Below are 72,089 nucleotides of genomic sequence, written 5' to 3' on the forward strand. Positions count from 1 at the left end.
CATTGTGCGATGATCAGGATGAAGTGTCTTGGCAATCAAGAAGTATGTAGCTGATTCACAGTACACACGTGTGCGTGCTGATAAGGGCAAATTGAGGACTCTTTCCTACAGGCAATTACGTCAGGTTAAAACAGCAGCGGCAAAAAAGCCTTGTCATAGCAGCAGACAAGTTTTTGAAGCTGCTGGTGCCTCCAACGTCCCCCGAACAACAAGATGCAGGGTCCTTCAGAGGTTTGCAGCTGTGCATACGCCATCCTGTCGACCTCCTCTATCCACTTCACACAAGCAGAAACGGCTCCAGTGGGCCAAACATTACATGAAGACTGATTTCAAAACTGTTTTGTTCACGGATGAGTGCCGTGCAGCGCTCGATAGTCCAGATGGATGGAGTGGAGGATGGCTGGTTGATGGACACCCCAAGCAAACACGGCTACAGCGCCAACAAGGAGGAGGTGGAGTAATGTTTTGGGCTGGAATCATGGGGAGAGAGATTGTCGGCCCCTTTAGGATCCCTGAAGGCGCTAAAGATGAACTCCATAATGTATGTGGATTTTCTCAAACAGCACTTCCTGCCATGGTTCAAGAAGAAGAACCGTGTATTTCACAGCAAGATCATTTTTTTGCATGATAATGCACCATCTCATGCTGCACATAAAACATCTGCATCTCTGGCTGATATGGGCATAAAAGGGGACAAACTTATGGTGTGACCTCCATGCTCCCCTGACCTCTACCCCATTCAGAACCTCTGGAGCATCATCAAAAGGAGTGTCTATGATGGCGGGAGGCAGTTCACATCTAAGCAACAGCTCTGGGAGGGTATTCTGTCCTCATGCAAAACAATTGAAGCAGAAACCATCCAAAACCTGACAAATTCAGTGGACGAGAGAGTTCAGAAGCTTCCTTTCGAACAAGGGGTCCTATGTGAAAATGTAACATCACCTAGAATAAAGTTTTGAGTTGAAAACTGTTTGATTTCAGTTTCTAATAACCTGCTAATACATATAATTTCAAAAATGACCATTTTTTTGGTCTTTATTAAAATGAAAAGGTTGATCGAAAAGTTTGGGGGATCTAAGAGTGTGGCAACCCAGTAGTCATGATTACTTCAAATTCTGACAATATGAGGGTCATGTTGCAGATAGTGCAGCAAGAAGGCACTTATGTGTCTTGCGCATCTCGGAGCCCCAAAATTATTTTCCGGGCTAGATGCAGCTAAAAATTATTATTAATTTTAAATCTGGTGGAGCTTAGTATAGATGGCCTAATAGGATCAGTGCTGCACACTGCTACAAAGCCCAAATTATTTTCCAGTCAAGATACAGATAAACATGATTAGTAATTTTAAATCTGGTGGAGCTTATTATAGATGGCCTAATAGAATCAGTGCTGCACACTGCTACAAAGCCCAAATTATTTTCCAGCCAAGATACAGATAAACATGATTAGTAATTTGAAAGCTTAAAACGGTTGGTAGGGTGATTTTAACCAATCATCAAGCTTTTACTCTCCCCAGGATGACACAGGGGTAGAAAAGTCGTTTCGGATCCATGATTTGTTCATCTTTATGAACGTGAGTCTGTCTACATTATCAGTGGAGAGCCGCGTGCGCTTATCTGTCAGCACACCACCAGCAGCGCTGAACACACGTTCAGACAGAACGCTGGCTGCGGGGCATGACAAGATCTCCAAGGCGTAAGTGGCTAGCTCCGGCCATTTATCCAGATTGGAAGCCCAAAAAGAGCAAGGGTCCAGTGACACAGTCATGGCTTCAATGTTTACTTGGAGATACTCCTGTACCATCGTCTCTAGGCGTTGACTATGTGTCAGACTTCTTGTCTCCTGTGGCCTTGCAAAGGATGGGCTAAAAAAGTGGTGAAATGATTCCGCAAAATTGATGTTACCAGCAGATACTGTGGTTCTGTTACGGTTTGAGTGCTGAACACTTGACGGTCCCACGGTTGACAAGTTGGAACTGTGAGATTCACTACGTGCACCACTGGTGTTTTGTGGAAAAGCACATGTAAGATTCTGCAACAGTCTCTGCTGATACTCCTGCATGCGTGCATCCCTTTCTATGGCAGGAATAATTTCGGCAAATTTACTTTTGTACCGGGGATCTAACAGTGTGGCAACCCAGTAGTCAGGATTATTTCTAATTCTCACAATTCGAGGGTCATGTTGCAGGTAGTGCAGCAAGAAGGCACTCATGTGTGTTGTGCATCCAGCAGCACCAAGTCCCTGTTGTGTTGGTGGCGAGGTAACAATCATGCTTCCTTCCTCTGTCCTCTCCCCCCAACCTCGCACAACAGAAATGTGATCAAGGTCTCCCTCATCTGATGAGTCTTCCATCAGTTCGTCCTCCACTTATTCCTGGGCTCCTGCACCTTCCTCACTAGTTTGGCTGCTACCATGCGCCCTGGTAAAACCATCTCCCCCACCCTCACATGCCTGCCGCCTTGGTGCTGCCGACCGTCTGGACCTTGCAGATGTTAGCCCTTCCGCATACAACTCCTCCTCCTCTACTTCCTCCACCTCCTCTTGTGCCACCACCTGACTCCGAATTCTGTTTAACATGTGCTCCAGCATGTATATCACCGGAATAGTCATGCTGATAATGGCATCGTCAGCACTAAACATCTTCGTCGCCATTTCAAAACTGTGCAGAAGGGTGCATAGGTCCCTGATCTGAGACCACTCCTCCAGCGTGATTTGCCCCACCTCTGGATCTCGTGGGCCCAGGCTATACGTCAGAACGTATTGCACCAGGGCTTGTCGGTGCTGCCACAGTCGCTGCAACATGTGCAGAGTTGAATTCCACTGGGTAGGCACATCGCATTTTAGCCGGTGAAGTGGCAGGCCCAACGACTTCTGTAGAGATGTAAGTCGCTGAGCTGCGGGATGCGAACGGCGGAAGTGAGCACACAGCGACCGTGCCCTCTGCAGAAGGCCATCTAGTCTGGGATAGTGGGCTAAAAATTGCTGGACAACCAGGTTCATCACGTGAGCCATACAAGGCACGCGTGTGACATTGCCCCGGCGAAGGGCCACACCCAGGTTTGCAGCATTGTCGCACACGGCCTTCCCTGGTTTCAGGTCCAGTGGAGACAACCATTCATGAAATTGGTTCTCCAGAGCTGACCACAACTCCTCAGCTGTGTGACTCACATTTCCCAGACATTTCAAAGTAAAAACCGCCTGATGACGTTGAGCCCTACTGCCAGCATAGTAAGGAGGTGTGCAGGATTCCTTCTGCGCAGTTAGAAAGCTTGTGGCATGACCAGACAGGCTTTGGGTGCAGGTGGAAGACCGAGAGGAGGTTGAGGAGGCAGAAGCAGTGGAGGAACTTTGACATAAAGAGGATTGACGCACAACTCGTGGGGACGGCAAGACTTGGACAGCAGCCCCTTGTCCTGCTGTCACCATAGTTACACAGTGCCCAGTCAGCGACATGTAACGCCCCTGTCCATGCCTACTCGTCCAAGTGTCTGTGGTGAAATGCACCCTGTCACACACAGAGTTTCTCAAAGAAGCGGTGATGTTGTGTGCGACATGCTGGTGGAGCGCAGGCACACCTTTCTTTGAGAAGTAGTGCCGACTGGGCATCTGGTACTGGGGCACTGCGACGGACATAAGGTCTCGAAAATCCTCTGTGTCCACCAGGCGGAAAGGCAGCATTTCTGTAGCCAAGAGCTTGCAGATGGTGAAATTCAACCTCTTAGCTTTCTCATGGCTAGGAGGAAATGGTCTTTTACTTGTCCACATCTGAGGGACCGAGGGCTGGCTATTGTGCTTAGACGGGGTTGATAAGGGTGTCCCCGGCAAACTGCCGGTCTGTGAGGAAGATGCAGGCGGACATGTTAGGTTGCCTTGATCCAAAGGTGGTGCTATCGATGTCGGACAGCGCTCAACACCAGCTGGTGTTACCACCTCCAAAGAAAATGATGACCTGCCAATCACGCTGGCTGTTGCGGGTAAAGAGGTGGCAGGTCTGCGCCCCAAAACAGGTGTGACTGCTGTCCCCCCAGTCACAGAAGATGAAGAGGCTGCGGATGCACAAGATATGGCAGACGGTGGTTGGCCCGGCCGGCTAGGCCGCATTGTATCACACTGAGCTTCCCACTGCAACTTATGCTTCATGTCCATGTGCCGGTTCATGCATGAAGTACTCAAACTATGTATTTTTTGGCCTCTACTTAGCTTTTGCTGACAAATGTTACAGATAACACGAGTTGGGTCATCTTTATCGATCTGAAAAAATGCCCAGGCTATGCAAGGCTTAGCACCCATGCGACCTGAAGAGCCACCACGACTTGTGGTGAGAGGCAGAGTTGTGTTTGAGGATGCAGTTGTTGACATGCTTCCAGTACTACGTCTCTGTCCAGGAAGGCGCAACCTGACCTCGTCGTCACTAGCATCTTCCTCCACCTCCTCTGCTGACCTCATCTCTTGGCTGACTGTGGGTTGACAGTAAGTGGGATCTCCAACCTCATCATCATCACCCTGTGCGTTATCACACCCGTCGTCCTCAGAGCCAACCTGTTCCTGCCCTGACAAAAAACTAAAGTTGTCGCTCCAATCAGGTATTTGAGTCTCATCATCGTCTTCCTCATTGTCTCCACCAACAGGAGTTACAGTTTGGGAATGAGGGTCTACATTATGGTCAGAACCTTCTGCGTCTGGTCCTGGATCCGACTCATAAAGATTCTGGGCATCAGTGCAGATCATTTCCTCGTCTGGATTCACAGAAGCGCTGGAGTCGACCTCTGATTCCCAGGCTATAGTATGAGTAAACAGCTCTGCAGACTCAACCATCTGTTCTACCTCATACTCAGACGGGCAGCTGGAGATTTGGGAGCTGTGAGGAAGCAAGTGCGATTGGGGTGACACCTTTGAGGACTGGAGTATTTGTGATGTTGAAGTTGATGTGGAGGAGAGCCCACTTAAAGGAGCACTTGATATCCGTTGAAGCACCTGCTGTTTTTGTGCCTCATCTTGAATTTGTAGCGATTGGCGTGGCCGTAAGAAAGGGATCTTATCACATTGTCCGCTAAAAGAAGTAGACATTTTAGTTTGGCTGGAAGATGGTCTTTCTTCTGCAGATGTTACTGTTGCTTTAACACCTACCCCACGGACACAACCTTTTTTCCCCTTCCCAACACGCCTATTCCCCTTTCCACCAGCAGCAGGCCTTTTTCCACTCATTTTGGTGGTTAACTAATTCACAACTCTGGAGTTGTTTGCACAAAAAAACAATGGATGGGAACCGAGCAGAGCTGAGTGGCCAAACTGTGGTATTAGGCCAAAACTATTGGCTGGGTTAGATGCAGAAAAAAATTATATTCAATTTGCAACCTGATGGAGGTCAGTATAGATGGACTAATAGAACAAGTCCCACACACAGCTAGAAGCCCAAATATTTTTTCAGAGGTAGATGCAGAAAAAATTGTATTCAGTTTGCAACCTGATGGAGGTCAGTATAGATGGACTAATAGAACAAGTCCTACACACAGCTAGAAGCCCAAATATTTTTTCAGAGGTAGATGCAGAAAGAAAATATATTCAGTTTGCAACCTGATGGAGGTCAGTATAGATGGACTAATAGAGAAAGTCCCACACACTGCTAGAAGGCCAAATATTTTTTCAGAGGTAGATGCAGATAAAAATTATTTTTAATTTGCAGCCTGATGGAGGTCAGTATAGATGGACTAATAGAGAAAGTCCCACACACTGCTAGAAGGCCAAATATTTTTTCAGAGCTAGATGCAGACAAAAAATTATTTTTAATTTGCAACCTGATGGAGGTCAGTATAGATGGACTAATAGAGAAAGTCCCACACACTGCTAGAAGGCCAAATATTTTTTCAGAGCTAGATGCAGAAAAAAATTATATTCAGTTTGCAACCTGATGGAGGTCAGTATAGATGGACTAATAGAACAAGTACCACACACACAGCTAGAAGGCCAAATATTTTTTCAGAGGTAGATGCAGATAAAAAATATTTTTAATTTGCAGCCTGATGGAGGTCAGTATAGATGGACTAATAGAGAAAGTCCCACACACTGCTAGAAGGCCAAATATTTTTTCAGAGCTAGATGCAGACAAAAAATTATTTTGAATTTGCAGCGTGATGGAGGTCAGTATAGATGGACTAATAGAGAAAGTCCCACACACTGCTAGAAGGCCAAATATTTTTTCAGAGCTAGATGCAGAAAAAAATTATATTCAGTTTGCAACCTGATGGAGGTCAGTATAGATGGACTAATAGAACAAGTCCCACACACAGCTAGAAGCCCAAATATTTTTTCAGAGGTAGATTCAGAAAAATATTATATTCAGTTTGCAACCTGATGGAGGTCTGTATAGATGGATTAATAGAACAAGTCCCACACACAGCTAGAAGCCCAATATTTTTTCAGAGGTAGATGCAGAAAAAAAATATATTCAGTTCGCAACCTGATGGAGGTCAGTATAGATGGACTAATAGAGAAAGTCCCACACACTGCTAGAAGGCCAAATATTTTTTCAGAGCTAGATGCAGACAAAAAATTTTTTTTAATTTGCAACCTGATGGAGGTCAGTATAGATGGACTAATAGAGAAAGTCCCACACACTGCTAGAGGGCCAAATATTTTTTCAGAGCTAGATGCAGATATAAATTATTTTTAATTTGCAACCTGATGGAGGTCAGTATAGATGGACTAATAGAGAAAGTCCCACACACTGCTAGAAGGCCAAATATTTTTTCAGAGCTAGATGCAGAAAAAAATTATATTCAGTTTGCAACCTGATGGAGGTCAGTATAGATGGACTAATAGAACAAGTCCCACACACAGCTAGAGGGCCAAATATTTTTTCAGAGGTAGATGCAGATAAAAATTATTTTTAATTTGCAGCCTGATGGAGGTCAGTATAGATGGACTAATAGAGAAAGTCCCACACACTGCTAGAAGGCCAAATATTTTTTCAGAGCTAGATGCAGACAAAAAATTATTTTGAATTTGCAACCTGATGGAGGTCAGTATAGATGGACTAATAGAGAAAGTCACACACACTGCTAGAAGGCCAAATATTTTTTCAGAGCTAGATGCAGACAAAAAATTATTTTTAATTTGCAACCTGATGGAGGTCAGTATAGATGGACTAATAGAGAAAGTCCCACACACTGCTAGAAGGCCAAATATTTTTTCAGAGCTAGATGCAGATAAAAATTATTTTTAATTTGCAACCTGATGGAGGTCAGTATAGATGGACTAATAGAGAAAGTCCCACACACTGCTAGAAGGCCAAATATTTTTTCAGAGCTAGATGTAGAAAAAAATTATATTCAGTTTGCAACCTGATGGAGGTCAGTATAGATGGACTAATAGAACAAGTCCCACACACAGCTAGAAGCCCAAATATTTTTTCAGAGGTAGATGCAGATAAAAATTATTTTTAATTTGCAACCTGATGGAGGTCAGTATAGATGGACTAATAGAGAAAGTCCCACACACTGCTAGAAGGCCAAATATTTTTTCAGAGCTAGATGCAGACAAAAAATTATTTTGAATTTGCAGCGTGATGGAGGTCAGTATAGATGGACTAATAGAACAAGTCCCACACACTGCTAGAAGGCCAAATATTTTTTCAGAGCTAGATGCAGAAAAAAATTATATTCAGTTTGCAACCTGATGGAGGTCAGTATAGATGGACTAATAGAACAAGTCCCACACACTGCTAGAAGCCCAAATATTTTTTCAGAGCTAGATGCAGAAAAAAATTATATTCAATTTGCAACCTGATGGAGGTCAGTATAGATGGACTAATAGAATGATGCTATGCCCAAAAGATTTTACTTCACTAGGTGCAGTAAAAAAATTGGTATTCTATACACAGGTGGTATATCTTGCAACACAGATAGGCTACTCCACTGACTAACACACTCTGCAATAGGCCAAAAAGGATTAGCTTTGCTAGATTCAGCCAAATGCTGTGAAAAAAACTTGCATAGCACTGGCACAGACCTGCCTGGCAAAAACTGATAGGAACTGATGTAACCTAGTCCTGAAAAGGACTGCAATTACAATTAGTCTTTACTCCCACAATCTATCTATTTAAGAGCACAGACCTGCCTGCTAAAAGTCGTAGGAAATGCTGTAACCTAGTCCTTAAAAGGACTGCAATCACAACTATTCCCTACTCCCAAGCTATCTGTAGATTTGTGCGAAAATTGGCTTGAAATTAACAAGGTATAGCGCACACAGCAACAGCGGTGCCGTCTAACACGCAGCTGCAGCAGTGAGAAAATGGTGGCGACGGGGAAAATGGCTTGGTCTTATAGGGCAAGGACATGTGACATACACTGCCAATGACACATGCCCTTGCTTGTGTGAAAAAAAGCACTTCGCTCCGTGTGTGCGCTGCTGATAGGCTGACAGATTGCACCTCCCCACTGTAAATGCGGGAAAGAGAAAAAAAAATGGAGATCTTCATTATTCCTGCAGAGATCCATCCCCTGCCCCTCCCCCCACCCCGCTGTACACTCAAACTGCGTATTAACATTAATTTTCATCATTACTGAGAAAAAATCCAGTTATGATTTTGGTGCACGAACAGTTATCGAACATAACCTCGAACAGCCGAATTTTTCTCAAATCGTTCGTGTTCGCCGAACGGCTCGAACACCGCCCAAAACAGCTCGAATTTGAGATTGGTGAACAGTTCGAGTCGAACAACGCTCATCTCTAGTGCTAGCCACGATGCTGAGGGGTCTAACGCTGCTGCTAACGCTTTATCACAATTCAATTGGCAGATTTTCACAGAGCTCCTCCCCAACGCCCACCCATCGGGCAACAGTTGCCCAGCCTCCCTATGGTATCTAGTAGCGAATAGTTGATGCCATTAATCAGAGCGTCAGTTGCCCCGTCGATGTGGCAAGCATACGGTAAGGCATGGGAAGAGTGGACACGACTAGTAGCAGGCAGACCGGTTGACCAATGTGGACAAGCCAGATTACAAGTCACCATAGAATTTCTCTGTAGCATCGGCGTCCCTGCCTCCTGCTAGGCAGGGACGCTGTTCCCCTCACCTCTCCGCTCTGTGCCCGGAGTCTTCCTCCCGCTCTGCTGGCAGCGCGCGCTGCTTCCCGGCCACGGTGCTTAGGGCGCGCGCGCGCTCCCCCTCTCTTAAAGGGGCCGCGCGCGCCGTCCTAAGGAGTCCCCGGCCAATGGCCGGAGGACTTCACCAGATATAAGGCACCTCCTCCAAAATGGAGGTGCCCGAGCAATGTTGTTGCAAAGCCTTCACTCTGCTTCAGCCCTCAGGTCCCGTTTCCAGTTACCTGCCAGTCACCTGCCAGATTCCTGCCTGTTACCTGCCAGTCACCTGCCAGATTCCTGCCTGTTACCTGCCAGTCACCTGCCAGATTCCTGCTTGATACCTGCCAGATATCCGTTTACCTGCTTGCAAGCCTGCGGTCCGACGGTCTGCCTTCCGACACCTGTCAGTCTGTCTATGGACCAGCCTGCCCGCTCACCTGGGAGCGCTCGTCTGCTACCTGCCTGCTAGCTTACCTGGAGGCTCCGCCGTCACTTGCCGTGACCACCTGCCTGTCCAGAGACTCTTGTCTGCTCACCTGGGAGCGCTCATCTGCTACCTGCCTGCTAGCCTACCTGGAGGCTCCGCCGTCACTTGCCGTGACCACCTGCCTGTCCAGAGACTCTCGCCTGCTCACCTAGGAGCGTTCACCTGCTACCTGCCTGCTAGCCTACCTGGAGGCTCTGCCGTCACTAGCCGTGACCACCTGCCTGTCCAGAGACTGTCCCTGTCACTTGCCGTGGGTTCCCGTCCTTCTACCCAGAGACTGTCCCTGTCACTTGTCGTGACTACCTGCCCTTCTACCCAGAGACTGTCCCTGTCACTTGCCGTGACTACCTGCCCTTCTACCCAGAGACTGTCCCTGTCACTTGCCGTGATTACCTGCCCGTCTTCCCTGGGAGCCACCCGCTTCCTTACAAGGACCGCCCCCTTGTATAATTGCTCAGAGGTTCCGCCTCCCGGACCCGTTACAGTTTGCTCGGGCCATGGAATCCGGTGGCACCCAAGCTCCCTTGCTCTCGGACCTATGTCATGAACTGTCCCGTCAGAGGTCCCAACAGGAGTCCATCCTGAGTCACCTGCGGAGTGTCAACTCTCGTCTGGACACTCTGTCTGCTCCACCTGCAACCACCGCTAGTGTCATGACTCGCAACCCGGCAGCGCCGCTGCCCACCAATACCATGGTATCCTGTCCCGGACCCCGGTTTTCTGCACCTCCTCGTTTCGGAGGTGACTCCGCACAAGCTCGGGGCTTCATAAACCAGTGCACACTGCACTTTGAACTCTTGTCCCACCAGTTTATCTCCGACCGGTCCAAAGTAGCCTTTATCATGTCCCACCTCACGGGGGAGGCTCTGTCTTGGCTAAATCCTCTGTGGGAGAGAAGAGATCCCCTGGTGTCCGACCTGCCAGCCTTTCTCACGGCTTTCCGGAAAGTCTTCGACGATCCCGGACGGAAGACCTCATCCGCATCGTCTCTGCTACGCCTCCGTCAAGGAGATCTCACCGTGGGCCAATATGCCATACGGTTCCGTACCCTTGCTTCGGAGCTGGCCTGGGATAACGACGCTCTGGTGTCTGTCTTCTGGGAGGGTCTGTCCGGCCGTATTAAAGATGAACTCGCCGGTCGGGACATTCCTACCACTCTCGACGACTTAATAACACTTGGCACCCGGATTGACATCCGATTCCAGGAGCGCGCCAAAGAGGTCACCAGTGAGAGGAGGTTTCCACGTCTAGCCCCCACCTTCCAGAAACCCGCCACTCCCTCCGTTACTCCCCAGGCACACTCACCTGAGCCTATGCAGGTCGACCAGACCAAGATGGTCAAAACCCGTCAAGACTTACGCCGTGCCGAGGGGAGCTGCTTCTACTGTGGCAGTAAGGAGCACCGGATCCGTTCCTGCCCAGAGAGGTCGGGAAACGCCTGTGTCTAGGATCGCTCAGAGAGGTCGCCCTAGACAAAAGTAAACCCTCTCCATCTCTGATGCTGTCAGTCTCTATCACCTGCGTAGAGAACCGCTATTTCGAACTGGCTCAACTTGACTCAGGAGCTGCTGGAAATCTCATTTCTCAGTCTCTGGTAGAGAAATACCGCATTCCCACCAAACCTCTGGCCGTACCTTTATCTGTCGCCGCCGTGGATGGGGGCCTCTTACCACATCCCATCCAACTCATCACCGAATCCATAACTCTGCAGGTGGGAATGCTGCATTCTGAGAGCATCTCCTTTCATGTTCTGCCTGGACTCTCTCACGCACTCTTGTTAGGTCTACCTTGGCTCCAGAAACATGCACCTGTGCTTGACTGGCAGACCGGAGAAGTCCTTCGCTGGGGACAGGACTGCCATAGGACTTGTCTAGTTCCCGTTCATCCTGCTCGTCCTTCTCCTACCCCAGTCAGTCTACCCGGTCTACCGGTTCCTTATTGATCTTATGCGGATGTCTTCAATAAAAAAGAAGCAGAGACATTACCCCCTCAAAGACCATACGATTGTCCAATCGACCTGATACCCGGCTCTACTCCTCCCCGTGGGCGTATCTACCCTTTGTCCGCAGCGGAGACCCGGTCCATGTCAGAATATATTGAGGAGAATCTGGCCCGGGGATTTATCCGGAAATCTACCTCCCCGGTGGGAGCAGGCTTCTTCTTCGTCAAAAAGAAGGACGGCTCACTCTGTCCATGTATAGATTATAGAGGCCTTAACCAGATTACAGTGAAGAATAAATACCCCCTCCCGCTCATTCCTGAATTATTTGACCGCCTGAGGGGGGCTAGAATCTTCACCAAACTGGATCTCCGTGGGGCGTATAACCTGGTCCGTATCCGTCAGGGGGATGAGTGGAAGACGGCATTCAACACCCGGGACGGCCACTATGAGTACCTTGTAATGCCCTTCGGTCTCTGTAACGCTCCTGCCGTCTTTCAAGAGTTGGTCAATGACATCTTCCGTGACCTTCTCTACTCCTGCGTGGTGGTGTACCTGGACGACATCTTGGTCTTCTCTCCGGACCTTCCTACTCACCGGAGGGATGTTCGTCAGGTCCTGCTTAGGCTCAGGCAGAACCACCTCTACGCTAAATATGAGAAGTGCATCTTTGAGCAGACGTCTCTTCCATTTCTGGGCTACATAATCTCTCAGACCGGCCTACAAATGGATCCTGAGAAACTGTCTGCCATCCAGAAGTGGCCCCGACCAGAGGGATTGAAGGCTATTCAGCGATTCCTGAACTTCGCCAACTATTACCGCCTCTTCATACCGCACTTCTCTTCCCGGACTGCCCCTATCTCTGCGCTCACCCGTAAGGGTACTAATCCCAGAAGATGGCCGCCCGAAGCTGAGGAGGCCTTTCTTTCCTTAAAACAGGCCTTCTCCTCCGCCCCGGTGCTGCATCGTCCGGACGGCAACAAACAATTCTTCCTAGAAGTTGACGCTTCCTCCTCCGGAGTCGGGGCAGTACTTACCCAAAAGTCATCTTCCGGAAGAATGGTAACCTGCGTTTTTTTCTCCAAACTCTTCTCCTCTTCTGAGCGGAACTATTCTATTGGAGACCGTGAATTGTTAGCCATTAAGCTGGCACTGGAGGAGTGGCGCTACCTGCTCGAGGGGGCTCTTCACCCGGTAATAATTTACACGGACCACAAGAACTTGGCTTACCTTTAGAGCGCCCAGAGACTTAACCCGCGCCAAGCCCGGTGGTCCTTGTTTTTTGCCCGCTTTGATTTTGTTCTTCATTTTCGCCCGGCAGACAAAAACATCAAAGCTGACGCCTTGTCCCGATCCTTTCTGGTGTCTGATCTAGAGGAGGAACCTAAGCACATCATTGATCCCGCCAGAGTAATGCAAGTGGCTCCCGTGAATCTAAATCGTCTCCCTCCCGGTAAGACGTTTGTAACTGTACCTGATCGGAAGAAGGTCCTACACTGGGGTCATTCGTCTAAGCTAGCTGGCCACGCCGGTCAGAAAAAGACTCTCCAGCTCATTACCCGGCATTACTGGTGGCCTACCCTGCACAAGGATGTAATAGACTTTGTTTCTGCCTGTGTGTCCTGCGCCCGCAACAAAGTTCCGAGACACCTGCCAGCCGGTCGCCTTCTTCCTCTTCCAGTACCTGCTGCCCCGTGGCAGCATATTGCTATGGACTTTATAACGGATCTTCCAGTCTCTGCCAGTTGTACGGTCATTTGGGTGGTCGCTGATTGCTTCTCCAAGATGGCGCACTTCATTCCCCTGCCGGGTCTCCCGTCTGCACCCGAACTGGCTAAAGACTTTATCCGCCACATCTTCCGTCTCCATGGCCTGCCCCTCCACATCGTGTCAGATCGTGGGGTTCAGTTCACCTCACGCTTCTGGAGAGCCACATGTAAGTTGCTTGACGTCACTCTGGACTTCTCCTCCGCTTACCATCCAAAGTCCAATGGTCAAGTGGAGCGGATCAATCAGAACCTGACCAGTTACCTCCGGCACTTCGTTAATGCCCACCATTCGGACTGGGTGGATCTCCTACCATGGGCCGAGTTCTCTTACAATAATCACGAGAGCGAATCTTCCTCCAAATCCCCGTTTTTTGTAGTCTTCGGTCAGCATCCTCGGATCCCATTTCCCGTCTCCACCTCGGTGGACAATCCGGCTGCGGAATCTCTCGTTCGCGAATTCTCCTCCATTTGGGAGAGTACCCGATCCGCACTCCTTCAGTCATCCGAACGGATGAAAAAACACGCTGACAAGAAACGCCTGGATCCTCCACAATTCCGTCCTGGAGATAAAGTCTGGCTCTCGTCCAAATATGTCCGGCTAAAGATTCCCTCCTACAAGTTAGGGCCTCGGTTCATCGGCCCACTGGAAGTTATCAAACAGATCAACCCGGTGGCCTATAAATTAAAACTCCCGGCCAACTTACGGATCCCTAACTCCTTCCATGTATCTCTCCTCTAACCCGTGGTACTTAACTCTTTTTCCAAGTCTACAGGTACGCCTCCTGCTCCGGTTTCCGCTGAGAACGAGTTTGAGGTAGAGAACATTCTGGCCACCAAAAGGGTAAGAGGAAAAACCTTTTTTCTGGTAGATTGGAAGGGGTTTGGTCCTGAGGAGAGAACGTGGGAGCCCCGGGAGAACATCCATGCCCCTCTCATCCTTGATAAATTTCTCTCTGACCTAAAAAAGGGGGGGCCTAAAGGGGGGGGTACTGTAGCGTCGGTGTCCCTGCCTCCTGCTAGGCAGGGACGCTGTTCCCCTCACCTCTCCGCTCTGTGCCCGGCGTCTTCCTCCCGCTCTGCTGGCAGCGCGCGCTGCTTCCCGGCCACGGTGCTTAGGGCGCGCGCGTGCGCGCTCCCCCTCTCTTAAAGGGGCCGCGCGCGCCATCCTAAGGAGTCCCCGGCCAATGGCCGGAGGACTTCACCATATATAAGGCACCTCCTCCAAAATGGAGGTGCCCGAGCAATGTTGTTGCAAAGCCTTCACTCTGCTTCAGCCCTCAGGTCCCGTTTCCAGTTACCTGCCAGTCACCTGCCATATTCCTGCCTGTTACCTGCCAGTCACCTGCCAGATTCCTGCCTGTTACCTGCCAGTCACCTGCCAGATTCCTGCTTGATACCTGCCAGATATCCGTTTACCTGCTTGCAAGCCTGCGGTCCGACGGTCTGCCTTCCGACACCTGTCAGTCTGTCTATGGACCAGCCTGCCCGCTCACCTGGGAGCGCTCGTCTGCTACCTGTCTGCTAGCTTACCGTCACTTGCCGTGACCACCTGCCTGTCCAGAGACTCTTGTCTGCTCACCTGGGAGCGCTCATCTGCTACCTGCCTGCTAGCCTACCTGGAGGCTCCGCCGTCACTTGCCGTGACCACCTGCCTGTCCAGAGACTCTCGCCTGCTCACCTAGGAGCGCTCACCTGCTACCTGCCTGCTAGCCTACCTGGAGGCTCTGCCGTCACTAGCCGTGACCACCTGCCTGTCCAGGGACTGTCCCTGTCACTTGCCATGAGTACCCGTCCTTCTACCCAGAGACTGTCCCTGTCACTTGCCGTGACTACCTGCCCTTCTACCCAGAGACTGTCCCTGTCACTTGCCGTGATTACCTGCCCGTCTTCCCTGGGAGCCACCCGCTTCCTTACAAGGACCGCCCCCTTGTATAGTTGCTCAGAGGTTCCGCCTCCCGGACCCGTTACATTCTCCACCAGCTAATGATGAGGGGCATATCAGGGACGTCAGCTCAGCGGTGGCTGACCGGAGTAGCATTTCACTTCAAACTACTGAATTGGGGAGATGTGACAAAGAGATTCATCATCAGACAATCCATAAAAGGGTGGAAAAGGGGTCAGCCAAGTCAGGAGTGTAGACGTCCCGTCCCGTGTCACTAAAACTGATTTCTCACATCATATCCCTAACACCATTAACATGACACTGACAATTCGAAGCAACACTACTGTCTACTGCATTTGCGATCGCCTTCTTCGGGGCGCTATGCATAAGCGAATTAGTCCCTCAATCCAAAATTACCACCAGTGGAGGCTTATTTATTACACCAGGACGTAGTCAAAGCCAATAATGCAATACGTCTACGCATACGCAAATCGAAAACGATTCCAGCGGGCAGGGGCACTTGGGTACTTCTGCAACCCACAAACAGTACGCTGAGTCGGGTAACAATTGTTAGGAGGGCGCCTGCAGACAACTTAAATTTAATGGAACGCAACCGACCCCTTAACATCCTCCTCTACTTGGGGCAAAATTTTAAAAGGACCAGTAGAGCGGGGGGCAAAGTTAGCAGATTCCCTGCATACTTTATTTTTGCGAGCCGTGAGCCACACTCTGTCGCCCGGATAGAACACGGGAGCGGTCTGACAAGAAGTGTCAACCGACTCACTATCTGTGGAGTCCGCTACTGATAACGGGTGGCAAAGTCCAGCCGGACTTTGACAGAAAGATCTATCTCTCGCACAGATGGCACACGCTAGAATATGTTCCTTATTGTCCTGGCGCCACTGGGGCCACCAATACGACCGTTGAAGGAACTTAGTGGTACGTTTGACCCCAAAATGACCTCTGAACTTAGGGGCATGAGCCCAGGAGAGCACCTCCTTTTGTAGATTAGGAGGAACGAACATTCTCCCAGGGGGAAGAGTAAGACTGGGCTCGTCATCGTCCCAAGCCATATTCATGGACTGGGACAAAAGGTCTATCCAGGGATTCTTTTCGACATAAACTGACGAGACCTGAGTCTCGGGGACAGACAAAGAATCTGTGCCAGAGGTCAAATTAGTAGAAGGCTCAGAGGCTACCCTCCGAGAGACTGGTACCATACATTGGGACACACAATTCTTTCCCCAGGAAGAAATCCTTCCCGTACTCCAATCAATGTGTGGAGCACGAGTACGTAGCCATGGAAGACCCAATAGCACCTCATCTAATCCCCCAGGGATAATAAGGAAGGAGATAACCTCCCGGTGACCCTGAGGGAAGGACATGGTGAGGGGAACTGACTGATGAGTAATCTGTGTGTCCAGCCGAGAACCGTTGACCACCCTGATGTTCATGGGCTTTGGCAGTGACTCCATAGGGATGGCATGCTTCTGGGCAAATGTGAGTGACAAAAAATTGTCGTCGGCACCAGAATCCACCCCGGCCTTGGCAGCAACTGTGGCTGTGCCGAAGGACAATGTCACCTTACATAATAATTTAGGGGAAAGCGCCCCAGAATCTAACGCACCTACTCCAACAGTGGTTAAACCCACTCGTTTTCCCGACTGCTTGGAACTCTTATTAATGGGGCACTCCAAGAGATGTACAGGTCGGGGACGAGAGGGGCTAGAGACAGTCCGGGATATATCCATAGCCTCAGGCACCGGGTCGGGAGCCGCGGGTTTGGAAATGGATCCTGAAAACGATGGTGCCAACCGATACTGAGGTCCGGGGACCTCCAGCTCTAACTTATGTTCTGCATGACGCAAATCTATTCGGTTAGCTAGAGAGATTAACTCCTCCAGGGAGGTTGGAATCTCCCTGGTAGATAGAGCATTTTTGACATGCCCAGCCAGCCCCCTCCAAAACACAGGAATAAGCGACCGCTCAGACCAATTCAGTTCAGCCGCTAAGGTTCTGAACTGGATGGCATAGTGACTGGCGGTGGCCGAACTCTGGATCAACGCAAGCAGTTTAAGGGCCGTATCATGCGTGACCTGAGGCCCCAGGAAAACACTCTTTAGGGTTTTAAGGAAAAAAACCCGCATTAGTTACTACCGGGTCATTCCGCTCCCACAGTGGAGTAGCCCACTCCAGAGCCCTGTGGGAGAGTAATGAGATGACATAACCCACTTTGGCTCTTTCGGAGGGGAACCGTGCCTCCATCATCTCCAAGTGAATGGAGCATAAATTAATAAAACCCCTGCAGGCTTTACTGTCCCCAGAATTTTTTTCCGGGAGAGTAAAACGGGGTAATGAAGCACTTGCAGTGGTCGCAGCATTCACCGCAGCCGAGTTAATCATATTGGCTGCTAGAGAAGCCGCCTGGGTAGCTAATGCAGTAATATCAGCGACAGGGGCAGCTTGCTCCAGAGACTTAAGTCTGGCCTCAAGTCGCTGTATATAGCACTGCAGTTGCTGATTGTCGGCCATGTTCGGCAAGACCCTGGCGCTCAGATACTGATAGGAGGGCGGTTGCAGACAACTTAAATTTAATGGAACGCAACCGACCCCTGGAGTCCGCAATGCAGCCTGGTGGACTGCTGCCGAACACTTTCCGGGTGGAAAGGAAGGTGACAACTTAAATGTAACCCTTCTGTGTTAACTTCACACGGGACTGGGTATAGCGGTACGCTCTATCTCCGATAGGTGCACGGAAGAAGAGCGACCGGCGACGCACCTACAAACTGCCTAACCTCTCCGTGTTACAGCACACGGGAGGAGACTAACGGTTCACACTATCTCCAAGAACTGCAGGAAGACGTGTGACTGGGGAGAAGCAGTAGCCCTGTCTTCGATACAGGCACTACGCTATGGGAAATGGCGCTAAAGCGGTTCACACAATCTCCAAGAACCGCAGGGAGACGTGTGACCGGAGAAGAAGCAGTAGCCCTGTCTTCGATACAGGCGCTACGCTATAGGAGAAGATGCTAGTGTGCAAGTGTGATTCCCGCCAGGTCTTCATGCACTCAGCCGGCGTGCTACCGGACTGAGCCGACCCGCTCAATATGGCTCTTAGCAGAGCTCCAGAGTGAAGCATACACACACCAAACAACCAGCTCAAATGATCTGAGCGTGCCGCCATGTTTGTGGGCGGGCCTTTGAAAGATTAAGCCCTGCCCCACTGTTGCACCATTGGTGATGACACCTGTGACCAATCAGGCGGTGCCAGGTCACCGGATCAGCTGGTTCCTGAACCACCAATCACGGTCCACCATGTCACGGGCATGCTCAGTGCGGCGCATCTCGGACTTAGGCTGCCGGAGCCCTGACTCCCTCCGCAACCTATACTTCATAGTGCTAGGCACAAACACCCAAGACACAACCCGAGTATCTCGTGCACTAGCTAGGCGTTGGGACTGAAGGAAATGCTGTGCAACATCAGCCCTGGTTGGACCTGAATGGGAGACCACAGAATCCTCAGATGGTTCTGAACCCATTTCAGCTCCAGCAAATGCCTGACGCCTAACAACAATAGTAAAAACATATATACCCATCAGATCACAAAGTAATTTCTTCCTCTCACACATTGATCGAACACCATTATCAAGATACCAGTTCCAAGCTATATTTAATAAATGCATAACATCGGCAGGGAACCACCCCAAAGATGATGGGACACACTCATTCTGCATAGGCATGGCCACGGCAGCAGCAAGAGCAGGACTGTCACAAACAGAAGTTCAGAGGATAGGGAGATGGCGATCCATGTGTTTGGTGAGATACATAAGACCGGACTTGTTATCCTAATGTGGTTTGTTTCTTTTACAGGTGACGCTAAGCCAACAGTGTGGGTGATAGGCCACTCGTATATATATTGTGCAGAAAAAAGGGCGAAAGTCCACCCAGGCAGGAGGAAATTTGAGTTTCATAACACATATTTCAACTGGATAGGTATTAGAGGCCTGCAATGGCCACAGATACTAATGGAGGTGTAATGCACACGCCCGGGCTGAGCGGCGTGTGCGTGTGATTCCACTGGACCGTGCCGGAGAGTGAATGCCTGGAGGGGCGTAACTAGGTATTCACCCGATCCGACCAGGGTCGCACAACGGCATACGACGCCAGTGCACCAAGGAGGAACCAAGCAGAGGGACCAGGTGCTACTCCAGGACAGACCCCGGACACGGCTGTTGACCCACACAGGGGAATACAGGAACAGACTGGTTAGGCTGGCACACAGACTGGAGGGAATAGGCAGGCACGACTGGTATGCAGGCAGGTGGGTATGCAGGCAGGGGGTACAGGCAAGCACGGCTAGAGTGCAGACAGGGAGGCACTAGCAGGTAGGAACACAGGCGGGATAGGACCCAGTACACACTGGGACTCAGGAACAGAACCACAGATGTGGCGGACAAACACAGCAGAGTGAGGCCGCCCAGAGAGGTGAGCGAGAGCAGGGCAGGACGAGACCGCCTGGAGAGTTGAGCAAGAGTAGAGCAGGACGGGGCCGTCTGGAGCAGTGAGCAAGAGTAGAGCAGGACAATGCCGCCTGGAGTGGTGAGCAAGAGTAGAGCAGGACAAGGCCGCCTGGAGCGGTGAGCAAAGGGTCAGAGCAGAGCGAGACTGCCGGAGCAGTGAGCACAGGAGTCAGAGCAGAGCGAGACTGCCGGAGCAGTGAGCAAAGGAGTCAGAGCAGAGCGAGATTGCCGGAGCAGTGAGCAAAGGAGTCAGAGCAGAGCGAGACTGCCGGAGCAGTGAGCAAAGGCAGAGCAGGCTAGAACCGCCGGAGCGGTGAGCAAAGGCAGAGCAGGCTAGAACCGCCGGAGCGGTGAGCAAAGGCAGAGCAGGCTAGAACTGCCGGAGCGGTGAGCAAAGGCAGAGCAGGCTAGAACCGCCGGAGCGGTGAGCAAAGGCAGAGCAGGGGGGACAGGGCTCTGTTCACACGGAACAGACAGGAAGGGAAAGGCAGAACCAGATACCCACAGGGTACTTGCAGTGAAGTAGCGAGTGGACCACAAACTCACAAACGGGAGTACAGTGACAAAGATCAGGAGTTAGGTACGAGTTCAGACTCTGCAGAAAAAGGAAAGGTATGGACATAGAGAAACACGGGAAATAGGCTAGAAGAGTAAACAGACAAGAACAGACACAGTAGCAAGATACAGGAGCGGATCTAGGTAGCAGCCCCTAGAAGGCGGGAGGAAAAGGCTAGGAGCGTGTTCAGACAGGACAGACAAGATACAGGAGCGAGTCTAGGTAATCGGCCCCTAGAAGGCGGGAGGAACAGGCTAGGAGCGTGTTCAGACAGGACAGACTAGATACAGGAGCGGGTCTAGGAATGCAGCCCCTAGAGGGCAGGAGCAACAGGCTAGGAGCGTGTTCAGACAGGCCTGGAAATACAGCCTCCAGGATAGGCAGACAAGAGAACACAGAAGGGACCTGGCACATTCAGAGTGCAAGAGCACACTAAATGAAACACAATGCTCAGGCATGGGTTAATTGGAGCAGCTGGTTTAAATACCAGGTGACAGACAGCAATAGGCTGAGGACGCACAAGGGGTGTACCTGCAGCAGGTACAAAAAGCAGGAAGTGATCGGGCGCTGCCCTTAAGCAGCAGACACAGAGGCAAACAGACAGCATGAAGGGAAGCCAGAGAGACATTCTGGATTGGAGATCAAGTGCGCGCTCTTGCACAGTGGGAGATGGACCACTATGCAAGGACGCCGCCAGGTATGTTACAGGAGGTAATCAAGGTAGGGAGAGAGGCAAGAGGTCTGGTCATCTTAGTTATACAGGCAGGGGGAAACGACATAGGTTGTCACAAGAGCGCATAACTAATGGCAATGATGAAACTAGACACTGAGCGCTTCAGAGAATTTTTCACAAAAATACCTATAGTATGGTCAGAGATTGTGCCGAGAGCGGTATGGCAAGGTGCCCGAGACATCACGGCCATTGAACGAACAAGGCGGCTAATAAATATTTGGATGGCAAAATTTATAAGAGACAGAGGCGGTGTAGTGATACAACACCGACAACTGGAAAGAGATAAAGCAGGCCTCATACGGCCCGACGGTGTTCACTTTATGGATATTGGTCTGGACATATTCCAGTCAGGACTCCAAGACGGAGTGGAACAAGCGTTAAGAGTGATGTATGGGGGTCAGAGTCCTGCATACGAGTACGCAGGATCCTCCGTGGCCTGGAAATAGAAAGGACATGTTGGAGAGTTACACTTGTTGGCCAACTTGCCAGTGTGGAGACACAGGGCATGCTGCAACAAGCTGAATTATTTTAGAAATAAAATGCCTTTCTAATGTCATGAGTATAAACAGTTAATAAAGCTGTGACCGATCCTCACCCATCCAGTTGTAAGAGTTACATGACAGTATTGTCAATGAAAGGGGGACGGTAGGGGGGCTGAGCGTCTAGGTTTGGTTGGGGGTCCCCACAGTCTGCCTAGGCTAGATGCAGTTAAAAATTATTATTAGATACACAGGCGGTGCAGATTGCTTCACAGCTGGGCTACTACGCTGACTAGCAGACACTGAAGCTTTGGAGCAGACCTCTGAGTAAACAGCTCTTCAGACTCAACCATCTGTGTTACCCCAAGCCATAGTGTAAGTACTTTCTGAGGGTTAAAAGGGGAGGTAGAGACCCAACCCGCCTGGAATTGACGATGCCAACATCACGTAAAGCACAGCAAGGGGACTCCAAAAAGAGTCTCCATTTTTTCCAAAAATTTGTTGCACAGACACCACTTAAGTGGCATCAATTGCCCCAGAGTTGCTTAAAACGGTTGGTGGGGTGATTTTGCCAAATCCTCAAGCTTTTACTCTCCCCAGGATGACACAGGGGTAGAAAAGTCCTTGCGGATCCATGATTTGTTCATCTTTATGAACGTGAGTCTGTCTACATTCTCAGTGGACAGCCGCGTGCGCTTATCTGTCAGCACACCACCAGCAGCGCTGAACACACGCTCAGAGAGAACGCTGGCTGCGGGGCACGACAAGATCTCCAAGGCGTGAGTGGCGAGCTCAGGCCATTTTTCCCGATTGGAAGCCCAAAATGAGCAAAGGTCCAGTGACACAGTCATGGCTTCGATGTTCACTTGGAGATACTCCTGTACCATAGTCTCTAGGCGTTGACTATGTGTCAGACTTCTTGTCTCCTGTGGCCTTGCAAAGGATGGGCTAAAAAAGTGGTGAAATGATTGCACAAAATTGCTGTTACCAGCAGATACTGTGTTTCTGTTACGGTTTGAGTGCTGAAGACTCGACAGTCCCACGGTTGGCAAGTTAGAACTGTGAGATTCACTACGTGCACCACTAGTGTTTTGTGGAAAAGCACTTGTAAGATTCTGCAACAGTCTCTGCTGATACTCCTGCATGTGTGCATCTCTTTCTATGGCAGGAATAAATTCTGCAAATTTACTTTTGTACCGGGGATCTAACAGTGTGGCAACCCAGTAGTCAGGATTATTTCTAATTCTCACAATTCGAGGGTCATGTTGCAGGTAGTGCAGCAAGAAGGCATCATGTGTGTTGCGCATCCAGGAGCACCGAGACCCTGTTGTGTTGGTGGCGAGGTAACAATCATGCTTCCTTCCTCTGCCCTCTCCCCCCAACCTCGCACAACAGAAATGTGATCAAGGTCTCCCTCATCTGATGAGTCTTCCATGCCCATCGCTAGTTCGTCCTCCACTTCTTCCTCGGCTTCTGCACCTTCCTCAACAGTTTGGCTGCTACCATGCGCCCTGGTTAATCCCTCTCCCCCACCCTCCCATGCCTGCCGCCTTGGTGCTGCCGACCGTCTGGACCTTGCAGATGTTAGCCCTTCCACATACAACTCCTCCTCTTCTACTTCATCCACCTCCTCTTGTCCCACCACCTGACTCCGAATTCTGTTTAACGTGTGCTCCAGCATGTAAATCACCGGAATAGTCATGCTGATAATGGCATCGTCAGCACTAAACATCTTCGTCGCCATTTCAAAACTGTGCAGAAGGGTGCATAGGTCCCTGATCTGAGACCACTCCTCTAGCCTGATTTGCACCACCTCTGGATCTCGTTGGCCCAGGCTATACGTCACAACTAGAGATGAGCGCTGTTCTACTCGAACTGTTCGCCAATCTCAAATTCGAGCTGTTTTGGGCGGTGTTCGAGCCGGTCGGCGAACACGAACAATTTGAGAAAAATTCGGCTGTTCGAGGTTATGTTCGATAACTGTTCGTGCACCAAAATCATAACTGGATTTTTTCTCAGTAATGATGAAAATTAATGTTAATACGCAGTTTGAGTGTACAGCGGGGCAGGGGGAGGGGCAGGGGATGGATCTCTGCAGGAACAATGAAGATCTCCCTTTTTTTTTCTCTTTCCCGCATTTGCAGTGGGGAGGTGCAATCTGTCAGCCTATCAGCAGCACACACACGGAGCGAAGTGCTTTTTTTCACACAAGCAAGGGCATGTGTGATTGGCAGTGTATGTCACATGTCCTTGCCCTATAAGACCAAGCCATTTTCCCCGTCGCCACCATTTTCTCACTGCTGCAGCTGCGTGTTAGACGGCACCGCTGTTGCTGTGTGCGCTATACCTTGTTAATTTCAAGCCAATTTTCGCACAAATATACAGATAGCTTGGGAGTAGGGAATAGTTGTGATTGCAGTCCTTTTAAGGACTAGGTTACAGCATTTCCTACGACTTTTATCAAGCAGGTCTGTGCTCTTAAATAGATAGATTGTGGGAGTAAAGACTAATTGTAATTGGAGTCCTTTTCAGGACTAGGTTACATCAGTTCCTATCAGTTTTTGCCAGGCAGGTCTGTGCCAGTGCTGTGCAAGTTTTTTTCACAGCATTTGGCTGAATCTAGCAAAGCTAATCCTTTTTGGCCTATTGCAGAGTGTGTTAGTCAGTGGAGTAGCCTATCTGTGTTGCAAGATATACCACCTGTGTATAGAATACCAATTTTTTTACTGCACCTAGTGAAGTAAAATCTTTTGGGCATAGCATCATTCTATTAGTCCATCTATACTGACCTCCATCAGGTTGCAAATTAAAAATAATTTTTTTCTGCATCTAGCTCTGAAAAAATATTTGGGCTTCTAGCAGTGTGTGGGACTTGGTCTATTTGTCCATCTATACTGACCTCCATCAGGTTGCAAATTAAAAATAATTTTTTTCTTCATTTATCTCTGAAAAAATATTTGGGCTTCTAGCAGCGTGTGGGACTTGTTCTATTAGTCCATCTATACTGACCTCCATCAGGTTGCAAATTAAAAATAATTTTTTTCTGCATCTAGCTCTGAAAAAATATTTGGGCTTCTAGCAGTGTGTGGGACTTGGTCTATTAGTCCATCTATACTGACCTCCATCAGGTTGCAAATTAAAAATAATTTTTTTCTTCATTTATCTCTGAAAAAATATTTGGGCTTCTAGCAGCGTGTGGGACTTGTTCTATTAGTCCATCTATACTGACCTCCATCAGGTGGCAAATTAAAAATTTTTTTTTTCTGCATCTAGCTCTGAAATAATATTTGGGCTTCTAGCAGTGTGTGGGACTTGGTCTATTAGTCCATCTATACTGACCTCCATCAGGTTGCAAATTAAAAATAATTTTTTTCTGCATCTAGCTCTGAAAACATATTTGGGCTTCTAGCAGTGTGTGGGACTTGGTCTATTAGTCCATCTATACTGACCTCCATCAGGTTGCAAATTGAATAAAAAAATTTTCTGCATCTAGCTCTGAAAAAATATTTGGGCTTCTAGCGGTGTGTGGGACTTGGTCTATTAGTCCATCTATACTGACCTCCATCAGGTTGCAAATTAAAAATAATTTTTTTCTGCATCTAGCTCTGAAAAAATATTTGGGCTTCTAGCAGTGTGTGGGACTTGGTCTATTAGTCCATCTATACTGACCTCCATCAGGTTGCAAATTAAAAATAATTTTTTTCTTCATTTAGCTCTGAAAAAATATTTGGGCTTCTAGCAGCGTGTGGGACTTGTTCTTTTAGTCCATCTATACTGACCTCCATCAGGTTGCAAATTAAAAATAATTTTTTTTTTGCATCCAGCTCTGAAAAAATATTTGGGCTTCTAGCAGTGTGTGGGACTTGGTCTATTAGTCCATCTATACTGACCTCCATCAGGTTGCAAATTAAAAATAATTTTTTTCTTCATTTATCTCTGAAAAAATATTTGGGCTTCTAGCAGCGTGTGGGACTTGTTCTATTAGTCCATCTATACTGACCTCCATCAGGTTGCAAATTAAAAATAATTTTTTTCTGCATCTAGCTCAGAAAAAATATTTGGGCTTCTAGCAGTGTGTGGGACTTGGTCTATTAGTCCATCTATACTGACCTCCATCAGGTTGCAAATTAAAAATAATTTTTTTCTTCATTTAGCTCTGAAAAAATATTTGGGCTTCTAGCAGTGTGTGGGACTTGTTCTATTAGTCCTTCTATACTGACCTCCAGCAGGTTGCAAATTGAATATAATTGTTTTCTGCATCTAGCTCTGAAAAAATATTTGGGCTTCTAGCGGTGTGTGGGACTTGGTCTATTAGTCCATCTATACTGACCTCCATCAGGTTGCAAATTAAAAATAATTTTTTTCTGCATCTAGCTCTGAAAAAATATTTGGGCTTCTAGCAGTGTGTGGGACTTGGTCTATTAGTCCATCTATACTGACCTCCATCAGGTTGCAAATTAAAAATAATTTTTTTCTGCATCTAGCTCTGAAAAAATATTTGGGCTTCTAGCAGTGTGTGGGACTTGGTCTATTAGTCCATCTATACTGACCTCCATCAGGTTGCAAATTGAATAAAAAAAATTTCTGCATCTAGCTCTGAAAAAATATTTGGGCTTCTAGCGGTGTGTGGGACTTGGTCTATTAGTCCATCTATACTGACCTCCATCAGGTTGCAAATTAAAAATAATTTTTTTCTGCATCTAGCTCTGAAAAAATATTTGGGCTTCTAGCAGTGTGTGGGACTTGGTCTATTAGTCCATCTATACTGACCTCCATCAGGTTGCAAATTAAAAATAATTTTTTTCTTCATTTATCTCTGAAAAAATATTTGGGCTTCTAGCAGCGTGTGGGACTTGTTCTTTTAGTCCATCTATACTGACCTCCATCAGGTTGCAAATTAAAAATAATTTTTTTCTGCATCCAGCTCTGAAAAAATATTTGGGCTTCTAGCAGTGTGTGGGACTTGGTCTATTAGTCCATCTATACTGACCTCCATCAGGTTGCAAATTAAAAATAATTTTTTTCTTCATTTATCTCTGAAAAAATATTTGGGCTTCTAGCAGCGTGTGGGACTTGTTCTATTAGTCCATCTATACTGACCAACTAGAGGGACGGCCCTTTTAGACTTAATATTAACTAACAGGCCAGACAGAATAACTGAGGTGCAGGTCGGGGGGCACCTGGGAAATAGTGACCACAACATTATACAATTCCACATGTGCTTCAGTAGGGTGCCCAGCAAGGGACTCACAAAAACACTGAACTTCAGGAGGGCAAAGTTTGATCAGCTAAGAGATGCCCTACACCTTATAGACTGGGATAGTATCTTCAGTAATAGGAGCACGGATAGAAAATGGGAAATTTTCAAAACAGTCCTACATAGTCACTGTAGAAGGTACATACCTTATGGGAATAAAAGGGCTAGGAATAGGAGGAAGCCAATGTGGCTAAATAAGGAAGTCAAGAGGGCAATGAAAACCAAAAAAAGGGCTTTCGGTAAACTTAAACAAGAAGGCAGCGAGGAAGCGCTAATATCTTATAGGGAAAAAAACAAAATCTGTAAGAAACAAATAAGAATAGCAAAAGAGGAGACAGAGAGACTAATTGCCAAGGAAAGTAAAACGAATCCCAAACTGTTCTTTAACTATATAAACAGTAAAAGGATTAAAACTGATGAAGTTGGCCCATTGAAAAATAACCTGGGTAAAATCATAGAGGGCGATGAGGGTAAAGCAAACCTACTCAATAGCTTCTTCTCCACTGTTTTCACAAAAGAAAACAATTTATCGGAGGAAATGCAGAGTGATAAAGTAAACCCTCCGCAAAATATCACCCACCTAACCCAGGAGGAAGTTCAGAAACGCCTAAATAATATCAAAATAGACAAGTCACCAGGCCCAGATGGCATACACCCCCGGGTACTAAAAGAATTAAGTAATGTGATAGACAGACCGCTGTATCTTATATTCAAGCACTCTTTATGGACAGGGACTGTCCCACTAGACTGGCGCCAAGCAAATGTGGTACCAATATTCAAAAAGGGGTCTAAAAGTGACCCTGGTAACTATAGACCAGTCAGCTTAACGTCTGTTGTGGGTAAATTGTTTGAAGGATTTCTTAGAGATGCTATTGTAGAATATCTTAATGATAATAACTGTCTAACTCCATATCAACATGGATTCATGAGGGATCGCTCCTGCCAAACAAACCTGATCGCCTTCTACGAGGAGGTGAGCTCACAGCTGGACCGGGGAGAGTCAGTGGATGTTGTATACCTTGACTTCTCCAAAGCGTTTGATACCGTGCCACACAAAAGGTTGGTATATAAAATGAGAATGCTTGGTCTGGGGGATAATGTGTGCAAGTGGGTAAATAGCTGGCTGAGTGATAGAAAGCAGAGGGTGGTTATCAATGGAGTAAGCTCAGGGTGTGTCAGGGTTACTAGCGGGGTGCCTCAAGGGTCTGTCTTGGGCCCTATATTATTTAATATATTTATTAATGATCTAGTGGAAGGGTTGCATAGTAAAATAGCAATATTTGCAGATGATACTAAACTTTGTAAAGTAGTTAATACAGATGAGGATAGGGCACAGCTACAGGAGGATTTAGATAAATTGGGGAGTTGGGCCAAAAAATGGCAAATGGGGTTCAATGCCGATAAATGTAAGGTCATGCATATGGGAAAGAAAAACAGCAGTCACCCATACATATTAAATGGGAAACCGTTGGGGAAATCTGACATGGAGAAGGACCTGGGCGTCTTGGTTAATAGCAAATTAAATTGGAGTGCCCAGTGTCAGGCAGCAGCTGCGAAGGCAAATAGAGTCATGGCATGCATCAGAAGAGGAATAGGGGCATATGATGAGAACATTGTTCTTCCTCTGTATAAAGCACTGGTAAGGCCGCACTTAGAATATTGTGCACAGTTCTGGGCTCCGGTGCTCAGGAAAGACATATTGGAGCTAGAGAGGGTACAAAGGAGGGCGACTAAGGTAATAAAGGGAATGGAGGGACTAGAATACCCAGAGAGGTTGTCAAAATTAGGCCTATTTACGTTGGAGAAAAGAAGGCTTAGGGGAGACCTCATAAACATGTATAAATACATCAGGGGGCAGTACAGAGATCTCTCCCATGACCTGTTTATACCAAGGATGGTGACAAAGACGAGGGGGCACACTATGCGTCTGGAGGAAAGGAGGTTCCTGCACCAGCATAGAAGGGGATTCTTTACGGTCAGAGCCGTGAGACTCTGGAACTCTCTGGGAGAGGAAGTGGTGATGTCCAACTCACTTAATGAGTTCAAGAGAGGCCTGGACGCCTTTCTTGAGAACAATAAAATTACATCTTATGCTTAGTTAATTAATCCAGGGATTTAATCTGACTGCCAGATTGGAGTCGGGAAGTGAATTTTTTCTCAATGATGTAAATTGGCCTATACCGCATGGTTTTTTGTTGCCTTCCCCTGGATCAACGCTGCGGAATAGCTGCAGTGCACAAGAAATAGGCTGAACTGGATGGACACTTGTCTTTTTTCGGCCTTATAAACTATGTAACTATGTAACTATGTAACTATGACCTCCATCAGGTTGCAAATTAAAAATAATTTTTTTCTGCATCTAGCTCTGAAAAAATATTTGGGCTTCTAGCAGTGTGTGGGACTTGGTCTATTAGTCCATCTATACTGACCTCCATCAGGTTGCAAATTAAAAATAATTTTTTTCTTCATTTAGCTCTGAAAAAATATTTGGGCTTCTAGCAGTGTGTGGGACTTGTTCTACTAGTCCTTCTATACTGACCTCCAGCAGGTTGCAAATTGAATATAATTTTTTTCTGCATCTAGCTCTGAAAAAATATTTGGGCTTCTAGCGGTGTGTGGGACTTGGTCTATTAGTCCATGTATACTGACCTCCATCAGGTTGCAAATTAAAAATAATTTTTTTCTGCATCTAGCTCTGAAAAAATATTTGGGCTTCTAGCAGTGTGTGGGACTTGGTCTATTAGTCCATCTATACTGACCTCCATCAGGTTGCAAATTAAAAATAATTTTTTTCTGCATCTAGCTCTGAAAAAATATTTGGGCTTCTAGCAGTGTGTGGGACTTGGTCTATTAGTCCATCTATACTGACCTCCATCAGGTTGCAAATTGAATAAAAAAATTTTCTGCATCTAGCTCTGAAAAAATATTTGGGCTTCTAGCGGTGTGTGGGACTTGGTCTATTAGTCCATCTATACTGACCTCCATCAGGTTGCAAATTAAAAATAATTTTTTTCTGCATCTAGCTCTGAAAAAATATTTGGGATTCTAGCAGTGTGTGGGACTTGGTCTATTAGTCCATCTATACTGACCTCCATCAGGTTGCAAATTAAAAATAATTTTTTTCTTCATTTAGCTCTGAAAAAATATTTGGGCTTCTAGCAGTGTGTGGGACTTGTTCTATTAGTCCTTCTATACTGACCTCCAGCAGGTTGCAAATTGAATATAATTTTTTTCTGCATCTAGCTCTGAAAAAATATTTGGGCTTCTAGCGGTGTGTGGGACTTGGTCTATTAGTCCATCTATACTGACCTCCATCAGGTTGCAAATTAAAAATAATTTTTTTCTGCATCTAGCTCTGAAAAAATATTTGGGCTTCTAGCAGTGTGTGGGACTTGGTCTATTAGTCCATCTATACTGACCTCCATCAGGTTGCAAATTAAAAATAATTTTTTTCTTCATTTATCTCTGAAAAAATATTTGGGCTTCTAGCAGCGTGTGGGACTTGTTCTATTAGTCCATCTATACTGACCTCCATCAGGTTGCAAATTAAAAATAATTTTTTTCTGCATCTAGCTCTGAAAAAATATTTGGGCTTCTAGCAGTGTGTGGGACTTGGTATATTAGTCCATCTATACTGACCTCCATCAGGTTGCAAATTAAAAATAATTTTTTTCTTCATTTAGCTCTGAAAAAATATTTGGGCTTCTAGCAGTGTGTGGGACTTGTTCTATTAGTCCTTCTATACTGACCTCCAGCAGGTTGCAAATTGAATATAATTTTTTTCTGCATCTAGCTCTGAAAAAATATTTGGGCTTCTAGCGGTGTGTGGGACTTGGTCTACTAGTCCATCTATACTGACCTCCATCAGGTTGCAAATTAAAAATAATTTTTTTCTGCATCTAGCTCTGAAAAAATATTTGGGCTTCTAGCAGTGTGTGGGACTTGGTCTATTAGTCCATCTATACTGATCTCCATCAGGTTGCAAATTGAATAAAAAAATTTTCTGCATCTAGCTCTGAAAAAATATTTGGGCTTCTAGCGGTGTGTGGGACTTGGTCTGTTAGTCCATCTATACTGACCTCCATCAGGTTGCAAATTAAAAATATTTTTTTTCTGCATCTAACCCAGCCAATAGTTTTGGCCTAATACCACAGTTTGGCCACTCAGCTCTGCTCGGTTACCATCCATTGTTTTTTTGTGCAAACAACTCCAGAGTTGTGAATTAGTTAACCACCAAAATGAGTGGAAAAAGGCCTGCTGCTGGTGGAAAGGGGAATAGGCGTGTTGGGAAGGGGAAAAAGGTTGTGTCCGTGGGGTAGGTGCAGAAGAAAGACCATCTTCCAGCCAAACTAAAATGTCTACTTCTTTTAGCGGACAATGTGATAAGATCCCTTTCTTACGGCCACGCCAATCGCTACAAATTCCCGATGAGGCACAAAAACAGCAGGTGCTTCAACGGATATCAAGTGCTCCTTTAAGTGGGCTCTCCTCCACATCAACTTCAACATCACAAATACTCCAGTCCTCAAAGGTGTCACCCAAATCGCACTTGCTTCCTCACAGCTCCCAAATCTCCAGCTGCCCGTCTGAGTATGAGGTAGAACAGATGGTTGAGTCTGCAGAGCTGTTTACTCATACTATAGCCTGGGAATCAGAGGTCGACTCCAGCGCTTCTGTGAATCCAGACGAGGAAATGATCTGCACTGATGCCCAGAATCTTTATGAGTCGGATCCAGGACCAGACGCAGAAGGTTCTGACCATAATGTAGATCCTCATTCCCAAACTGTAACTCCTGTTGGTGGAGACAATGAGGAAGACGATGATAAGACTCAAATACCTGATTGGAGCGACAACTTTAGTTTTTTGTCAGGGCAGGAACAGGTTGGCTCTGAGGACGACGGGTGTGATAACGCACAGGGTGATGATGATGAGGTCGGAGATCCCACTTACTGTCAACCCACAGTCAGCCAAGAGATGAGGTCAGCAGAGGAGGTGGAGGAAGATGCTAGTGACGACGAGGTCAGGTTGCGCCTTCCTGGACAGAGACGTAGTACTGGAAGCACGTCAACAACTGCATCCTCAAACACAACTCTGCCTCTCACCACAAGTCGTGGTGGCTCTTCAGGTCGCATGGGTGCTAAGCCTTGCATAGCCTGGGCATTTTTTCAGATCGATAAAGATGACCCAACTCGTGTTATCTGTAACATTTGTCAGCAAAAGCTAAGTAGAGGCCAAAAAATACATAGTTTGAGTACTTCATGCATGAACCGGCACATGGACATGAAGCATAAGTTGCAGTGGGAAGCTCAATGTGCTACAATGCGGCCTAGCCGGCCGGGCCAACCACCGTCTGCCATATCTTGTGCATCCGCGGCCTCTTCATCCTCTGTGACTTGGGGGACAGCAGTCACACCTGTTTTGGGGCGCAGACCTGCCACCTCTTTACCCGCAACAGCCAGCGTGATTGGCAGGTCATCATTTTCTTTGGAGGTGGTAACACCAGCTGGTCTTGAGCGCTGTCCGACATCGATAGCACCACCTTTGGATGAAGGCAACCTAACATGTCCGCCTGCATCTTCCTCACAGACCGGCAGTTTGCCGGGGACACCCTTATCAACCCCGTCTAAGCACAATAGCCAGCCCTCGGTCCCTCAGATGTGGACAAGTAAAAGACCATTTCCTCCTAGCCATGAGAAAGCTAAGAGGTTGAATTTCACCATCTGCAAGCTCTTGGCTACAGAAATGCTGCCTTTCCGCCTGGTGGACACAGAGGATTTTCGAGACCTTATGTCCGTCGCAGTGCCCCAGTACCAGATGCCCAGTCGGCACTACTTCTCAAAGAAAGGTGTGCCTGCACTCCACCAGCATGTCGCACACAACATCACCGCTTCTTTGAGAAACTCTGTGTGTGACAGGGTGCATTTCACCACAGACACTTGGACGAGTAGGCATGGACAGGGGCGTTACATGTCGCTGACTGGGCACTGGGTAACTATGGTGACAGCAGGACAAGGGGCTGCTGTCCAAGTCTTGCCGTCCCCACGAGTTGTGCGTCAATCCTCTTTATGTCAAAGTTCCTCCACTGCTTCTGCCTCCTCAACCTCCTCTCGGTCTTCCACCTGCACCCAAAGCCTGTCTGGTCATGCCACAAGCTTTCTAACTGCGCAGAAGGGATCCTGCACACCTCCTTACTATGCTGGCAGTAGGGCTCAACGTCATCAGGCGGTTTTTACATTGAAATGTCTGGGAAATGTGAGTCACACAGCTGAGGAGTTGTGGTCAGCTCTGGAGAACCAATTTCATGAATGGTTGTCTCCACTAGACCTGAAACCAGGGAAGGCCGTGTGCGACAATGCTGCAAACCTGGGTGCGGCCCTTCGCCGGGGCAATGTCACACACGTGCCTTGTATGGCTCACGTGTTGAACCTAGTTGTCCAGCAATTTTTAGCCCACTATCCCAGACTAGATGGCCTTCTGCAGAGGGCACGGTCGCTGTGTGCTCACTTCCGCCGTTCGCATCCCGCAGCTCAGCGACTTACATCTCTACAGAAGTCGTTGGGCCTGCCACTTCACCGGCTAAAATGCGATGTGCCTACCCGGTGGAATTCAACTCTGCACATGTTGCAGCGACTGTGGCAGCACCGACAAGCCCTGGTGCAATACGTTCTGACGTATAGCCTGGGCCAACGAGATTCAGAGGTGGGGCAAATCACGCTGGAGGAGTGGTCTCAGATCAGGGACCTATGCACCCTTCTGCACAGTTTTGAAATGGTGACGAAGATGTTTAGTGCTGACGATGCCATTATCAGCATGACTATTCTGGTGATTTACATGCTGGAGCACATGTTAAACAGAATTCGGAGTCAGGTGGTGGCACAAGAGGAGGTGGAGGAAGTAGAGGAGGAGGAGTTGTATGCGGAAGGGCTAACATCTGCAAGGTCCAGACGGTCGGCAGCACCAAGGCGGCAGGCATGTGAGGGTGGGGGAGATGATTTTACCAGGGCGCATGGTAGCAGCCAAACTAGTGAGGAAGGTGCAGGAGCCCAGGAAGAAGTGGAGGACGAACTGATGGAAGACTCATCAGATGAGGGAGACCTTGATCACATTTCTGTTGTGCGAGGTTGGGGGGAGAGGACAGAGGAAGGAAGCATGATTGTTACCTCGCCACCAACACAACAGGGACTTGGTGCTCCTGGATGCGCAACACACATGAGTGCCTTCTTGCTGCACTACCTGCAACATGACCCTCGAATTGTGAGAATTAGAAATAATCCTGACTACTGGGTTGCCACACTGTTAGATCCCCGGTACAAAAGTAAATTTGCAGAAATGATTCCTGCCATAGAAAGGGATGCACGTATGCAGGAGTATCAGCAGAGACTGTTGCAGAATCTTACATGTGCTTTTCCACAAAATACCAGTGGTGCACGTAGTGAATCTCACAGTTCCAACTTGCCAACCGTGGGACCGTCAAGTGTTCAGCACTCAAACCGTAACAGAACCACAGTATCTGCTGGTAACATCAATTTTGCGGAATCATTTCACCACTTTTTTAGCCCATCCTTTGCAAGGCCACAGGAGACAAGAAGTCTGACACATAGTCAACGCCTAGAGACGATGGTACAGGAGTATCTCCAAGTAAACATTGAAGCCACGACTGTGTCACTGGACCCTTGCTCTTTTTGGGCTTCCAATCTGGATAAATGGCCGGAGCTAGCCACTTACGCCTTGGAGATCTTGTCATGCCCCGCAGCCAGCGTTCTGTCTGAACGTGTGTTCAGCGCTGCTGGTGGTGTGCTGACAGATAAGCGCACGCGGCTCTCCACTGATAATGTAGACAGACTCACGTTCATAAAGATGAACAAATCATGGATCCGAAACGACTTTTCTACCCCTGTGTCATCCTGGGGAGAGTAAAAGCTTGATGATTGGTTAAAATCACCCTACCAACCGTTTTAAGCTTTCAAATTACTAATCATGTTTATCTGTATCTTGACTGGAAAATAATTTGGGCTTTGTAGCAGTGTGCAGCACTGATCCTATTAGGCCATCTATAATAAGCTTCACCAGATTTAAAATTAAAAATAATTTTTAGCTGCATCTAGCCCGGAAAATAATTTTGGGGCTCCGAGATGCGCAAGACACATAAGTGCCTTCTTGCTGCACTACCTGCAGCATGACCCTCATATTGTCAGAATTCGAAGTAATCATGACTACTGGGTTGCCACACTCTTAGATCCCCCAAACTTTTCGATCAACCTTTTCATTTTAATAAAGACCAAAAAAATGGTCATTTTTGAAATTATAAGCATTAGCAGGTTGTTAGAAACTGAAATCAAACAGTTTTCAACTCAAAACTTTATTCTAGGTGATGTTACATTTTCACATAGGACCCCTTGTTCGAAAGGAGCTTCTGAACTCTCTCGTCCATTGAATTTGTCAGGTTTTGGATGGTTTCTGCTTCAATTGTTTTGCATGAGGACAGAATACCCTCCCAGAGCTGTTGCTTAGATGTGAACTGCCTCCCGCCATCATAGACACTCCTTTTAATGATGCTCCAAAGGTTCTGAATGGGGTAGAGGTCAGGGGAGCATGGGGGTCACACCATAAGTTTGTCCCCTTTTATGCCCATATCAGCCAGAGATGCAGATGTTTTATGTGCAGCATGAGATGGTGCATTATCATGCAGAAAAATGATCTTGCTGTGAAATACACGGTTCTTCTTCTTGAACCATGGCAGGAAGTGCTGTTTGAGAAAATCCACATACATTATGGAGTTCATCTTTAGCGCCTTCAGGGATCCTAAAGGGGCCGACAATCTCTCTCCCCATGATTCCAGCCCAAAACATTACTCCACCTCCTCCTTGTTGGCGCTGTAGCCGTGTTTGCGTGGGGTGTCCATCAACCAGCCATCCTCCACTCCATCCATCTGGACCATCGAGCGCTGCACGGCACTCATCCGTGAACAAAACAGTTTTGAAATCAGTCTTCATGTAATGTTTGGCCCACTGGAGCCGTTTCTGCTTGTGTGAAGTGGATAGAGGAGGTCGACAGGATGGCGTATGCACAGCTGCAAACCTCTGAAGGACCCTGCATCTTGTTGTTCGGGGGACGTTGGAGGCACAAGCAGCTTCAAAAACTTGTCTGCTGCTATGACAAGGCTTTTTTGCCGCTGCTCTTTCAACCTGACGTAATTGCCTGTAGGAAAGAGTCCTCAATTTGCCCTTATCAGCACGCACACGTGTGTACTGTGAATCAGCTACATACTTCTTGATTGCCAAGACACTTCATCCTGATCATCGCACAATGTTGATTGTAGTCATGCCTTGACCTAAACACTCCACAATTTGTTGCTTCTCAGCAGCCAACACATCCTTTTTCTTTCCCATTTTGGCAGAAAATGTAGGCTGCTTAATAATGTGAGAGAGCCTTCTTAAGTAGTCTTGCCTTTCATTGGACACACCTGCCAAACTAATTAGCACAGGTGTCTGCAATTGCTTACAGTGATATAAAGAGCCCTGACACACATCACCATCAATGAGTTTAACTGACAAACAAACAAATTCTTCCCTTATCACTCCTAAACACTTTTTGCATAATAATTTGGAACGCGGTGTACATGTGCTTTTCCACAAAACACCAGTGGTTCACGTAGTGAATCTTACAGTTCTAACTTGCCAACCGTGGTCTGTATGGAATTGTTCAATAAAGGGCCCAAAATTAAGATAACATAGATGGGAGAGGTCTCTATGAATAGGAATTCCTAAGTATTTGATACCCTGTGAGGGCCAGGCAAAGGGAAAGTTGGACTGGATGGAATCCTATATGGATTTAGGGAGGGAGACATCGAGGGCCTCAGACTTCGCTGCATTGATTTTAAAATTTTACCATGTAACAAAGTGATCTATTTCAGCCATAACAGCAGGGATGGATATATGTGATTGAGTGATATATACTAGGACATCATCAGCAAATAGAGAGCACTTGTACTCGTTGCCTCCCACCTCAATCCACCTAATATTGGGGTTATGGCGAATTGATGAGAGCAGGTGCTCCGTCACTAGGATGTATAAGAGAGGGGACAGAGGACATCCCTGCCTTGTCCCATTGGTGATTGTGAAAGGTGATGAAAATGTTCTGACGCACCCCCTGGGCCTTGGTAGACCCGGAGCCGGACCCTTTTTGGTGGATGCTGGTGGTTGTAGTCTTCGTGGCGGCGATCCGGTTCCGTGGCTCAGGGCGGTCAAACCAGTGGCGGAACTATTTATGTGGTTTTGATGTTTAAATGTCCGACTACGCCACCCGTGGATTTCGGTCAGAGTGAACCGCCGCTACAGGGCAGACCGCTAAGGCTGGTGTTGTGGGTGCAGCAGAGCGTAGCATAACTCCCCACGGGAGGAGTATAGCCTCAGGGCAGTGTATGCGGAGGATGGGGGTGATGGTGCAGGGCAGCAGCAGTAACGACACGGAGTCAGTGATGCAGTTCAGGGCCTTTACTCACAGTTCTTATTATCCAGACCACGTCTGCAGGTAACGGCTGCCCACGTCGTACTGTGCTCACCAGGTGAGGGGCTCAGACAACTCCCAGATAACTTTGGAGCGCTTCACAGGACCCCCTTTGTGTGTCCTTTGTCTGGCCTTTCTTACCAACACTTCTGTCCGGCTGCCTCGGGCCTCCTCTTGGTAAACTTGGCGCCAGTTTCCCTGACCCTATGTGGTGCCTTCCTAGCGGGTGGAGCAAGGGGCTGCGCCACATAAAATGTCAGAGCCTCCGGTTTCTAGCTGAGGGTCGTTTCCTGCCTCCACTAGTTCGGGGACCGGTCTCCCCCTTTGGCCTGACCCCTCCACGCAGGTGGATTCGGGCGTGCGGTGGCGACTCGCCCGTCCGCACCCCTGGGATCCCTTCATTCCTCGTTCCTGGAGCCTTCTCCGCTCCTCTTCCTTCCTTCTCCCTCTTGCAGGCCTGGGCCTCTGTTACTAGGCCCGCCTCCGGAGCAGAGCCCATGCAGAACCCCTGCTCCCTGCCACTTCTGCTCAGACTTCTCTGCACTGAACTAAGATGGTGCCCACCTTTTATACTCCCTTCTCAATGCACCCAAGAACTGCTTCCTCCCTGCTCCTGCACTGCAGGGTTCCCCTTCCTCAGTGTTCCCTCCCCCCACTCGAGCCAGGGACAGGGACTGTCGTGCCCATCTCAGGGGCATATTGGTCGCCCTGCCCCACGGCAATGTGGTGTAATGCATGCAGGTGTCGGGTCCTGATCCACACTCCATCCTTATCTGAGAGTGAGATATCACACCTCTGGGTGAGGTGCAATACGTCTGTAGCAACTGAGCCCTCGGTGCTACAGTTCCATTTATCTTCAGCCTAGGTGACGTATTGTGATACAGGGCCGTGATTTTGGCTATAAAAGGGTCCCCTAGACCCCTACCCCAAGCTTTTTAAGAGAATCATATATGGCGTGCCAGGAGACTCTATGGAATGCTTTCTCAGCATCCAACGAGAGTATCTACTTACAAATTTTTAACTGCATCTAGCCCAGGAAATACTTTGTGCCTAGTAGCAGTGTCTGCTAGTCAGCGGATTATCCCGGCTGTTAAGCAAGCTACACCACCTGTAGTTTGGACACTTAATTTTTTCAAAGGAAATGCTTCGGGACCACGGGATACTCAGTGAAGAGCATCAGGAGGCACCCCAAGGCATAGGGGCTGGGACTGGCACTAAGATACCTTGCGGTGGACAGCCGAGCTCGATCCTTATAAAAGCTTTTTAACTGCAGCAGCTTTAGTGGACGCTACTGGAGCTGGAATTACGCGGCTGCTGGCATGAGACTTGCCCTCCAATAGATCCTTGTAAATGGATTTAAAGTGTATTCATTCAAATTAGAGGGACAATTTAAATTAAAAAGCTTAGAGCTGCCTCCACCACAGGGGGGCTCTCTCGACCCACCAGCGGACAGGCACCAGTATTGGGAGAGGGGGGCTGGCCGTCAGGGTTCACCGCAGCTCTGGCACAAACCCGGCGACACGGAGGTGGCACGGGCAGGAGCGGACTGGCCGTCTCGGCTTCTCACTTTTTGGATTTTAGAAGGGCATGACATGCCTATATCTGTGTCTCCCCCTCCTTTTACTCCTCCACCTCTTTTCTTTTCGCATGACTATATGTACTTGTCACTTTTCCATGTGTTAGTTGTGTCTTCTGAGCAGTTTGTCAGCTTTTGGACACCTTTGAAGGTGTTTTCTATGTGTTTCTATGTGTTTTTGTTTGCCTGCCATTGGTTTTAACGGTGTTCGAAGGTGTTCGACGAACAGTTCGGCGAACACACGGGTGTTCGACGAACCGAACCGAACTCGAACACTACGGGGGTGGCTCAACACTAGTCACAACGTATTGCACCAGGGCTTGTCGGAGCTGCCACAGTCGCTGCAACATGTGCAGAGTTGAATTCCACGGTGTCGGCACATTGCATTTCAGCCGGTGAAGTGGCAGGCCCAACGACTTCTTTAGAGATGTAAGTCGCTGAGCTACGGGATGCGAACGGCGGAAGTGAGCACACAGCGACCGTGCCCTCTGCAGAAGGCCATCTAGTACGGGATAGTGGGCTAAAAATTGCTGGACAACCAGGTTCAACACGTGAGCCATACAAGGCACGTGTGTGACATTGCCCCGGCGAAGGGCCGCACCCAGGTTTGCAGCATTGTCGCACACGGCCTTCCCTGGTTGCAGGTCCAGTGGAGACAACCATTCATGAAACTCGTTCTCCAGAGCTGACCACAACTCCTCAGCTGTGTGACTGTCACACACAGAGTTTCTCAAAGAAGCGGTGATCTTGTGTGCGACATGCTGGTGGAGCGCAGGCACACCTTTCTTTGAGAAGTAGTGCCGACTGGGCATCTGGTACTGGGGCACTGCGATGGACATAAGGTCTCGAAAATCCTCTGTGTCCACCAGGCGGAAAGGCAGCATTTCTGTAGCCAAGAGCTTGCAGATGGTGAAATTCAAGCTCTTAGCTTTCTCATGGCTTGGAGGAAATGGTCTTTTACTTGTCCACATCTGAGGGACCGAGGGCTGGCTGTTGTGCTTAGACAGGGTTGAGTAGGGTGTCCCCGGCAAGCTGCCGGTCTGTGAGGAAGATGCAGGTGGACATGTTATGTTGCCTTGATCCAAAGGTGGTGCTCTCGATGTCGGAGAGCGCTCAACACCAGCAGGTGTTTAAACTTCAAAATGAGATGATGACCCGCCAATCACACTGGCTGTTGCTGGTAAAGAGGTGGCAGGTCTGCGTCCAAAAACATATGTGACTGCTGTCCCCCCTGTCACAGAGGATGAAGAGGCCGCGGATGCACAAGATGTGGCAGATGGTGGTTGGCCCGGCCTGCTAGGCCGCATTGTAGCACAGTGAGCTTCCCACTGCAACTTATGCTTCATATCCATGTGACGGTTCATGCATGAAGTACTCAAACTATGGATTTTTTGGCCTCTACTTAGCTTTTGGTGACAAATGTTATAGATAACACGAGTTGGGTCATCCTTATCGATCTGAAAAAATGCCCAGGCTATGCAAGGCTTAGAGCCCATGGGACCAGAAGAGCCACCAAGACTTGTGGTCAGAGGCACAGTTGTGTTTGAGGATGCAGTTGTTGACTTGCTTCCAGTGCTACGTCTCTGTCCAGGAAGGCGCAATCTAACCTCATCATCACTAGCAACCTCCTCCACCTCCTCTGCTGACCTCATCGACTGGCTGACTGTGGGTTGACAGTAAGTGGGATCTCTAACCTCGTCATCATCACCCTGTGTGTTCTCACACCCGTCGTCCTCAGAGCCAACCTCTTCCTGCCCTGACCGAAAACTCAAGTTGTCGCTCCAATCAGGTATTTGAGTCTCATCATCGTCTTCATCATTGTCTCCACCAACAGGAGTTACAGTTTGGGAATGAGGGTCTACATTATGGTCAGAACCTTCTGCGTCTGGTCCTGGATCCGACTCATAAAGATTCTGGGCATCAGTGCAGATCATTTCCTCGTCTGGATTCACAGAAGCGCTGGAGTCGACCTCTGATTCCCAGGCTATAGTATGAGTAAACAGCTCTGCAGACTCAACCATCTGTTCTACTTCATACTCAGAAGGGCAGCTGGAGATTTGGGAGCTGTGAGGAAGCAAGTGCGATTGGGGTGACACCTTTGAGGACTGGAGTATTTGTGATGTTGAAGTTGATGTGGAGGAGAGCCCACTTAAAGGAGCACTTGATATCCGTTGAAGCACCTGCTGTTTTTGTGCCTCATCTGGAATTTGTAGCGATTGGCGTGGCCGTAAGAAAGGGATCTTATCACATTGTCCGCTAAAAGAAGTAGACATTTTAGTTTTGCTGGAAGATGGTCTTTCTTCTGCAGATATTACTGTTGCTTTAACACCTACCCCACGGACACAACCTTTTTTCCCCTTCCCAACACGCATATTCCCCTTTCCACCAGCAGCAGGCCTTTTTCCACTCATTTTGGTGGTTAACTAATTCACAACTCTGGAGTTGTTTGCACAAAAAAACAATGGATGGGAACCGAGCAGAGCTGAGTGGCCAAACTGTGGTATTAGGTGAAAACTATTGGCTGGGTTAGATGCAGAAAAAAATTATATTCGATTTGCAACCTGATGGAGGTCAGTATAGATGGACTAATAGAACAAGTCCCACACACAGCTAGAAGCCCAAATATTTTTTCAGAGGTAGATGCAGAAAAAAAATATATTCAGTTTGCAACCTGATGGAGTTCAGTATAGATGGACTAATAGAGAAAGTCCCACACACTGCTAGAAGGCCAAATATTTTTTCAGACCTAGATGCAGACAAAAAATTATTTTGAATTTGCAACCTGATGGAGGTCAGTATAGGTGGACTAATAGAACAAGTCCCACACACTGCTAGAAGGCCAAATATTTTTTCAGAGCTAGATGCAGAAAAAAATTATATTCAGTTTGAAACCTGATGGAGGTCAGTATAGATGGACTAATAGAACAAGTCCCACACACAGCTAGAAGCCCAAATATTTTTTCAGAGGTAGATGCAGATAAAAATTATTTTTAATTTGCAACCTGATGGAGGTCAGTATAGATGGACTAATAGAGAAAGTCCCACACACTGCTAGAAGGCCAAATATTTTTTCAGAGCTAGATGCAGAAAAAAATTATATTCAGTTTGCAACCTGATGGAGGTCAGTATAGATGGACTAATAGAACAAGTCCCACACACAGCTAGAAGCCCAAATATTTTTTCAGAGGTAGATGCAGAAAAAAATTATATTCAGTTTGCAACCTGATGGAGGTCTGTATAGATGGATTAATAGAACAAGTCCCACACACAGCTAGAAGCCCAATATTTTTTCAGAGGTAGATGCAGAAAAAAAATTATTTTTAATTTGCAACCTGATGGACGTCAGTATAGATGGACTAATAGAGAAAGTCCCACACACTGCTAGAAGGCCAAATATTTTTTCAGAGCTAGATGCAGAAAAAAATTATATTCAGTTTGCAACCTGATGGAGGTCAGTATAGATGGACTAAAAGAACAAGTCCCACACACTGCTAGAAGCCCAAATATTTTTTCAGAGCTAGATGCAGAAAAAAAATATATTCAGTTTGCAACCTGATGGAGGTCAGTATAGATGGACTAATAGAACAAGTCCCACACACAGCTAGAAGCCCAAATATTTTTTCAGAGGTAGATGCAGATAAAAATTATTTTTAATTTGCAACCTGATGGAGGTCAGTATAGATGGACTAATAGAGAAAGTCCCACACACTGCTAGAAGGCCAAATATTTTTTCAGAGCTAGATGCAGAAAAAAATTATATTCAGTTTGCAACCTGATGGAGGTCAGTATAGATGGGCTAATAGAACAAGTCCCACACACAGCTAGAAGCCCAAATATTTTTTCAGAGGTAGATGCAGATAAAAATTATTTTTAATTTGCAACCTGATGGAGGTCAGTATAGATGGACTAATAGAGAAAGTCCCATACACTGCTAGAAGGCCAAATATTTTTTCAGAGCTAGATGCAGAAAAAAATTGTATTCAGTTTGCAACCTGATGGAGGTCTGTATAGATGGATTAATAGAACAAGTCCCACACACAGCTAGAAGCCCAATATTTTTTCAGAGGTAGATGCAGAAAAAAAAATATTTTTAATTTGCAACCTGATGGAGGTCAGTATAGATGGACTAATAGAGAAAGTCCCACACACTGCTAGAAGGCCAAATATTTTTTCAGAGCTAGATGCAGACAAAAAATTATTTTGAATTTGCAACCTGATGGAGGTCAGTATAGGTGGACTAATAGAACAAGTCCCACACACTGCTAGAAGCCCAAATATTTTTTCAGAGGTAGATGCAGAAAAAAATTATATTCAGTTTGCAACCTGATGGAGGTCTGTATAGATGGATTAATAGAACAAGTCCCACACACAGCTAGAAGCCCAATATTTTTTCAGAGGTAGATGCAGAAAAAAAATTATTTTTAATTTGCAACCTGATGGAGGTCAGTATAGATGGACTAATAGAGAAAGTCCCACACACTGCTAGAAGGCCAAATATTTTTTCAGAGCTAGATGCAGAAAAAAATTATATTCAGTTTGCAACCTGATGGAGGTCAGTATAGATGGACTAATAGAACAAGTCCCACACACAGCTAGAAGCCCAAATATTTTTTCAGAGGTAGATGCAGATAAAAATTATTTTTAATTTGCAACCTGATGGAGGTCAGTATAGATGGACTAATATAGAAAGTCGCACACACTGCTAGAAGGCCAAATATTTTTTCAGAGCTAGATGCAGAAAAAAATTATATTCAGTTTGCAACCTGATGGAGGTCAGTATAGATGGACTAATAGAACAAGTCCCACACACAGCTAGAAACCCAAATATTTTTTCAGAGGTAGATGCAGATAAAAATTATTTTTAATTTGCAACCTGATGGAGGTCAGTATAGATGGACTAATAGAGAAAGTCCCACACACTGCTAGAAGGCCAAATATTTTTTCAGAGCTAGATGCAGAAAAAAATTATATTCAGTTTGCAACCTGATGGAGGTCAGTATAGATGGACTAATAGAACAAGTCCCACACACAGCTAGAAGCCCAAATATTTTTTCAGAGGTAGATGCAGATAAAAATTATTTTTAATTTGCAACCTGATGGAGGTCAGTATAGATGGACTAATAGAGAAAGTCCCACACACTGCTAGAAGGCCAAATATTTTTTCAGAGCTAGATGCAGACAAAAAATTATTTTGAATTTGCAGCGTGATGGAGGTCAGTATAGATGGACTAATAGAACAAGTCCCACACACTGCTAGAAGGCCAAATATTTTTTCAGAGCTAGATGCAGAAAAAAATTATATTCAGTTTGCAACCTGATGGAGGTCAGTATAGATGGACTAATAGAACAAGTCCCACACACTGCTAGAAGCCCAAATATTTTTTCAGAGCTAGATGCAGAAAAAAATTATATTCAATTTGCAACCTGATGGAGGTTAGTATAGATGGACTAATAGAATGATGCTATGCCCAAAAGATTTTACTTCACTAAGTGCAGTAAAAAAATTGGTATTCTATACACAGGTGGTATATCTTGCAACACAAATAGGCTACTCCACTGACTAACACACTCTGCAATAGGCCAAAAAGGATTAGCTTTGCTAGATTCAGCCAAATGCAGTGAAAAAAACTTGCACAGCACTGGCACAGACCTGCCTGGCAAAAACTGATAGGAACTGATGTAACCTAGTCCTGAAAAGGACTGCAATTACAATTAGTCTTTACTCCCACAATCTATCTATTTAAGAGCACAGACCTGCCTGATAAAAGTCGTAGGAAATGCTGTAACCTAGTCCTTAAAAGGACTGCAATCACAACTATTCCCTACTCCCAAGCTATCTGTAGATTTGTGCGAAAATTGGCTTGAAATTAACAAGGTATAGCGCACACAGCAACAGCGGTGCCGTCTAACACGCAGCTGCAGCAGTGAGAAAATGGTGGCGACGGGGAAAATGGCTTGGTCTTATAGGGCAAGGACATGTGACATACACTGCCAATGACACATGCCCATGCTTGTGTGAAAAACAGCAGTTCGCTCCGTGTGTGCGCTGCTGATAGGCTGACAGACTGCACTTCCCCACTGCAAATGCGGGAAAGAGAAAAAAAAATGGAGATCTTCATTATTCCTGCAGAGATCCATCCCCTGCCCCTCCCCCCACCCCGCTGTACACTCAAGCTGCGTATTAACATTAATTTTCATCATTACTGAGAAAAAATCCAGTTATGATTTTTGTGCACGAACAGTTATCGAACATAACCTCGAACAGCCGAATTTTTCTCAAATCGTTCGTGTTCGCCGAACGGCTCGAACACCGCCCAAAACAGCTCGAATTTGAGATTGGCGAACAGTTCGAGTAGAACAACGCTCATCTCTACTCCTTAACCTCCTCATCAATAAACAAGACCCCATTCCCAACAGCAACAGGACACAGCATGAAATCTATTGCCCACCCTCAGACTTTTCATTTATGTGACGTAAAGAACTGCCAAGGCATTTTATAGATTATGAGAATGTGCATCAAAAGCCATATATCGGATGAGTTGATCATCATTATAACAACGCAGTGAGTAAGCCATATTACTCGCTTGAGGATCGCAATCCTCGGACTGGCAGCAGCCAGCTCTCCTGACCTGAGTGTGACAGCATGTATTTCTATGCAGTTGTCATGCTCAGGTCAGGAGAGCCGATAGCAGTCCGAGGATTGCGATGTGATTCTCATGCAAGTAATTTGGCAGTCTGACTGCACCCATCAACTGAAACTGGACTTTGTCGTAATCAACAATATCAAGAACATTATGGCTTTGTTAATTTCTGTAAAATTACTCACACTCCTAGTATGGCCCACACCATTCGTCTTCCCACAAACAATCAAGCATACAGCTTGACATGCTCACTAGCACCACCAAAGGCGCAGTTGGTTCACATTCATTCGCACTCGCAAATTTGAATTTCAAAAATATTCACTAATCTGTACAAAACAGCATTAATGAGTAAAATCAAACATCAGCACAATGACCTCAGTTTGTAAATATAAGGTAAAGGGAAAATAAAAACATGTAATAGGGATCAGCATACCCGTGGAAGTTCAGGTTCGTCTAGTTCGGTCGAACTTTAGTCCAGAGTTTGATTCGAGTACCAGAACTTGACCTGAATTTAACCCCGGACTCAAAACCAATAGAACTTAGTCAATGGGGACCCGAACTTCGGTATTTTAAAATAGCTGTAAAATGGTCATAGTAAGGGCCAGAGGGCTGCAAAATAAAGCAAAATGGGGGTAACAGCAGGACAATTGCCTTGCAAACAAATGTGGATAGGGAAATGATTAAAATAACATAGAAAAAAACTAAATAAAAAATAATGATTTTGAACCAGGAGGCGGGGGTCCAAGTGGAGGTGGATGTTTAGGTGGAAGAGGCACGGGACAAAGTACCCAACTAAGTTTTTCTGTTTTTTGGGTTTTTTTTTTAGGGAGCTGACATAAAACAACATAAAATAATAATAAAATAATAACAACCTAGAGCCAGGAGGCGGAGGTCAAAGTGGTGGAGTAGGGGGAGGTTGACATGGCGGTGTAGGTGGAAGAAGCAGGGGAGGAGGTAGTCAACACTGTTTTCGTGTTTGTTTTTTTTGTTTTTGTTTTTAGGGAACTGACTTAAAAGAACATAGCATTAAAAATTTTTTATCTAGAATCAGGAGGCAGAAGTCCAAGTGGAGTCACAGTCAGAACAGCACATATTGGATCATGTGTGCCAGACTGTCCAGAGGCAACGACAATTTGTCCTTGGTGAGAGGTGTATGGTATGGCTCCTCTGTATCCCTCCAGCCATGCTTTAGTGTTGCCCGTGAACTGTTTTGAGGGCCACCCTGCTGTGAACACAGTTTTTCCTCCACCTCCTCCTCCAAAACTGTCAGTTGACTGTACAATTGTGTACCTGGCTGCTGTTAGCACTGGAACCCACCCTCCTAACCATATGTGGATGACAGTCCTGATAACAGTGTGAATAATCCCTGTTCCTTCTGCTCCTCTTACTTGCCACCACTTCATCCATCATCATCTGAAGGTTCTTTTCCAGCAGGAATAGAAGTGGTATAGTAATGCTCATGACGGCATCATCAGCGCTGGCCATTGTGGTGGAGTATTTGAAGCAGCGCAACATGGCACACAAGTCCCATATTGAAGCCCACTCATTGGTGGTGAAAAGGTCTTGTTCCACAGTGTGACTCACCCGCGCATGCTGCAGCTGAAACTCCACTATTGCCTGCTGCTACCACAGTCTCTTCAGCATATGCAAGGTGGAGCTCCACCTTGGTGATACTTCGGTATTTTTTCTGTCTATGGTTCTCTGGTAAATATATATACCCTATTACCAATTTAGTTTGGTGAATATTTTTCTGGTTTTTCTTGATACTTCGCATATGAGCAAGTGAGTGAGAAGGCAGAAGTAGCGCTGTACAGCAGACTAGCAACGTGAGAATGCCGAAAGCGCGCACACACTGCCCGCACTTTCAGCAGAAGCTCTGACATATGTGGGTAATTTTAAAGGAAGGTCTGGACCACCAAATGCAGCACATGTGCCAGGCAAGTGATGTCCGTCAAACCGGCAAGGCTCAGACCTGCTACGAGATTTTGCCTGTAATCACAAACCAACAGGCAGGGCTTGAGATACACTGGCACCAACCACTCATCTGTCTGCTGTTTGATCCCTGTCCACAGCTCCAGCGTGGTGCAAGATTTGTTCCCCACATAGATGAGCTTCAGAACAGCCTGGAGTCATTTCCCCCTGGCTGTGCTGAAGTTGGTGGTGCGGGTCTTACTGTGACTGGATGAGGAGGGGGTGGAGGAAGCAGAGTAGGAGGAGGAGGAAACCTAGACAGAGAAATGTCTAGTAATCCTTGGTGGTGGTAGGACATGGGCTACAACGCCTTCCGCCTCTGTCCCAGCGGCTACTACATTTACCCAGTGGGCAAATAGGGAAATGTAACATCCCTGGCCGTGTTTACTGGTTTACGTATCTGTGGTTATGTGGACCTTGCCACTGATGAATTTGCACAGTGCACACTTGACTTTGTCTTCAACACGTGTATACAGGGCAAAGATGGCCCACCTGGAAAAGTAGTGGCGGCTGGGAACCACGTACTGCGGAACAGCCATCGCCATCAGTTTTTTAAAAATGTCTGTCTCCACCAGCCAGAATGGCAGCATTTCAAAGGCCAGAAATTTGGAAATTCTATCATTCCAGATCATGGCTCGTGGGTGGGTAGGGGGGTATTTCCTTTTTTTCTCGAGGGTTTAAGGATAGAGAGATGAACACTTCCATGGAACAGTGTGGAGATGCTCGGTGACACTGCTGATGGTGGTACTGTCACATTCTCTCTTTGTGGGGCCCTGTTAATCGTAAGGTAGAGGAAGAGTCCACAACAGAACAGGGAGCAGTCATAGACTCAGATCTGTCATGCTTTTTAAGATGTGTACTCCACTGCACCTCGTGCTTGGAATTCAGATGTCTCATCATGCAGGTGGTACTCAGATTCAGAAGATTTATGCCTAGCTTCAGGCTCTGATGGCACAGTGTGCAAACCACCCGTGTCTTGTTGTCAGCAAATTGCCTGAAGAAATACCTTGCCAGACTTTGTTGTCCTCATTTCTGGCTAGGGTTCGCCCGCTGTGCTTTTGCACCTTGCTCCCTCTTTTTCTGTGCAGCGTGACCATCTCCTCTTCCTTTGAACTGCGCACATCACTATGATGGCCTTCGCTCCATGTGAGGTCTACGACCTCATCATCTCCCGCATCATCTTCCACCCACTCCTCACCCCTGCACCCCCTTCTGGTTTGCACTCTGCAGGAAGATGCAGCAGATGGCAACTGTGTTTTGCCATCCTCTGAAATGTGCTGCGGTGGTCCTCTGACCGTATGCACTAACCCACCGATGTACTCATCCTCCAACATAACAAGTGGTTGGGCATCAGTGCACTCAGTTATTTCTACTTCTGGAATAAGGACACGTGGATGGGCCACAGAACCCAAGCCAGCAGAGTCATCACCAGGTTTTATTATGGGCACGCTGCACCAGGCTGTTGTGGCACTCTACACAAGGCTGTTATGGTACTCTACACAAGGCTATTATGGCACTCCAGACAATTGCGGTTAGGGCACTCTACCCAAGGCTGTGAGGGCACACTGCACCAGGCTATTATCGAACACCAGGCTGTTAGGGCACAAGGTGTCAGAATTATTATTATTATTTATTATTATAGCGCCATTTATTCCATGGCGCTTTACATGTGAAAAAGGGGTATACATAGCGAAAACAATTACAATAATCTTGAACAAAACGTGATGGCGACTGGTACAGGAGGAACGAGGACCCTGCCCGAGAGGGCTCACAGTCTACAAGGGATGGGTGGGGATACAGTAGGTGAGGGTAGGGCTGGCCGTGGAGCGGTATGGTGGAGCGATGGTTAATGCAGGTTGTAGGCTTGTCAGAAGAGGTGGGTCTTCAGGTTCCTTTTGAAGGTTTCCATGGTCAGCGAGAGTCTGATATGTTGGGGTAGAGAGTTCCAGAGTAGGGGAGATGCACGGTCCAAATCTTGCATGCGATTGTAGCAAGAAGAGATAAGAGGGGAGTAGAGAAGTAGATCTTGGAAGGATGGGAGGTTGCACAAAGAGAAGTACAGGGAGCTAAACAGATGTATGGAGGAGACAGGTTTTTGATGCCTTGGTATGCCAAAGTAAGGCTTTTCACGGGAGAAATCTTGTATGCGATTGTGGGAGGAGGAGATAAGAGGGGAGTAGAGAAGGAGATCTTGTGAGGATCGGAGGTTGCGTGCGGGTATGTACCGGGAGACTAGTTCAGAGATATATGGAGGAGACAGATTGTGAATAGCTTTGTATGTCATGGTTAGGGTTTTGAACTGGAGTCTCTGAGCAATGGGGAGCCAGTGAAGAGATTGAAAGAGAGGAGAGGTCGAGGAATAGCGTGGGGACAGGAGGATTAGTCGGGCAGCAGAGTTTAGGATAGATTGGAGGGGTACGAGAGTGTTGGAAGTGAGGCCACAGAGCAGGAAGTTGCAGTAGCTGAGGCGGGATATGATGAGGGCATGTGTGACACCCCAGGGGTCTGGTTGCCACAGTGATAGAGATATTACGTCTGAGAGCAGGTGGGAGGTCCTTTGGTCAGGGATCCTGTGCATGCCACACCTCCTGCCCAGTCTTGGGAGGGGAAGGACTTCCCCTATATAAACCTGGGGCTGAGGCAGGGTAGGGAGTTCTGAGAGGAGAAGACAGGGAGCAGAGCTGCTCTATGGGCTCTGCTCCACAGGCAGGCCCTGTCCAGGGGCCTGAGCCTGGAGTCAAGGAGAGTAGAGACAAGAAACAGCAGAAGCAATACTACTACGAGTCAGGGGCTGGCAGCTGCAGAGCTCGCCCTGACTGAGAAGCTTTCTTACCGGACCCGGCGTCCGAGGCTGTGGGGACTAACTCTTACCCAGCAGCAGAAGCCGACCGGCAGGGGATTTCAGGTCCTCAGGCCCAGAAACCCGAAGGCACGGTCACACGCGTGGGACCAGCACCGCCATCGTGGAGCGGAAGCCATTAGAAGGCCCCGAGTCACCGGCCATACGGGTGAGCACCACACGGTACACTCAGGGACGTGGGCTACTTATATCCGCTTCTAGCAAGGTAGCCAGAAGAGTACAGTCAGTTTGGGAGGCCTACAACTCCGCCTGGCCAGGGGAGATCCCATCTGCTCAAGGACTGACCAGGCCCCGTTCACTAGCAAGTACTCCGGGAGGGTCTATCGTTGTTACCAGTAAAGACCCTGAATTACACCGCACCGTCTCTGAGTGGTTCCTGCTACCCCCATCATCCACATCTGCTGCCCTGAGGCCATACCCCTCCCGTTGGGGGTTATACCATCTACGCTGCACCATCCATCCACCGGCCTCAGCGGACTGTCCTGCAGCGGCAGCTCCATAGCTGCATTCAACGGGTGGCGTAGTCGTCCTACATCTACCGCTGTTACATCGCCGCTCAGTTTGACTCCCTGGGCACGGACCGGGTCACCGCCACGAGACTACAACCCTCAAGAGATCCGGCTCCGGGTAAGCTCCCGCGTGCGCAACGCAGCGCGACACAGGCCCAGGGGCGCGTCAACTTTGGCGTAGTCGGCAGGATTTCGTGCCCGCAACCACCGGGTACTGCGTGCCTGAAAAAGAGACTTTTCAAACTTACCAGTGGTGAAGATTCCCGCCATCTGTGAAGATTCCCGCCATCCGTGGAGTTTTCCCGCCATCCGGCGCCATCTTCTGCCTTCTTCCCGCCATCCGAGGAGTTTTCCCGCCATCCGGCGCCATCTTGGAGACGCCGCGCGGGAAGAAGAGGGGCGTGGACTCCGAAAGCGCGCGAGAACTGAAGCCCCGCCTCACGTCCGGACGTTGCGTAAGGTCCTGGAAGGAGCCCAGCAGACGCCGACGTCACAGGAGCGCGACGCCAGGTCCTCTACCCCGACGATTGACTGCGGAGCCGCGGCCTACGGAAGAGGATCTCCGGAAGGTAGGCCACGGTCCACTAGGGGGGAGGAGGACACCAGGAACGGACAGCAAGATGGCGGACCGGCAGCAGACTAAGCTGCCCAGCATCGGCAGTGCCCCAGTCGTCGCCGGCCCCGACCAGCGCCGGGAGAAGACGCGTGACGCAGGAGCGGTCGCGGGAGCAGGTAAGAGGAGTCTCCCTGTCCCGGACGCTGCCAGCGTCAGCCTGCTCCCGGGCCCCCTGGTGGAGCCGCCGATTCCGGGCGCTGCAGACACCGACCTGCTCCAGCCCCCGCAACAAGCCCTGCGGCCAAGCCCTCCAGCCCTGGGCACTACCACCACCAGCCCGCGCCCAGGCCCAAAGTTGCACCCTCTGACCCCGGGCGTCATCAACGGCGACCCTCTCCACGCCTGGTCGCAAGGCCTGAACTCCCCAGGTGCAAAAGGACTGTACGCCCTCCACGTTAACCAAGGAGGAGCTGCAGTACTACCAATACGAGGAAAGCCAAGAGGACCCGGACGGGTCTGAAGCCTACACACAAGAAGGAGCAGGAGGATGCCGTTACTGAAGTACGGTAAAGTGGAACTGTACATAGTTACCCGTAGGGGTACTTGTGTTGCTAATTAAAATATGGTCCCCGTTGGGACAAGTGTGAACTGTTCCCGTGTGTCCCCTATCCTTAACCAGGCTGAGGACTGTGAGCAGCCATCCCATCTCCCCACAGGCTGAGGACTGTGAGCAGCCAATCCTTATCCCCACTGGCCGAGGACTGAGAGCGGCCATATCTTGTAAATATTATGTGTTTCCAGTTATTTATAGGAGTCCTTGGTGGATTTACCGGGAATCCTTTGTACAGTTAGTGGAGCGTAACCCAGGATGGACTAAAAGACTGTTAAGGACTCAGGGTAGGACAGACCCCTACCTGGTTACGTCTCCCTGTTTTGGTGAAATGGACACCTTGCTTTTCAAAACTGCACCCGGTTGCGGACACGCCGTAACCATCTTATGTGTTTTTCTTATTGTATTGTTATTGTTATACCTTGTTATGTTTTTCTAAAAAAATATGTTTAGTCCCGGAGTACTAAATTTCACTAGGGGGGGAATGTGACACCCCAGGGGTCTGGTTGCCACAGTGATAGAGATATTACGTCTGAGAGCAGGTGGGAGGTCCTTTGGTCAGGGATCCTGTGCATGCCACACCTCCTGCCCAGTCTTGGGAGGGGAAGGACTTCCCCTATATAAACCTGGGGCTGAGGCAGGGTAGGGAGTTCTGAGAGGAGAAGACAGGGAGCAGAGCTGCTCTATGGGCTCTGCTCCACAGGCAGGCCCTGTCCAGGGGCCTGAGCCTGGAGTCAAGGAGAGTAGAGACAAGAAACAGCAGAAGCAATACTACTACGAGTCAGGGGCTGGCAGCTGCAGAGCTCGCCCTGACTGAGAAGCTTTCTTACCGGACCCGGCGTCCGAGGCTGTGGGGACTAACTCTTACCCAGCAGCAGAAGCCGACCGGCAGGGGATTTCAGGTCCTCAGGCCCAGAAACCCGAAGGCACGGTCACACGCGTGGGACCAGCACCGCCATCGTGGAGCGGAAGCCATTAGAAGGCCCCGAGTCACCGGCCATACGGGTGAGCACCACACGGTACACTCAGGGACGTGGGCTACTTATATCCGCTTCTAGCAAGGTAGCCAGAAGAGTACAGTCAGTTTGGGAGGCCTACAACTCCGCCTGGCCAGGGGAGATCCCATCTGCTCAAGGACTGACCAGGCCCCGTTCACTAGCAAGTACTCCGGGAGGGTCTATCGTTGTTACCAGTAAAGACCCTGAATTACACCGCACCGTCTCTGAGTGGTTCCTGCTACCCCCATCATCCACATCTGCTGCCCTGAGGCCATACCCCTCCCATTGGGGGTTATACCATCTACGCTGCACCATCCATCCACCGGCCTCAGCGGACTGTCCTGCAGCGGCAGCTCCATAGCTGCATTCAACGGGTGGCGTAGTCGTCCTACATCTACCGCTGTTACATCGCCGCTCAGTTTGACTCCCTGGGCACGGACCGGGTCACCGCCACGAGACTACAACCCTCAAGAGATCCGGCTCCGGGTAAGCTCCCGCGTGCGCAACGCAGCGCGACACAGGCCCAGGGGCGCGTCACATGCACTAGTGTTTTTGCAGATTCATGGTTGAGGAATGTGTGAATCCAGGAGATATTTTTAAGTTGGAGTCGGCAGGAAGTGGAAAGGGCTTGGATATGTGGTTTGAAGGAGAGTTCAGAGTCCAGGGTTACCCCAAGGCAGAGAGCTTGAGGGACTGGGAAGAGTGGACAGACATTGACGTTGATAGATAGGTCAGTTGGGGGGGTTGAATGAGATGGCGGAAAGATGATGAATTCTGTTTTGTCCATGTTAAGTTCTAGAAAACTAGCAGAGAAGGATGAAATAGAGGACAGACATTGTGGGATTTTGGTTAGTAGGGAGGAGATATCGGGTCCAGAGAGGTAGATCTGAGTGTCGTCAGCATAGCGGTGATAATGAAAACCATGAGACTCTATGAGCTGTCCCAGGCCTAAGGTGTAGATGGAGAAGAGTAGGGGTACTAGAACTGAACCTTGGGGGACACCGACAGATAGGGGGTGAGATGAGGAGGTGGTGTGTGAGTGGGAGACAGTGAATGTCCGGTCTGTTAGGTATGAGGAGATCCAGGATAGGGCCAAGTCTGTGATGCCGAGAGATGAGAGAGTCTGAAGTAAGAGGCAATGGTCCACTGAATCGAAGGGAGATGACAGGTCCAGGAGGAGGAAGACAGAGTAGTGTCGCTTGGATTTGGTGGTTAGTAGGTCGTTGGTGACTTTAGTCAGTGCAGTTTCAGTAGGATGGTGCGGACGGAAACCAGATTGTAGGTGGTCGAAGAGGGAGCAGGAGGAGAGGTGGGAGGCCAGTTAAGAATGGACATGTTGTTACTGTAGTTTTGAGGCATAGGGGAGAATTGATATGGGGCGATAGCTAGTCATAGAGGATGGGTCAAGGGAGGGCTTTTTGAGGATGGGTGTGATCGAGGCATGTTTGAAGCATGAGGGGAAGATGCCAGTTGTTAGTGAAAGGTTGAAAAGATGGGCTAGGGTTGGGATGAAGATTAGTGTTGAGCCACCCCCGTAGTGTTCGAGTTAGGTTCGGTTCGTCGAACACCCGTATGTTCGCCGAACTGTTTGTCGAACATCGCTAAAACCAATGGCAGGCAAACAAAAACACATAGAAACACATAGAAAACACCTTCAAAGGTGTCCAAAAGCTGACAAACTGCTCAGAAGACACATGGAAAAGTGACAAGTACATATAGTCATGCGAAAAGAAAAGAGGTGGAGGAGTAAAAGGAGGGGGCGACACAGATATAGGCATGTCATGCCCTTCTAAAACCAAAAAAGTGCGAAGCCGACACGGCCAGTCCGTTCCTGCCCGTGCGAGCTCCGTGTCGCTGGCTTTGTGCCAGAGCTGCGGTGGACCCTGACGGCCAGCCCCCCTCTCCCAATACTGGTGCCTGTCCGCTGGTGGGTCGAGCGAGCCCCCCTGTGGTGGAGGTAAGTCTAAGCTTTTTAATTTAAATTGTCTCTCTAATTTGAATGAGTACACTTTAAATCCTTTTACAAGGATCTATTGAAGGGCAAATCTCATGCCAGCAGCCACGGTAGCAGGAAGAGGAAGAGGTGGAGCCTGCCATGTGCTGCTGTGTTTGAGGTGTGGAGAGAGCTCCTGGGAAACGAGGTTTTGTTTTTCCATCTGGGACTTTTTGTCTGCCCCCTTCCCAGGAAAGCAGGCTTGTGTGGGGACTGGCCTCCGGGGCTGGGCCCCCGGCTCCCACCTCCCGGTCCATGCCGGCGGGGGGTGGGAGGAACACCACTTCGGCTAAGGCAGCAAGATCTGGCCAAGCACCTGGCGAGGGGTCTGGCATGAGGACCAGGCTGAGGAGGAACCCTGAGGCCATGACCGCGGCGGCTCCTTCCCCCAGAGGTGGGTCGAGTGCGAGCAGAGGTGCTGCGGAGGTGCCCCCTGATTGGGGCACCAAGGTGGCAAAGGAGGCTACCATCAGCTATATCACCCGTGTCCACGAGCACCTCTGTGAGTATGAGGAAGCCTCAAAAAAGCTAAGATCCCTCTGGGGGGAGTTGAGAGCAGCTCAGGGGAGGTCCGAGAGGGCCTCCAGCAGCAAGAAGCCTGAGCTGTCTGCCGCGGTCCGGAAGATCAAGCGGGCCATCCATGAGTTGGAGGATCGGAGATGTACCATCTTGGCAGGCAGCAGACCCTTTAAGGAGAAGCTCAAGAATGAGGACCGGTTCAGAGCCATGACTGGTGGGGCTCTGGAGGGGTCTCAGAGCCCCAGCCAGGCGGTGGAGGACATGGAGGAAGAGAAGGCATGCGCTGAGGAGGTCGCACCCTACCCACTGTCTGGTGGCCTGGTAAGTGATCTCCAGGCGTCGCATAGCGGGATAGCCCCCCAGCAGATGGCTCTCCCGTCTGATTCCTGCCCTTCAGAGGGCAGCGGGAGCCAGGAGGAGGATGAGGAGGAGGGGAGTAGTAGTGAGGGGGGCTGCCTCATCATGAAGCAGATCCAGCAGGTCGAGTCCCCGCTTCATTTTGGTCAGCTAACATTCGGGGATGAGATTTGCGAGGATGAGGCACCCGGGAGGGGTAAGAAGAGGAAGGCGAAGAAAAGGCAGAAGAAAACTCCGGTCGCACATAAGTTTGTGTATGTCCCCGTCCCTGGGGCCCCCCTGTCCCGTTGTGTGGCACCCGCTACCCACCCCGGCACGGGCCCTGTTGTGGGTCCACAGCAAGGGAGCGGGGAGAATATAGGCCATGGCATGCAGAGCGCTGCCTCTGTTGGTAATAATGGAGGCAGTGGGGCGGATGTATCTGACATGGAGCATGGCGTGAAGGGCGGTCCGTCGGTGGTTAACATCAGTGGTGTTGCTCAGGCTGGACCCCCTGTGAAAGGGGGGTCTGGTCTGGCACCTGGAGCGCCTGCCCGTGTGCGGGGGGTGGCGGGTGCATCTGCCGCTGCCCCTAGCACTGCTGGTGGCGCACTGACAGCCTGGGCCGCATCTTCGGCGGCGCGTGCTGGGGTGTCTGAGTTCCTCACACACGGATCCGCTAAAACGGGATCAATTCTGGGGGCCCAGGTACCTGCTAAGCTCAAGGGTGTTGGGCCTGCGGCTCCGGCAGAGCCGGCTCATAAAAAGGTGGGGTCTGCTCCCCTGGCGGGGTCCGCGGCAAAATCGGGGCCCCCTGCACAGGGGCCTATTAATGGGTCTGTGCGGGGGGCTCAGCCGCCGGTGGATGCCGAGGGGGAGTGGTCCAACCTGGGGCCGGAAGCCGGAGCCAGGCTCTTTGCAGTCATAGGTGTGACGCTGGGGGGTGCTGAGCCCATGGGAGCTGGTGCCGCGAGTCCAGGGGCCCCCGTGATTAGACCCGGTTCCGGGTCGGCTTTGGGGGCTCTGGCGCGGCCAGCTTCAGGGGGCGTGGCCTCCCTGGCATCTGCTGTACCAGTGGGCGTGGCCTCAGAGGACCTCTCTGTACCTTCGGGTGCAGGGGGCGTGGCGTGAATTGTGTGGGGATGGATGTGTCTGCGGCTGGGGATACGAGTGTTGGTATGTCTGTGGCAGGGGGAGAGAGTGGAGTGGCTGGTAGTAGTGGGGGGCTTGGGGAGGGGGCTGGTCCATCTGCCCCCCCCGGCTGCGAGCCCCCGGTCTTTTGCGGGGGTGGTAGCCGGGGGTTTCTCGGGGGGCTTCCTCACCTCTGGACCACAGGGACGGTGACATGCGACGCCGTTTCTTGGAGGCCCTCAAAAAGGGAGAGCGGACGATCGAGGTAGAGGGAAGAGAGGTGGACCTGGCCTTTTGGCTGGATAGACATGGCCTGGCCGCCTTCCAAGATAAAAGGGTGGGGGAGACGGTATGGTCCCTCTGGACAGCCGGGCAGGGGGTGGCCAGGAGGAATGTGGTCCGTCATCCGTGGAGGGGTAGTGAAGCGTGCCCGCCGAGAGCAAGGGTCGTGGAGCTCCTCCTGAAGATGGACTACAGGGCGACCGACATCTTTGCCCCAATCCATCCTTTTGGTACCTCCATCTTCGACATCAGTTTTGTTCGGCCAGAGGGCCTAGAGCTTTTCTGGTCGAATTTTGAACTGGTGAAGGGGCAGCCCGGCTGGCGAGACTTTGCCGTACAGGCGGTGTCTCGCCAAAATGGTGTTAAGAGAGTGACCGTTCTGACCAACAACGAATCACTCTCTGGAGTGGATATAATGACGTGGCTGTCCCGTTATGGGGAGGTCACGGACGTCCCAAAAAAGAACAGGGACGAGTTTGGCATTTGGTCAGGGGGCTGGACCTTCATGGTGAAGTTGAAGGTCTCAGGCGATACTGTCACCCACATCCCCTCCTCAGCATTCCTGGGGAGGGACAGGATCCTGGTCTTTTACCAGGGGCAACCGAAGGTCTGCCACAGGTGCGGTGATCCCCGCCACTTCAGCGCGGGCTGCAAGGTGCAGAAATGTGCCTTGTGTGGTGGGGTAGGTCATCTTGCCGCAGCCTGTGGTGACATTAGGTGTCACCTGTGTGGTGATCTAGGTCACCTTTATAGCCGCTGCCCCCGCTCCTTTTCTAATACCATCTCTGGTCAGGCAGGGGAGAGCCGTGGGGTGGTCCCTGGCGGTGCATCATCTGCTTGAGCCGGAGGTGGGGGCAGGAGAGGAGCTGAAGGGCCAGTGAGGGATAGCGAGGCCGATACATCCGCCCACCAATGGCAGCAGGTGAGGCGCCGTGGGGGTAGGGGGCAGGATAAGCCTCTGGCAACTGGGGTGATGACTGTCCCCTCCCCAGAAGCGGCAGCCGGAGCTCCTGAGGCCTTGGGGGAGGAGGCGGTGAGCAAGGAGATCAGGAGGATGGAGAGGGAGGAGGTGGCTGCTCCCGGGGACTCCTCCCAGTATGAAAGTCTGGACGAGGAGGTGGTGGAGCAGCCTAAAAGATCAGGTGACAGTAAGACGGGTAAGAGTCGGAGGAGGAGGAGCAGAAAAGGGGCAAAAACATCTAAGGCCCCCCCCCGGCCGCTAAGGTGCCGACGGAAGGGCTCACCGGCTCCCCTCTGATCCCCCTCTCCAACCGGTTCCAAACCCTTGACGACTCTGCTGGGTCGGAGGTCGAGGGTGAGGGACCGGCAGTAACGTCTGGGGTGCCTTCAGGGAATGGCGGGGTCCATCCTCCGGGGGACTCAGTTTCCCCTGGGGGGGGGACTGCCCAGGGGTCCGGAGGTGAGGAACCCGTTACGGGGAAGGAGGTGTCCGGGGAGATGGATACCTCGGTATCACTTAAGAGGAGGGGAAACTCGGGCTCCTCCTCGGATGGTGAAGGGAAGAAATCTGGGGGTATGGTAAAGAAGAAGGCCATCTAACTCAATCACCAATGATGGCGGAACCTACCCCGTTGACTCTGGCATCGATTAATGTTGCCAGTACTAAGTCAGATGCGGCTAGATTCACGGCCTTTGATTTTTTCACCCGAGTTGAGGCTGATATTTTATTTTTGCAGGAGACCAGACTAACGGACATGGGGGCCGTTTACAAGGCACGGAGGGAGTGGAGGTGCGGGCCCTCATACTGGTCTCTTGCGGCCGAGCCGTATAGCGGGGTAGCGGTCCTTTTTAAGGCCGCTTTGGTGGAATGCAGACGGGTGATTGAGGTAGAAATGGGGAAGTGCTTGGTCCTTGACGTCTTCATGAGGGGACAAGAGCTCCGGCTCATTAATATCTATGGCCCACAGTCTAAGTGGGGCCGTAAGTGTCTCTTCCTGAAGATCAAGCCCTATCTTTTTACAAGCCGGCAGGTGGTCTTCAGTGGGGACTTTAACACTGTAACTAGGTCCCATGATAGGGGAGGCCCCTGTGACCGGCTGGCTTATGATAGTATAGCCCTGAATAGTATAATGAGTGAAGCTCGCCTGGTGGATGTCCACATCTGGCACACCCCAGGTCACGGGGGAATCACCTTTTATAGGGGTAGTAGTAGGTCCAGGATAGAGAGGTTTTTTTTAAAGGAGGAGGCCGTCTCTACTGCAGTGTCCGCTGTTGAGGTGGAATTCTCTGACCACTGTTTAATTTTCTTTTCCTTGAATGTTACAGAGACCCCCCGGATGGGGAGAGGCCTATGGAAGCTGAATTCGTCCCTGTTGGAAGAAGCGGAGGTGAGACAATCCTCTGAGGAGTTTCTTCAGAGCCAGGTACCTCTTTTGGGTCTCTGTAGCAGTAAGTCTGAGTGGTGGGAGATCTTCAAAAGAAAGGTCGAAAGGTTCTTCCGTCAGCTCTTGAGCCTCAGAGTCCTGAACAGGTACCGCCTGTATCGGGATCTGGGGAGGAAACTTGAGCAGCTCGTCTCGACTGGAGGGGACCGTGAGGAAATCTCCAGGGTGAAGGCCTTGCTCAAGAGGTGTCAGTATGATAGGCACACGTCCTTGGTTTTTGAGAGGGATTTCGGGAAGTACCGCTCACCCGACTCCTACAGGAACTGCAGGATGTCAGTGAATTGTAAAGTGGTAACAGGACTGATCGACAGTACAGGATCCCTGAACAGATCCAAATCAGGGATCCTGGAGGTGGTCAGATCCTTGTACTCACACCTCTTGGGGTGGAGGGATCCTGATCTGGATGAGATGTCGGCTTTCCTGGCTGAAGCCATCCCTGAGCCAGGGGATGATCCCTCTCTTCATGTTTTGACAGAGGTGATCAGGGAAGAGGAAGTGAGACGGGCCATTGATGGGCTCCGGCCCAAGAAATCGCCTGGTCCGGATGGCTTAACATCCGAGTTTTTCAGGACTTTTAGGGACTCTTTGGTGCCCCTCATGTCTGAGGTGTTTAATGAATGTCTCTCCTTGGACATTCTGCCAGATTCAATGAGGAAGTCTGCCCTGATTATTCTGTCAAAGGGTAAAGACTCGTCCCGTATTGAGAATTGGCGTCCCATAGCGCTTCTCAATACGGACCGAAAGGTTCTGGCAAAGGTGCTTTTTAATCGGTTGGTGAAGTATGCACCTCGGCTCCTTTCGGGGGCCCAGCACTGCTATGTTCCAGGCCGCAGTACTTTTAGTGCTGTGCTTGGTGTCAGAGAAGCAGTGGAGCAGAGTAGGGCAGGTCACTGGAAGGGGTACTTGCTGTCTTTAGACCAGGCGAAGGCCTTTGACCGGGTTAACCATGAGTACCTCTGGTCCGTCCTTCTGAGGTATGGTCTGCCCGGGCGGTTTGTTGATTGGTTAAGAGTGTTATACAATGGGGCAGAGACTTTTCCGCTTGTGAACGGTTGAGTTGGACACCCTTTTGAGGTGAAGTCTGGTGTCCGCCAGGGCTGTCCTCTGAGCCCACTGTTATACGTGTTCGCGATTGACCCCCTTCTAAGGAGGGTGGAGCGCGGACCGTTGGTGGGAGTCGGGATGGACCGGGCGGAGTCAGAGGCCACCTTGGGGGTAGTGGCGTACGCCGATGATGTTTCCCTTTTTGTATCCTCGAGAGAGGAGGCGGATTTGGTCATGTCTGAGGTTGAGCGCTACTCGGTGGCATCCGGGTCCATGATCAACCGGGATAAGTGTGAGAGTCTCTGGCTGGGAGGGGGAGATCCAAGTTTTGATCTCCCGGACACCCTTCCAGGGCCTCAGGCCATAGCAAAAATTCTAGGCATCAGTTTCGGCCCGGGGGATTATCCCCAGCAAAACTGGGAGGGTAGACTGAAGATTGCCGCCAAGAAGGTGGATCAGTGGAAGGGTTGGTCCTTGACCCTGAGGGAAAGGGTTGGCCTGGCCAAGGGGTATTTGCTCCCTTTACTAATATACCTGGGCAGTGTTTGCATCTTGCCAGAGCCTCTTTGGACACGGGTCTACAGCCTGTTCTTCCAGCTATGGTGGGGGAATAGGCTGAACCTAATCAAGAGGGAGGTCACGTACCGCACGAGGAGACTAGGAGGGTTGGGTATGGTCAACCCAGTGGTGTTTTTAGTAAACACCTTTCTTAAGGCTAACATCGCCAACCTCTGGTTAGGGAGGGCTCCTCCGTGGGTATTCTCCTGTAGGGGGTGGTTTCGGCCTTTCTTCCAGGAATGGGAGATGGGAGGGCAGGTGAAGGACCTGCGAACGCCTCATGGGCATCTTCTGGCTTACACTACCCCGGTTCTGAAGGTGATCCGCCGGTGGGGTCTGGGAGTGTGGGAGATCAGGACCTTGTCGAGAAAACTACTTGACAATAGGGTTCTGTTGACCCACTTCCAGAAGCCCCTGGCGCTCAAGGATTGCCCAAGCTGGGATCTGGAGGTGGGGCTCGGGCTTTTGAACTCAAAACGGATCCCCGTGAAGTTTTGGGACTTGGCTTGGCGCTGCTTCCATGGGAGACTGTATGTGAGGGACAACCTGAAGTACAGGAACTCTGATTACCGGGATTGTCCCCGCGAGGAGTGTGGCAGCATGCTTGAAAGCATGGAGCACTTCCTGCTTCGGTGTCCCTTTAATACAGAGGTCTACAGCAGGGTGGGTGCTTCCATTGGCTGGCCTCGGCTGGCAAGCCTTTCCTATGCAGAGTGGGCCTATGGGGCATTCAGGTCCCTTGATGGCCGAGATCGGGGCACGGTTTTCTTAGTTAGCTTAGTGACTAGGTTTTACACATGGAACGCACGGTGTTTAGTGTCCACCCAGCAGAAAGCCCTCCCCAGGGAGGAGGTGATTAGGAACATCCTGGGTGACCTGGCAAAGGTGCGCTCGCTGGAGTACGAGAGGCTGGGTGCAGGGAGGGCCTCCCTTCTATGGCGGGGGTTCTCATTTAATGTGCTCTAGGGATAGTTAGGGTCCTGTGTGCTTGTTTATAAGGTGAGTTTAGTCCTTTTTATATTTATTTGTAGGGACAGATAGATGTGTAGGGACAGGGAGGGACAGATAGGGATAGTCTTTAGGGTCAGGCAGTTAGTATTAGGTTGGTAGTGAGGGCCAGTGAGGGACAGGTAGAGATAGATAGGGAAAGATTGGTAGGGTGGTAGGGAAGATTTTTCTTTTCTTTATTAGAGAGGGTCAGGGTGTTGTGAAGTAGGTCAGGGTGAGGGCCTCGCAGTCTCCAGTTTCCCGGTGGTGGGCTGTTACCCTCACTTTGTAGCTTTTTGTTTTTTGTATTTGAACCCGTATATAGGGCCTGCAGGCACCAAACTTGGGTCTGATTCTGGTTTATGATAATGTAATAGGTGTTGTTATAAGATGTTGTAAAGTTGTGTATATTATTTTGTATGTTTATGGTTATCATGTATATTATTCTTGCAAGTGTGTGGGGGGTTTAGTTTAGGTTGAGTGAGAGGTTTCGGGGGGGAGGGCTTTTGGGATTCGGTGGAGGGGGGTGTGGTATCATGGACGTCCTGAAGTGGATGAAAAGGCAAAAGGACCTGTTTTTTTCGGGCCACAAACTTTAGTGGGACCGTTGTGTGATGTGATAAGGCCACAAACTCTCGTGGGACCTTGGGTGTCGGGTGTGGGTATTTTAGTTCAGGTTTTGTTATATTATTATCATTAAAAATTCTAAAAAAAAAAAAATAATAAAAAAATTGAAAAAAAAATAATTTTGTGTGCAGTGTTGTGGCGGCCAAGAGGCCTACTTTTCTCTTTTTTGGCAGTGGGCCAAGTTTTTAGTTCTCTTTTTTAGGGTTTGGCATGAGTGTATAAGAGTGGATGTGTGGATGTTAGGAAGGGGTAAAGGAAAAAAAAGGAGGATCAAGACTAGAGATGAGCGTTGTTCTACTCGAACTGTTCGCCAATCTCAAATTCGAGCTGTTTTGGGCGGTGTTCGAGCCGGTCGGCGAACACGAACAATTTGAGAAAAATTCGGCTGTTCGAGGTTATGTTCGATAACTGTTCGTGCACCAAAATCATAACTGGATTTTTTCTCAGTAATGATGAAAATTAATGTTAATACGCAGTTTGAGTGTACAGCGGGGCGGGGGGAGGGGCAGGGGATGGATCTCTGCAGGAACAATGAAGATCTCCATTTTTTTTTCTCTTTCCCGCATTTGCAGTGGGGAGGTGCAATCTGTCAGCCTATCAGCAGCGCACACACGGAGCGAAGTGCTTTTTTTCACACAAGCAAGGGCATGTGTGATTGGCAGTGTATGTCACATGTCCTTGCCCTATAAGACCAAGCCATTTTCCCCGTCGCCACCATTTTCTCACTGCTGCAGCTGCGTGTTAGACGGCACCGCTGTTGCTGTGTGCGCTATACCTTGTTAATTTCAAGCCAATTTTCGCACAAATATACAGATAGCTTGGGAGTAGGGAATAGTTGTGATTGCAGTCCTTTTAAGGACTAGGTTACAGCATTTCCTACGACTTTTATCAGGCAGGTCTGTGCTCTTAAATAGATAGATTGTGGGAGTAAAGACTAATTGTAATTGGAGTCCTTTTCAGGACTAGGTTACATCAGTTCCTATCAGTTTTTGCCAGGCAGGTCTGTGCCAGTGCTGTGCAAGTTTTTTTCACAGCATTTGGCTGAATCTAGCAAAGCTAATCCTTTTTGGCCTATTGCAGAGTGTGTTAGTCAGTGGAGTAGCCTATCTGTGTTGCAAGATATACCACCTGTGTATAGAATACCAATTTTTTTACTGCACCTAGTGAAGTAAAATCTTTTGGGCATAGCATCATTCTATTAGTCCATCTATACTGACCTCCATCAGGTTGCAAACTGAATATAATTTTTTTCTGCATCTAGCTCTGAAAAAATATTTGGGCTTCTAGCAGTGTGTGGGACTTGGTCTATTAGTCCATCTATACTGACCTCCATCAGGTTGCAAATTAAAAATAATTTTTTTCTTCATTTAGCTCTGAAAAAATATTTGGGCTTCTAGCAGTGTGTGGGACTTGTTCTATTAGTCCTTCTATACTGACCTCCAGCAGGTTGCAAATTGAATATAATTTTTTTCTGCATCTAGCTCTGAAAAAATATTTGGGCTTCTAGCGGTGTGTGGGACTTGGTCTATTAGTCCATCTATACTGACCTCCATCAGGTTGCAAATTAAAAATAATTTTTTTCTGCATCTAGCTCTGAAAAAATATTTGGGCTTCTAGCAGTGTGTGGGACTTGGTCTATTAGTCCATCTATACTGACCTCCATCAGGTTGCAAATTAAAAATAATTTTTTTCTTCATTTATCTCTGAAAAAATATTTGGGCTTCTAGCAGCGTGTGGGACTTGTTCTATTAGTCCATCTATACTGACCTCCATCAGGTTGCAAATTAAAAATAATTTTTTTCTTCATTTAGCTCTGAAAAAATATTTGGGCTTCTAGCAGTGTGTGGGACTTGTTCTATTAGTCCTTCTATACTGACCTCCAGCAGGTTGCAAATTGAATATAATTTTTTTCTGCATCTAGCTCTGAAAAAATATTTGGGCTTCTAGCGGTGTGTGGGACTTGGTCTATTAGTCCATCTATACTGACCTCCATCAGGTTGCAAATTAAAAATAATTTTTTTCTGCATCTAGCTCTGAAAAAATATTTGGGCTTCTAGCGGTGTGTGGGACTTGGTCTATTAGTCCATCTATACTGACCTCCATCAGGTTGCAAATTAAAAATATTTTTTTTCTGCATCTAGCTCTGAAAAAATATTTGGGCTTCTAGCGGTGTGTGGGACTTGGTCTATTAGTCCATCTATACTGACCTCCATCAGGTTGCAAATTAAAAATAATTTTTTTCTGCATCTAGCTCTGAAAAAATATTTGGGCTTCTAGCAGTGTGTGGGACTTGGTCTATTAGTCCATCTATACTGACCTCCATCAGGTTGCAAATTGAATAAAAAAAATTTCTGCATCTAGCTCTGAAAAAATATTTGGGCTTCTAGCGGTGTGTGGGACTTGGTCTATTAGTCCATCTATACTGACCTCCATCAGGTTGCAAATTAAAAATAATTTTTTTCTGCATCTAACCCAGCCAATAGTTTTGGCCTAATACCACAGTTTGGCCACTCAGCTCTGCTCGGTTACCATCCATTGTTTTTTTGTGCAAACAACTCCAGAGTTGTGAATTAGTTAACCACCAAAATGAGTGGAAAAAGGCCTGCTGCTGGTGGAAAGGGGAATAGGCGTGTTGGGAAGGGGAAAAAAGGTTGTGTCCGTGGGGTAGGTGCAGAAGAAAGACCATCTTCCAGCCAAACTAAAATGTCTACTTCTTTTAGCGGACAATGTGATAAGATCCCTTTCTTACGGCCACGCCAATCGCTACAAATTCCAGATGAGGCACAAAAACAGCAGGTGCTTCAACGGATATCAAGTGCTCCTTTAAGTGGGCTCTCCTCCACATCAACTTCAACATCACAAATACTCCAGTCCTCAAAGGTGTCACCCAAATCGCACTTGCTTCCTCACAGCTCCCAAATCTCCAGCTGCCCGTCTGAGTATGAGGTAGAACAGATGGTTGAGTCTGCAGAGCTGTTTACTCATACTATAGCCTGGGAATCAGAGGTCGACTCCAGCGCTTCTGTGAATCCAGACGAGGAAATGATCTGCACTGATGCCCAGAATCTTTATGAGTCGGATCCAGGACCAGACGCAGAAGGTTCTGACCATAATGTAGACCCTCATTCCCAAACTGTAACTCCTGTTGGTGGAGACAATGAGGAAGACGATGATAAGACTCAAATACCTGATTGGAGCGACAACTTTAGTTTTTTGTCAGGGCAGGAACAGGTTGGCTCTGAGGAGAACGGGTGTGATAACGCACAGGGTGATGATGATGAGGTCGGAGATCCCACTTACTGTCAACCCACAGTCAGCCAAGAGATGAGGTCAGCAGAGGAGGTGGAGGAAGATGCTAGTGACGACGAGGTCAAGTTGCGCCTTCCTGGACAGAGACGTAGTACTGGAAGCACGTCAACAACTGCATCCTCAAACACAACTCTGCCTCTCACCACAAGTCGTGGTAGCTCTTCAGGTCGCATGGGTGCTAAGCCTTGCATAGCCTGGGCATTTTTTCAGATCGATAAAGATGACCCAACTCGTGTTATCTGTAACATTTGTCAGCAAAAGCTAAGTAGAGGCCAAAAAATACATAGTTTGAGTACTTCATGCATGAACCGGCACATGGACATGAAGCATAAGTTGCAGTGGGAAGCTCAGTGTGCTACATTGCGGTCTAGCCGGCCGGGCCAACCACCGTCTGCCATATCTTGCGCATCCGCGGCCTCTTCATCCTCTGTGACTGGGGGGACAGCAGTCACACCTGTTTTGGGGCGCAGACCTGCCACCTCTTTACCCGCAACAGCCAGCGTGATTGGCAGGTCATCATTTTCTTTGGAGGTGGTAACACCAGCTGGTCTTGAGCGCTGTCCGACATCGATAGCACCACCTTTGGATCAAGGCAACCTAACATGTCCGCCTGCATCTTCCTCACAGACCGGCAGTTTGCCGGGGACACCCTTATCAACCCCGTCTAAGCACAATAGCCAGCCCTCGGTCCCTCAGATGTGGACAAGTAAAAGACCATTTCCTCCTAGCCATGAGAAAGCTAAGAGGTTGAATTTCACCATCTGCAAGCTCTTGGCTACAGAAATGCTGCCTTTCCGCCTGGTGGACACAGAGGATTTTCGAGACCTTATGTCCGTCGCAGTGCCCCAGTACCAGATGCCTAGTCGGCACTACTTCTCAAAGAAAGGTGTGCCTGCGCTCCACCAGCATGTCGCACACAACATCACCGCTTCTTTGAGAAACTCTGTGTGTGACAGGGTGCATTTCACCACAGACACTTGGACGAGTAGGCATGGACAGGGGCGTTACATGTCGCTGACTGGGCACTGGGTAACTATGGTGACAGCAGGACAAGGGGCTGCTGTCCAAGTCTTGCCGTCCCCACGAGTTGTGCGTCAATCCTCTTTATGTCATTTTTCCTCCACTGCTTCTGCCTCCTCAACCTCCTCTCGGTCTTCCACCTGCACCCAAAGCCTGTCTGGTCATGCCACAAGCTTTCTAACTGCGCAGAAGGGATCCTGCACACCTCCTTACTATGCTGGCAGTAGGGCTCAACGTCATCAGGCGGTTTTTACATTGAAATGTCTGGGAAATGTGAGTCACACAGCTGAGGAGTTGTGGTCAGCTCTGGAGAACCAATTTCATGAATGGTTGTCTCCACTGGACCTGAAACCAGGGAAGGCCGTGTGCGACAATGCTGCAAACCTGGGTGCGGCCCTTCGCCGGGGCAATGTCACACACGTGCCTTGTATGGCTCACGTGTTGAACCTGGTTGTCCAGCAATTTTTAGCCCACTATCCCAGACTAGATGGCCTTCTGCAGAGGGCACGGTCGCTGTGTGCTCACTTCCGCCGTTCGCATCCCGCAGCTCAGTGACTTACATCTCTACAGTAGTCGTTGGGCCTGCCACTTCACCGGCTAAAATGCGATGTGCCTACCCGGTGGAATTCAACTCTGCACATGTTGCAGCGAATGTGGCAGCACCGACAAGCCCTGGTGCAATACGTTCTGACGTATAGCCTGGGCCAACGAGATTCAGAGGTGGGGCAAATCACGCTGGAGGAGTGGTCTCAGATCAGGGACCTATGCACCCTTCTGCACAGTTTTGAAATGGCGACGAAGATGTTTAGTGCTGACGATGCCATTATCAGCATGACTATTCCGGTGATTTACATGCTGGAGCACATGTTAAACAGAATTCGGAGTCAGGTGGTGGCACAAGAGGAGGTGGAGGAAGTAGAGGAGGAGGAGTTGTATGCGGAAGGGCTAACATCTGCAAGGTCCAGACGGTCGGCAGCACCAGGGCGGCAGGCATGTGAGGGTGGGGGAGATGATTTTACCAGGGCGCATGGTAGCAGCCAAACTAGTGAGGAAGGTGCAGGAGCCCAGGAAGAAGTGGAGGACGAACTGATGGAAGACTCATCAGATGAGGGAGACCTTGATCACATTTCTGTTGTGCGAGGTTGGGGGGAGAGGACAGAGGAAGGAAGCATGATTGTTACCTCGCCACCAACACAACAGGGACTTGGTGCTCCTGGATGCGCAACACACATGAGTGCCTTCTTGCTGCACTACCTGCAACATGACCCTCGAATTGTGAGAATTAGAAATAATCCTGACTACTGGGTTGCCACACTGTTAGATCCCCGGTACAAAAGTAAATTTGCAGAAATTATTCCTGCCATAGAAAGGGATGCACGCATGCAGGAGTATCAGCAGAGACTGTTGCAGAATCTTACATGTGCTTTTCCACAAAATACCAGTGGTGCACGTAGTGAATCTCACAGTTCCAACTTGCCAACCGTGGGACCGTCAAGTGTTCAGCACTCAAACCGTAACAGAACCACAGTATCTGCTGGTAACATCAATTTTGCGGAATCATTTCACCACTTTTTTAGCCCATCCTTTGCAAGGCCACAGGAGACAAGAAGTCTGACACATAGTCAATGCCTAGAGACGATGGTACAGGAGTATCTCCAAGTAAACATTGAAGCCACGACTGTGTCACTGGACCCTTGCTCTTTTTGGGCTTCCAATCTGGATAAATGGCCGGAGCTAGCCACTTACGCCTTGGAGATCTTGTCACGCACCGCAGCCAGCGTTCTGTCTGAACGTGTGTTCAGCGCTGCTGGTGGTGTGCTGACAGATAAGCGCACGCGGCTCTCCACTGATAATGTAGACAGACTCACGTTCATAAAGATGAACAAATCATGGATCCGAAACGACTTTTCTACCCCTGTGTCATCCTGGGGAGAGTAAAAGCTTGATGATTGGTTATAATCACCCTACCAACCGTTTTAAGCTTTCAAATTACTAATCATGTTTATCTGTATCTTGACTGGAAAATAATTTGGGCTTTGTAGCAGTGTGCAGCACTGATCCTATTAGGCCATCTATAATAAGCTTCACCAGATTTAAAATTAAAAATAATTTTTAGCTGCATCTAGCCCGGAAAATAATTTTGGGGCTCCGAGATGCGCAAGACACATAAGTGCCTTCTTGCTGCACTACCTGCAGCATGACCCTCATATTGTCAGAATTCGAAGTAATCATGACTACTGGGTTGCCACACTCTTAGATCCCCCAAACTTTTCGATCAACCTTTTCATTTTAATAAAGACCAAAAAAATGGTCATTTTTGAAATTATAAGCATTAGCAGGTTGTTAGAAACTGAAATCAAACAGTTTTCAACTCAAAACTTTATTCTAGGTGATGTTACATTTTCACATAGGACCCCTTGTTCGAAAGGAGCTTCTGAACTCTCTCGTCCATTGAATTTGTCAGGTTTTGGATGGTTTCTGCTTCAATTCTTTTGCATGAGGACAGAATACCCTCCCAGAGCTGTTGCTTAGATGTGAACTGCCTCCCGCCATCATAGACACTCCTTTTAATGATGCTCCAAAGGTTCTGAATGGGGTAGAGGTCAGGGGAGCATGGGGGTCACACCATAAGTTTGTCCCCTTTTATGCCCATATCAGCCAGAGATGCAGATGTTTTATGTGCAGCATGAGATGGTGCATTATCATGCAGAAAAATGATCTTGCTGTGAAATACACGGTTCTTCTTCTTGAACCATGGCAGGAAGTGCTGTTTGAGAAAATCCACATACATTATGGAGTTCATCTTTAGCGCCTTCAGGGATCCTAAAGGGGCCGACAATCTCTCTCCCCATGATTCCAGCCCAAAACATTACTCCACCTCCTCCTTGTTGGCGCTGTAGCCGTGTTTGCGTGGGGTGTCCATCAACCAGCCATCCTCCACTCCATTCATCTGGACCATCGAGCGCTGCACGGCACTCATCCGTGAACAAAACAGTTTTGAAATCAGTTTTCATGTAATGTTTGGCCCACTGGAGCCGTTTCTGCTTGTGTGAAGTGGATAGAGGAGGTCGACAGGATGGCGTATGCACAGCTGCAAACCTCTGAAGGACCCTGCATCTTGTTGTTCGGGGGACGTTGGAGGCACAAGCAGCTTCAAAAACTTGTCTGCTGCTATGACAAGGCTTTTTTGCCGCTGCTCTTTCAACCTGACGTAATTGCCTGTAGGAAAGAGTCCTCAATTTGCCCTTATCAGCACGCACACGTGTGTACTGTGAATCAGCTACATACTTCTTGATTGCCAAGACACTTCATCCTGATCATCGCACAATGTTGATTGTAGTCATGCCTTGACCTAAACACTCCACAATTTGTTGCTTCTCAGCAGCCGACACATCCTTTTTCTTTCCCATTTTGGCAGAAAATGTAGGCTGCTTAATAATGTGAGAGAGCCTTCTTAAGTAGTCTTGCCTTTCATTGGACACACCTGCCAAACTAATTAGCACAGGTGTCTGCAATTGCTTACAGTGATATAAAGAGCCCTGACACACATCACCATCAATGAGTTTAACTGACAAACAAACAAATTCTTCCCTTATCACTCCTAAACACTTTTTGCATAATAATTTGGAACGCGGTGTACATGTGCTTTTCCACAAAACACCAGTGGTTCACGTAGTGAATCTTACAGTTCTAACTTGCCAACCGTGGTCTGTATGGAATTGTTCAATAAAGGGCCCAAAATTAAGATAACATAGATGGGAGAGGTCTCTATGAATAGGAATTCCTAAGTATTTGATACCCTGTGAGGGCCAGGCAAAGGGAAAGTTGGACTGGATGGAATCCTATATGGATTTAGGGAGGGAGACATCGAGGGCCTCAGACTTCGCTGCATTGATTTTAAAATTTTACCATGTAACAAAGTGATCTATTTCAGCCATAACAGCAGGGATGGATATATGTGATTGAGTGATATATACTAGGACATCATCAGCAAATAGAGAGCACTTGTACTCGGTGCCTCCCACCTCAATCCACCTAATATTGGGGTTATGGCGAATTGATGAGAGCAGGTGCTCCGTCACTAGGATGTATAAGAGAGGGGACAGAGGACATCCCTGCCTTGTCCCATTGGTGATTGTGAAAGGTGATGAAAATGTTCTGACGCACCCCCTGGGCCTTGGGACACCCGGAGCCGGACCCTTTTTTGTGGATGCTGGTGGTTGTAGTCTTCGTGGCGGCGATCCGGTTCCGTGGCTCAGGGCGGTCAAACCAGTGGCGGAACTATTTATGTGGTTTTGATGTTTAAATGTCCGACTACGCCACCCGTGGATTGCGGTCAGAGTGAACCGCCGCTACAGGGCAGACCGCTAAGGCTGGTGTTGTGGGTGCAGCAGAGCGTAGCATAACTCCCCACGGGAGGAGTATAGCCTCAGGGCAGTGTATGCGGAGGATGGGGGTGATGGTGCAGGGCAGCAGCAGTAACGACACGGAGTCAGTGATGCAGTTCAGGGCCTTTACTCACAGTTCTTATTATCCAGACCACGTCTGCAGGTAACGGCTGCCCACGTCGTACTGTGCTCACCAGGTGAGGGGCTCAGACAACTCCCAGATAACTTTGGAGCGCTTCACAGGACCCCCTTTGTGTGTCCTTTGTCTGGCCTTTCTTACCAACACTTCTGTCCGGCTGCCTCGGGCCTCCTCTTGGTAAACTTGGCGCCAGTTTCCCTGACCCTATGTGGTGCCTTCCTAGCGGGTGGAGCAAGGGGCTGCGCCACATAAAATGTCAGAGCCTCCGGTTTCTAACTGAGGGTCGTTTCCTGCCTCCACTAGTTCGGGGACCGGTCTCCCCCTTTGACCTGACCCCTCCACGCAGGTGGATTCGGGCGTGCGGTGGCGACTCGCCCGTCCGCACCCCTGGGATCCCTTCATTCCTCGTTCCTGGAGCCT

This window comes from Phyllobates terribilis, unplaced genomic scaffold (assembly GCF_046119375.1).
Source record: "Phyllobates terribilis strain yellow unplaced genomic scaffold, ASM4611937v1 Scaffold_2__4_contigs__length_985480577, whole genome shotgun sequence".
In the NCBI taxonomy this organism is placed as follows: domain Eukaryota; kingdom Metazoa; phylum Chordata; class Amphibia; order Anura; family Dendrobatidae; genus Phyllobates; species Phyllobates terribilis.